At 44.0% G+C, this 69,196-nt stretch overlaps 1 protein-coding gene across 4 annotated transcripts; it reads left to right on the forward strand.

The window, feature by feature from the left end:
* Window positions 1-22,095: 22,095 nt before the first annotated feature.
* On the forward strand, window positions 22,096-42,136 carry Prxl2a (peroxiredoxin like 2A). 4 transcript variants are annotated; one of them, XM_028854967.2, is made up of 6 exons: window positions 22,096-22,208; window positions 32,199-32,378; window positions 34,085-34,176; window positions 37,405-37,545; window positions 38,476-38,640; window positions 41,348-42,136. In XM_028854967.2, exons 2-6 carry the CDS (start codon window positions 32,201-32,203, stop codon window positions 41,459-41,461), a joined length of 690 nt encoding a protein of 229 aa, XP_028710800.1. In that variant the 5' UTR covers window positions 22,096-22,208; window positions 32,199-32,200; the 3' UTR covers window positions 41,462-42,136. The 4 variants fall into 4 exon arrangements, with proteins under 4 accessions (XP_028710800.1, XP_028710801.1, XP_037064587.1 ...); XM_028854968.2 differs by having other exon boundaries at window positions 32,216-32,378; XM_037208692.1 differs by lacking the exon at window positions 22,096-22,208 and adding an exon at window positions 27,381-27,487.
* The last annotated feature ends 27,060 nt before the right edge of the window (window positions 42,137-69,196 follow it).

Here is a 69,196-nt window from a genome sequence, read left to right on the forward strand (position 1 = left end):
CTAAAAGGCACTTAGCAAGACCTACTCATCCATAGCAATTTCCTTACAGCTACGTTACAGTCCAGAGATATGATCATTTCCTAGAGACGATCAATCAACCCAGGTGCTTCCTGGAGGGGGTGGGTTAAAGCCTTCAGGAAGAAAGTGGTATTGATCTGGACCTTGGTGGAAAGAGGCAGAGGTTGGGACTAAGACCATGGGACTAAGGAAATAAGCCCATTACTCCCTCTGTCAGTGACATCGGCTTTGGTTTTCAGGAGCTGTAAGGAGAGCTCATAGTACAGGGCTCTAGGGCTAAGGCCTGGAATGCAATGTTTCATCAGCCCCCTCCTCGATTAGATACTGTTATCATGTTTTCCTCTGAGAAAGCACAGGCTTCGTGAGATAAATGACTATCTGTGCTTACAAAGATAAAACCTAGTATGTACAGAGTTCAACTCTGACCTCATGACTGAAATTTAATAGCTATGTAATGTTGATTTCTATGAGATAGGACTGGAAATGGAAATTAGGATTGAGGCAAGGGAGGCCATCTACCCCTCCAGGAGTTTGGTATTCAGTGACACCACCCACTCTGCAGAATAATTTCAGGAACTCTGAGATAACAGAGGCTCTAAAAGCAGGAACTTAAAGCTTCATCCAGGCCAACTAGGAGGCCTAGAAAACTGCTCTGAGGTAGGGTGGTGTCTGCTGGGAATGAGATTCCTTATGCCAGGCTCAGGAAATTCCCCAGGGACTATGTGTTCTCATTCTGACATTCTTTTATAACACTCTGGGCTTCTGCCATCTTCAGAACCCAAGGCACTGCTGGACTTATTCCATATGTGTGTGTGTGTGTGTGTGTGTGTGTGTGTGTGTGTGTGTGTGTGTGTGTGTGTTCCAGTAAAATAAGAAACTCAACATCATAGTAAAGAAAAGAAAACCACAAGAGTGATGAGCATGTAGAGGTTCACAGGTCCATGTATGGGGTGGGTATCTACAGATCTGTGTATATGTCTGTTTATCTACTTGTGTGTGTGTCAGGGGGAAGATGGGGTGCCCACAGAGATCAGAAGGGGGCCTAGAGTTACATACTACAAACACTTGTGAGCCGCTTGATGTGGGTGCTGGGATCTGGACACTGGTTCTATGACAGAGCAAGTAAGTGTGTTGGTTTTAAAAATGATAAGTGGAGCTGGTTACCATGTGGAAAGGAAAGGTCATGAGGCACGAGCCACAACAAAACCCAGTATCAGAGCTTTATTAGGAGGAAGGGGGAGGGGGGACAGGGGACGGGGGACGGGGGGGGGGGGGGGACAAAAGAACCAGGCCTGGGAAAGGAGCATGTGCAGAGAAGGGAGGAGGGGCAATCTGTGTCCAGCTCTTTAAAGGATTACCTCACATATGCACAGGCAGGCTTACGGAGCTACACCACACATGCGCTGATTGTGTGACCACGCTGTGTACATGTAATCACCAGCTCACACTGATGACGTAAGACGCAAGACCCCTTGCTCAGCTCCTGAACTGCACATGTCCGGTCACGCAACTGGAGCGGCAGAAGAATGCCAACAAAGTGCTCTTTCTTCTTCTTCTTCTTCTTCTTCTTCTTCTTCTTCTTCTTCTTCTTCTTCTTCTTCTTCTTCTTCTTCTTCTTCTTCTTCTTCTTCTTCTTCTTCTTCTTCTTCTTCTTCTGACTGGGTTTCTCTGTGTAGTCTTGACTGTCCTGGAACTTGCTCTGTAGACCAGGCTAGCCTCAAACTCAGAGATCCTCCTGCCTCTGCCTTCCAAGCGCTAGGATTAAACTCTGAGCCACTTCTCCAGTCTGAGTTTTGTTTATTTAGATTTTTTATTGTGATTTGTAGAAACCAGACCATCAAATTTGCCATTTTAACCATACTTACACAGTAGCATAAGTATGTTCACATTGGTTAGCAAGACTTCCAGAAGCAGTTTGTCTTACAGAATTGAAACTCAATCCTAACTGCAACCACCATGCTGCTTTTTGTCTGTGAATCTGACCTGATATAACACGTACTTCAGAAAAGCAGACTCCTGTAGTTGTAGTTATCCTAGATAACTCAAGCTAGTCTATTTTTAAGATGTTGGGAATTAATTAATTAGAACTGTGCTTAGTGAGAGAAAAGTTGCCCTGCATGAGTAAGACCCTGACTTCAATTACCAGCACCATGAAAACAAGGCATTATTTTATAATTATAGGAAATATTAATATATAATTTAGTATGTATCAAGGACTGTTCTAAGTCTTTTTATGTGATATTCAATTAAATCTTTGTAATGGCCTCTACAAGCATCATTATTTATTCTACAGACAGGGAAATTGTTCAGGTATAATAATTTGCATGAGTCACTGTCCTGGTCAGTTTTTGTTTGTTTGTTTGTTTGTTTGTTTGTTTGTTTGTCAACTTAACATAAGCTGGAGTTATGTGGGAAGAGGAACCTTAACTAAGAAAATGCCTCCATCAGATTGTCTGTAGGCAAATCTGTAGGACATTTTCTTGATTAATGATTGATGGGATAGGGTTCCCACTCATTGGGGCCAGTGCTACCACTGACAAGGAGTCCTGTGGTGGATAAAAAAGCAGGCTGTAGCCGGGCAGTGGTGGCGCACGCCTTTAATCCCAGCACTCAGGAGGCAGAGCCAGGCGGATCTCTGTGAGTTCGAGGCCAGCCTGGGCTACCAAGTGAGTTCCAGGAAAAGCGCAAAGCTACACAGAGAAACCCTGTCTCGAAAAACCAAAAAAAAAAAAAGCAGGCTGAGCAAGCCATGGGGAGCAATCCAGTAAGCAACATTCCTCCATGCTCTTTGCTTCTGTTGTTGTCTCCCAGGTTCCTGCCTTGAGTTTCTGTCTTGACTTCCCTTGATGATGAATTGTAAACTGTAAGATTAAATAAACAACCCTTTATTCTCCAATTTGTTTTAGTTATAGTTTTTTGTTTTGTTTTGTTTTGTTGTTTTGGGTTTTTTGGGGTTTTTTTTTGTTTGTTTGTTTTGGGTTTTTTTTTTTTTTTTTTTTTTTTGGTGTTTACAGATAGGGTTTCTCTATGTAGTTTTGGTGCCTGTCCTGGATCTCACTCTATAGACCTGAAACTCACAGAGATCCACCTGGCTCTGCCTCCTGAGTGCTGGGATTAAAGGCATGTGCAACTTCCACCCAGCTGGTCATAGTGGGTTTTTTGTTTGTTTGTTTTTGTTTTTTAATTTTTTTAAAAAAAATTTATTTGCATTGGTGCTTTTGCCTGCATGTATGTCTATGTGAAGGTGTCAGATCTTGGAGTTACTGACATTTGTTAGCTGCCATGTGAGTGCTGGGAATTGAACCCGTGTTCTCTGGAAGAGCAGTCAGTGCTCTTAACTGCTGAAACATCTCTCCAGCCCCTGGTCATAGTGTTTTATCACAGCAATGGAAAACCCAAATAAAGATAGTCTCACAGAAACTGGGTCAAGAGCAACTCACTTGTGGTTAGATTTCATGATAGTAGGTGTTGTGAAGTACTTCTCACCATGGAATACTACAGAAAGGTGGAAGAGCACAAAGGATTTGTGCCTGCAAGTGTCTGTAAATACTGGGAAAAGATTTCACTCACCATTTGCACAAATGCTCCAAAATATTTGTGTAGGTTTATGTTGAACCAGAGAGATGCAAGAATTATATTAAGGAAACTCAAATGTTCTTAAAACAGGATCAAAACAGACAGGGATGCATATCAGTCCTCGATGAAAACTTCAGTATTATGAAACTATTAAGTCTTTTAAATGAATTTATCTAATATGTTTTAAGACAAAAACCTTAAAGTATTTTTTAAAGAATGGAATATTCTTTAATGTAAAGAAATGACAGGCACTACTGTCCACTTGGCTATTGTTCCCATAGTTTCTTTCAAACAGAACCACAGTAGGACTCAGCAATGTAGACATGTCTTGTTTAGAGGGAAGCATGGTTCCTACTTCATCCCAATGAATTATGACTACTTGCTACACCAACCATACACTCCCTCTTCTTTGCTAGTGATTTGTTCAAGAATGAGTGTGTCACACTGGGCTGGAGAGATGGTTGAGTGGTTAAGAACTTGTACTGTTTGTATAGAGAATCCAAGTTTGGTTCTCAGTGTCCATATAGGGTGGCTCACAATTGCCTGTAACTACAGACCCACAGGATCCAATGCTTCTAAGGGCATCTGCATTCACATGCACATACCCATACAAAGACACATACATGTAATTTAAAATAAAATACACCATTGAAAAAGAGATATTAGTGGCTGGAGAGATGGATCAGTAGGAAGAGCACTTGCTGCTATTGCAGAGGACCCAGGATTCAGTTCCCAGCACCACCATGGCTTCTTACAACTCTATGTAGTTCTAGTTCCAGGAGATCCTCTAATGGCCTCCATTGGTACTGCATGCACACAGTGTACATACATACACATAGGCAACTCATACACGTAAAAATAATTTTTTTTCAAAAAAAGAAAGATTTACAAGGGAACAAGCCTTTGCATATACCTGCGGTGTTCAGATCTACACAGCCATGTAATGACAACAGGGCAACAAGTAGCATGTGTTACCAAGAAGCTGAGGGTGGGGAGGAAGAAGGAGTCTTTATTTTCAGTCTAAACTTGGACAGTCTACTTTTAAGCATCATATGCATAGTAAAAATTTGTATTGTTTAAACCAGTGTTAGGCAACTTACTGTTACTTGTACGTAAATGTGATATAACTAATAGAACATTAAAATTTTCTAAAAGAAACATGAATGCTGAGGAGTATCATCACCATTCCCAACAGCAATGCTTGAGATTTCCAGTTGACATTCTGCTAACACTCAATACATCAATGTTCCTGCATGTATTCCCCACTGAAAATATCCCAGCTCCTGGACCTTCAAAGCCACTTAATGGTTTACTATACTTGACCTATAGTGAATTGAATGAGAAATGTCCCCCATGGGCTCATATATTTGGTCACCAGTTGGTAGCACTATTTGGGGATGTTACAGAGCTTTTAGAACATGGAGGCTTGCTGGAGGAAGTATATCATTAGGGGTGAGTTTGATGGTTTATAGACTCACCCTATGGTGGCTTAAAAGAAAATGGCCCCCAAAGAAAGTGTCACTATTAGGAGGTGTGGCTTTGTTGGAGAAGGTGTGGTCGGGTTGAAGGAAGTGCATCACTGTGGAGGAGGGCTCTGAGGTCTCATATATGCTCAAACCACACCCTGTGAGACAGTGTTATAGTCCTTAGAGACCAGCTCCAAGGGCTGCAGAATAGGGCTCAAAGGAAAAGCTATAGCATAGCCAAACTTATGACTTGTTTTATCTGAGGGGTATTTCTAGAAACAGAATAAACTCACATGTATACTGGTGGTCATTATCTTTATTTCTCTTAAATTCCATCCATGTCTTTGTTCTACAAACTTATATATCCAATGGAAAGCTTTAGACAATGAAAAGAGGTTACATTTGAGGGTCACATTACATTTCTTGAGGAAATGATAAGAAGCAGAGCCATTCTGATAGCATACATGAATAAATCTGTCAGCTCCCTAATTAGTGGAGTAGCTTCAGCTGTAGAGGAATGTCCAGCTGCTTTGTTATCTACTAAGGAGATAGCCTATAAAGGGGAGTTATAAAGTTAAACTATTGGGGAGCCTAGAAAATAAAGAAACTGTGCATTGTAGTCTATCTTTCTAAGTGTGATAAACATTCTAAACTAACATGTAAAAGTGTCAGTTTCTCTTGGGCTTGTATTGTAGCACTGACTAAGCGAGTGCATCCGGTGGTGGGCTGGGAGTGAGTAACTATGGCAATGCTCAGCTGTCAGTCAGGTACCCTGGTGTGAAGACTGTAAGGTGGTGGGGTGTGCCAAGTGTTCAGCACTTCCCTGAGGGACAGTGACATTAAAAGCTTAAGATATTGTCAGGTGGTGGTGGCTCACACCTTTAATCCCAGCACTCGGGAGGCATAGGCAGGCAGATCTCTGTGAGTTCGAGGCCAGCCTGGTGTACAGAGTGAGTTCCAGGACAGGCTCCCAAAGCTACACAGAGAAACCCTGTCTTGAAAAACCAAAAAAAAAAAAAAAAAAAAAAAAGTAAGATATATACTTAAGATGTATACTCTTATCCTGTATGCAACCCCAGATCATGAGGAAGGAAACTCGTAACTCTTATGTCAGGGCTGTAAAGTTAGATTATCCTTTGTAGCCCTGACTAATTGGGAAATTTATTTCGGAGGTGTAAACTGTTTCTCTCTGGACTTTGGTTTATTGCTATTCTGTCACCCATATAAATTTCAAGACCTAAACAATAAACAGTTAGTTGGTTAAATCTTGAGTCTTGTTTCAAAACTGAGTTTAAAAGTTTGTACAGAGAGTTAATTGTTGGGGACTATGTGCAGGGAGTTAAGTCCTATGTTATCAGTCTTATGTTACAGAGAAATCATCTTACTGAAAATCCACAGATAAATGTACCCAGTATATTCATGGAGAAAACACACTACCTATCCAAACTAAATTGTATTAGCACATGAAAAAATTACAGACAGAAACAAACAGTATTCAGAGTCTGTGGCCTCATAAGCCTTGCTTGAAACGAGATTCCTCCATCAGAGACTTTTTCATCTGGGGGGTTGACATCTGAATATAAATTACCATCTGCTGTATTACGTCAAGACCTGTGATAAGACAGTACACTTCCTGTTGCCTTCAGATCAAGATGTAGCCAGTACACTGTGTGCCTGCATGCTGCCATGTCCCACCATCATGATAATAGACTAAACCTCTGAAACTATAAGGCACTCCAATGGTGTACTTCCTTCATAAGCTTCATAAGAGTTGCCATTTCATGCTGTCCCTTCATAGCAATAGAAACTCTGATTAAGACACACCCCAATTCCAAAGTTCTTGCTTTCTGTTTCACTGTGGTAGATAAAAGAAGTGATCAACTGGCTTCCTGCCACCTGCTGCCATGTCTGCCCTGCCACATGGACTCTGATGCTCTGGAACTATTGCTTAAATGGACTTTCTTCCTTAAGTTGCCTCTGGTCCTAGTATTTTTAGTACATTCTCTTGCCTTTTCATTCCTGGACTCCTCTACTATCATCTCTCTAAAGAGTTGGGTTCTGGCACTTCCAGTGATGTTGAATCTGGTTAACATCTGCTGGTATCATTCCTGCACTCCTCACAACAAGCAGGCCACAAGAACAATGAATATGAACTCAGCTAGTAATAATGCTGATGTACAAATTCCTTTCTCCAGTGGAATAGAAATGTGCACCTATTCGTAGTTCCCGTTCCCTATCACAATTAATAAACTTACTAACTTTGCTTCACTCTGACTTGACCTGTGGCATAGTCAAGAAGAATCCATCTTTACCTGAGTTGAGGTCCCAAAAAGGGAAGGGAACTCCTACAGCTACTAGTGGCAGTGTTGGGCTGTGGCTCCCTGCCTCTGCTGACAGAAAGTGTGCATCTGTCCTCTCTATGCATGCTAAGGTTGTATATACACAGAAGACCCAGAAGGAAACATTCCATATGATAACAATAGTTTTGGGGAGAGTGCAGTGCAGGGGTAAAAGATAGGTGAGAGGTTCCCTTTGAAACTTATAGACATGGGTATTGCTGGAATTTTTAAACCTAAGTAATTCAAAATAACAAACTGACAATAGTAAAAACTATACTTTCCTTATACTCCACATCCTGGGTACCTGGGCTCTGAAAAATGGCTCTCTCCATCTCTCATTCAATCATAGATTGTTATATAAAAATCATCTATACCGTCATTGAGACTGGAAAAGCTGGGTGCTCTGAGATGAAGAGAAGCCTTGTCTAAAAAGACCAGCAATTCCATTTATGAGATGAACTCACTGGTCACTGTAGTGGGTGCTGTTTGAGCCATGCCCTGACGCACCACCCCTAGTGAGGCAGCTGTAGTTGTTACATCGGCCTATGACCTTGAGGTACTTGCCCCTAGGGCGTGGCTACCAGGGACTCTTAAGATGGCATGCATGTGTGTAGGCCCCTTTTCTTGGCTATCTCGTGGTTTTGGGTGCTCAGATCTTAGACCAAGCGGTTTAACATGGGACATAGCTCAGCTTTCCTGGACCCTAGGATAAATCTCCTGTGGTTATGAGTTTACCCCCAAATAAATTCCTTTGATCATAAAAAAAAATTTAAAAAGTCTAAAAAATAAAAAAAAAAAAAGATAAAAAAATGGTCCCCAGTAGCCACAGCCCCAGGGACAGGTACCTCAAGGTCATAGGCAGATGTAACAGACTAGGGGCGGTGCTTCAGGGCATGGCTCAAACAGCTACCCACTACAGGTCACTCTCAGTTTTACTCTAGAAATGCTGAAAAGAAAGAGCCTCAGAGAAAGAGTCGGCATGTGTAGTCCTTTTCCTACATTCTGTTCAGTGTGACATGTGTCCTAGACAGAAGAGTCTTAGCTGGGATGAGGAAAAGCCCTGTCTCTCAGGCCATGGGCTGCTTTGAACAATAGCAGACTGCCACCAGCTACTACCAGCCTCCGGGCCCCTTGGGCCCCTTGCTGGACACTCTCTTCATGATATCTCATTGGCACAGGGACAGACACCTCAGGAACTAATATGGAAGCAGTAGATACTGTTTCTGCTTTTTTTTTTTTAGACAGGGTTTCTCTGTGTAGCTTTGCGCCTTTCCTGGAACTCACTTGGTAGTCCAGGCTGGCCTCAAACTCACAGAGATCTGCCTGGCTCTGCCTCCCGAGTTTCTGTTTTTAAGAGATGCTACTGACCTTCTAGTTGGGGTGGTGTGACTATGGCTACTTCAGGGAGAGGCCAGCAGCAGGCATTTTTGTGCTCATTCCAACCTCCTCTCATAAGACATCAGCCCAAAGCTTTTGCCTACCAGATCTTCTCTTTGGTGATTTAGAATTCCTATCACCCTGTCAGTTGCCACAAAAGTGATCCCTGTGTAGCCTGCAAGTAAACTTTCTTTCCTCTGGAGCCCAAAGTAATAGTTGTGACTTCTCGCTGGCCAAATACTCTGGGCACAGATGACGCTAGCCAAGGGAATGGATCTAGTCACGGCTCTGTTCAGAAGCACTCACACCTCATGAAGCCTCAGGAGTCTTAGCACACAAGCCCACTTCTATTTAGCCACACTGTTGTTCTTCCCTGCCTCCAGACTCCCAGGGGTCTTTGCACACACACACTACCCCTCTTAGTCTGGATTGCCCTTCCTCATGCTTATTTGTCTATGAACATCCTCATACTTCAATGCCTAGGTTAAACCCCAGCTGTATTCCCCCCTTACACTCTTCTGAGGTTAGTTCCTTTCTTTGAGGCTCCTAGAGTATGTTCCTGATATTAGTACTGCCTTCACTACCTTCTGCAACCCTCTCTACTTGAATCTCTGTAAAGGCAGAGACTTCACACATCCTATCTGTTAGATCAGGATTGATTGTAGTGACATGAAGATAAAAGAAAGTTGTCAACCTCCTCAGAAGCAGAATTATCCTTTAATCAGAACAGTGGAAGGCAGTCAGTCTTGCCACATGAGCTAGGGGTCTAATACAGCAAAAAGGAAACTTTTGGGTTGGAAAATTTTGTTTGCAGGCTGGCTTTTGGTGGAGATTCTTACCATGTTGGCATCAGTACCAGGAGTTTTCCTGACATTTTGACCGCTTGTCAGGAGCCTCCCAGCAATAAACAGCTGGACCACTCTTCCTGTGGGGAGTTTCTGAGACCACCTAAGGCTTTTAGGTTATTAATTCTTTACTGCCAACAACCCAGGCAGGGAAATGGTGACTCTTAGGAAGAATGACTGGTTCTTCTCATAGTGTAACTTCCCTCGCAAGAGAGGAGACTCTACAAATATTTCATCTGCCAAAGAAATAAAAAAAAAAAGGGAGAGGGAGAGAGAGAGAGAAGTGTTGTTCTTCCCAAGATGTACTAAAAATGTTTAAATCTAAAGAAGGTTAAAATAGCTCATAAAAAATGTCATGAAAAAGGGACAATTTCTTCAGTTTTGATGACTTTCTGTTTTCTTCTCTCCTGACTCCTGCACCCCACTAGTAAGGGAAGCCTTCTTAGTTTTTATACTTTTTAATTATAAAAATTATTTGTTGTGTGTGATGCATGTTGTGAACATAGATACATGCTTGTCACTGCATGCACCTGTGGAGATTCAAGGACAATTTTGGGGAATCAGTTCTCTCCTTCCATCGTGGCTTCCAAAGATTGAACTCAGGTCATTTGGCTTGTATGACAAGGACCTTTACCTGCTGAGTCTTCTTGTTGGCCTTGGTTTTCATGCTCCTTTAAGAATAACTGTTTGCTGTTGTATTTGGCATAAATCAATGTACACAACTATATACCTGAGACTCCCCTACAAATAAGAAGCTGCACTGAATACACACAACACATAAAATCTACTAAAGGCATAAGAGTAGGATGAAATCCTCCATATAAAACAGATTTTATAAGTATTAGTTACTACTGACAGTGGAAAATACAAGGAGCAGACGGAATTTGCTTAAGGACATTTTTTATATTCTGTATTATAAGGGCAATATTTACTTCGTGTTGTAAGAAGGACTTTGTACATGCATCAATAGCCTAACACACAATTAGTAGTAGTATGTTTTGAGTTAACACTATATAACTTAGATGGCCCTAGAGAAGAAGTACCCAGAAAATGTGGTGGGAGGGTTATAACTAGTGAGACATAAACGTCTCGTGTCTCAGATATGTGGCTGATCACCTGACCAGAAAGACAAGATTAAACTATGGAATAACTGCTTTCATTTCCCCATCCCTGTATAATCTGCTGGCTGGAGATGAGATGTAAGACAGTTTTATTTCAGAGAACTCACTTACTGCCTTCTCAGACTGCTGACTCACTAAAGCATCACTTAAAGATTCAAATCTTGACACTACACATTGTTGTCTGTCATGACAGGCACCACAAACTCTGCTATTCTAGTTACAATGCCATCCAAATGCAGTGGGCATTTAGATTATGGGCATTAATCTAGAAAGTGTCTGTGGATCCACTCAAGCTTCCCTATAGTTCCCTCTAATGAAGACTCTAATGAAGGTTCTGTGGTTAGTGATTAGTTCCTTCTGTACTTCAATCAGCAGGCACACCTACACTCAAATATCAATCATCTTAATCATCTAATAGTCCCTACCGCCCCACTGAGTCACCATGCTGGAGGGGCCAATTCCAGTATTTACGAACATGCTTTCAAGCCTGATCTTGGGACAGATCTTACAATCAAACTACCCAGAAAAGAAAACTCAATTGTATAAAGCCCTTGGTTTGAGCCCCAGCAATATACAAACCTGTTGTGGTGGTACATGCCTGTAATCACAACATTCGGAAGGTAGAGGCAAAAGGATCAGAGATTCAAGGTCATCCTTGACTACTCAATGAGTGAGGACATTCCAGGATATAGGAAAACTCTTTCTTTCTCTGGAGAATATACAGATTCTTAATCTTTTTGTTTTTCCCTAAAGGACCACATGCATGGATGCATTTGGAGGATACTTTTCCATAAACATGGCAAATAATCTCCAATATTTCCATCAAGTCAATTAATGGTTTATTCAGCAAATGATTTATATTGATAGTGTCTTAGGTAAGGTTTTCATTGCTGTTTCACAGCAACTCTTACAAAGGAAACATTTAATTGGGGTGCCTTGCTTACAGTTTCAGAAATTCAGTCCATTATCATCATGGCAGGGAGCATGGTAGCCTGCAGGCAGATATGGTGCTGGAACTGACAGTCCTTACATCTTGACTCAGAGGCAACAGGAAGTTGACTGAGTGAAGCTTGAGAAAAAGAACTCAAAGCCCACCCCCACAGTGAAACATTTCCTCCAACAAGGCCATACCTCCTAATAGTGCTACTCCCTTTCAGGATCATTTTCTTTTAAACTACCACAGATAGATAGCAATTATCATCATAAAAGGATTTCTGTTTGGTCGTTGTAACCAAAGCTGTAAATATGTCACATAATGCCAGGGCTGTCTTTGCAAGGATCAACTCTATCTGCTTTTGTTAGTACAGTTTTAGGAGTTGTGGGTATGCCAAGACTTAGTTATCAGTTAGTCATGCCATTAGAAAAATAGGTAGTCTTCTTGTCCAAAGTGTACACTGATTATTTGCTTTTATTAAATTTGTTTATCCTTAACTATTATGGATGTACAGTACTAGCTCTTTATTTAATTAAAATTAGCATCATTCTATTTATGACATTTGCTTTTCAGTCCTGGGGATATAACTCAATTGCATAAAGCCCTCGGTTTGAGCACCAGCAACAACACAAACCTGGTGTGGGGATACATGCCTGTAATCACAACACTCAGGAGGTAGCAGCAAGAGGATCAGAGGTTCAAGGTCATCCTTGGCTATTCAATGAGTATGAGGCCATTCTAGGATATATGAGATCCTTTCTTAAAAACAAAGTCTTTATTTAATTGAATTGCTCTTTTTTTCTTGCTTCATTTAGGGATGTTATTGGTGAAAGATGTGATTTTTTTTTTTCTAAATCCTTTTGGCATCTAGCAACATGATAAGCAGGTTTTTTGCATTTAATGGGTCTGTATAGCCTGACAGATCTACTGATATTGACACGGTTTGCATTCTTAGGCTCAATTCCATTTAATTGGTGTCCTGGTTTTGTTTCCTGCTGCCATGATGGAATACCTTGACAAAAGCAACTTAAGGGAGGAAGGGCTTACCTGGCTCACAGTTCAGGTGACACACAGTTCATCATCAGAACAGTAAAGGTGACAAGACTTCCTTCCCAAGAAGATGTGGAAAGATGGTAAGAGCCAGGGGTAATGGATGGATGACTCCAAGGGAACTGTCCTCCAGATGCAGCATGACTGATGCTCATATGAACTCAGAGACGAGGCAGCATGCGCAAGACCTACACAGGTTCAAACCACACCAGATCCCAGCACGGAGAGAGGGAAGTGGACCTGGAGTCCCAGCACTAACAGTGAATTTATTAGCAAGTGATACCTGGTAGCAAAGGGAAATCAGTTTTCTCCAGTGGGTTGGCAACCATACTCCAGGGTGGGCTCAGTGACACAGAAGAAAATAAAAACAAAGATGTGACACTTGTCTTTATCTCATCTAACTCTTCCACCATACATAGATAATGTTGATCAGAGTGCTGTCCACAATGAGAGCATCTTTTAAGAGACTCCATGTTTTGTTGTTTTTTTATGTTTTGCTAGACTTTTTGTTTTGTTTTATTTTGTTTTGACATTTTTTGTCTTATTAATATTGTTGTTTGATTTTTGTTTTGTAGGTTTGTTTTAGAAAGAGAGATAAAGAGAGGGAGGGAAGTAGAGAGGGATTGAGGGAAAGAGAGAGAACATTACATTGGGTGGGAAGGAGGGAGGGGAGATCTGGGAAGAGTTGGGTAAGGAAAAACATGATCAAAATATATTGTATTAAAATTTTAAATTAAAAAACAGGAAAATGCAGACACCTTTCCCAGGTGATTCTAGATTGTTGTCAAGTCGACAATTAAAACCAACTATCATGGGACCCTAAGTTATGTTGTTGAAGCACCTCATGATCTGGAAATGCAGGGGTGGACACATTAAAAATAATAATAACTGCCATTGTAATAGAATGACAAAGCTTTCCATTTCTAATTTTCACACCTCTGAAATTGTGTCATATATTCAACCAATACTATCCTATAATTACTATTGGCTGAACAACAGGTGTGGCCTTGTTTTCATCGCCTGTCAATGTGGTCATAACTGTTGAGATCATGGACCCCTTATTTGAATTATACACATTGTGGGGTTTTTTAATATATGTCTATGGGTGGCAAGAGTGGAGGTGGCTGGATAATACACACATGTTAGTGCATGTGCTTACAAAGTTCAGAAGAGGACTTCAGATCCCATGGGGCTATAGTTGCAGGTAGTTATAAGTAGCATACTGTAGGTACTAGGAACTGAACCCAGGCACTCTACAAGAGCCCTACACACTCTTAACCACAGAGTCCTTTCTCCTGCCCCTATTTACATTATTCATGCTATATGAATTACATTTCATTGCTTTGTAAATCCTAAAGCATTACACTATGATTTGTCACTGACCTGAAAGGGTCTTTCCACATGCATGGAATCTAAACAGTGAAACATAAATTTGATGACAATAAAATAAATTTTATCATCAAAGCTGATTCAACTTTCATATTCTTCTTGTGAAACACCTGAAAGAGTACTAGGGGAGAAAGGAACACAGAAAACATAAAAGGAATCTTTTATGTTCATTGTGTTTGAGCATTGGGACACATAGCAAAGAACTGTAGCATTCTCTCAAAGTTGCTGAATCTCTTAAAATGTATACATAATTCCAAAGAATGAGAGGTTACAATTAACATGTATGTGTTTTGCTTTTCATATTTTTGTTAGTTTTGTTGTTATTTTGAGATAGTATCAATAAGCCCACATTGACATTGAACTCCTGATTTTGCCAATTCTTCCTCCCAAATAAAGTGCTAGGGTTCCCAACATGCACCACTACACTCAATTATCTCACATGTTTTGAAAGACTGTCATTAAGAGGTGACACTTGAAGGGAGTTCCAGGATAGCCAGGGCTGTTACACAGAGACACTGTGTGTCGAAGAAAACAAAAACAAAAATGTGACATTTGTCTTTATCTCATCTAATACATCTAATACTTAATGATAGATAATGCTGAACAGAGTGCTGTTCACAGTGAGCACATCTTTTAAGAGATACTGTGTCAGCTGGGTGGTTGTATCTACAACACTCAGGAAGCAGAGGCAGAAGGATGACAAGTTTCAGGCCAGCCTGGGCTATATAGCATGACTGTGTGTCACAAAACAAAAACTCAAACAAGCAAAATACAGAGAGAGAGAGAGAGAGAGAGAGAGAGAGAGAGAGAGAGAGAGAGAAGGAGAGAAGGAACGAAGGAACGAAGGAACGAAGGAACGAAGGAACGAAGGAACGAAGGAACGAAGGAAGGATATGTTGGGTAACTAATCTCCTGATGGCCAACTGATAATATTCTCTACAAATCCAGGCATCAGTGACTGAGTCTAAAAATAACAAAGAAGGGTTAACTTTGGTTGAAAAGAAATGTAAGGAATTCCTTCACATGTTTGTTTCATTTCTGTTTTTCTTCTAGATCCACATTGATACTGGCTGAGACAAATAGATTACAACTTCATTCAGGCCACAGGACTGTACATCATAGAAAAGCTCTGGTTCGCTCATTTCTTAGTGTATGGTTGCCCCTCTTCCGTATGCTGGGTCCTAGGAGCTATTCCAGAATGACCACAGAGGATTCAGCCTTAGCAGGAAGCTAACATGTGACTAACAGAGCAGGGAAACAAACATGGCTTATTCCCACACAATTTGAGGCGTGTTTTTCTACTACTTGTAAATAAAACTTTAAACAAATAACTAAATAATAAAACCTTTAATAAATAAATCCTAGCTGAACATGGGCTTAGTTAATAGTTAGTATAATAGAAAGTAACTTTCCCAGCTTGCTTTCTTTAATCTGGGGGGAATGTTCCCAACACCCAGCCTCCAACCAGTCATTGATTGATCTGATAATCCACTGGAAAAGCTCTAGAAAGAGGGCTCTACTGACTTTGCTGTGAGGCACACCATGGAAGTATGGCATCCTCATGCTTCAAAAAAGTAAGAAAATACAGGTATGAGGGTGCACTGGCCATCCCAGCTCTCAGTAAGTACAGGCAGGAACAGATATGATGTGCACTGGCCATCCCAGTTCTCAGTGGGTGCAGGCAGGAACAGTTATGAGGGTGTACTGGCCATCCCAGCACTCAGTAAGTACAGGCAGGAACAGGTATGATGGTGCACTGGCCATCCCAGCTCTCAGTGGGTGCAGGCAGGAACAGGTATGAGGGTGCACTGGCCATCCCAGCTCTCAGTGGGTGCAGGCAAGAACAGAATGTGAAAACAAAAGAGCTGAATTAAGACTATTGACAAGGCAGGAAGATGTGTGTAGCTGATCAGTATTCACTTATTTTTGTGGTTCGTAGGAAATTCTTGGTCTTAATTTGACTTTTTAATTCATGAGAAAGATGGGAATATGGACATGTAGCAATCACGTCTGGCACCAGTTTCCTCCTTTTTTGCAGTTAGTGCTAGCAGCTTCTTAAATTCCCCCTTGAGCCCAAATGCTGCAGGGCCATCACCTTAGAGAAGCATGTCATGATGCCTGCTTGGGTCACTGTTGGGCAAGCAGATGAAGCCACCTGCATCTAAAGACGCTGGACACTGAGTGACAGCTCAGTGACTCTTGTTCTTAGTGTTTGCTATCTTCTCTAATGCCACTGGTGGTGTAAAAATGGGCAACATAGAAACACCCTGCTTCAAAACAAACAAATCTATCTTGTGATCTTTACATGTCTAGAACTACATTTCTCTTTAAATCTTTCAGGTTATTTGGAGTTTGGAGAGATTGTTTCTAGTTTAAGGGTTTTGGTTTGTTTGGTTGGCTGGTTTGTTTTGTTTTGCTTTGAGACAGAATCTCAATGTATCCAAGGTTGGTTTTGAATCACCACAGATTAGATTGAACTCTTGATCTATCTGCTTCTACCTTCCAAGTTCCAATTTCTGGAATTACAGGCATGTACTACTTACAAAGTTGACCCAGTACTGGGAATCGAACCTAAACCCAGGACTTCATGCAATCACTCTACCAACTGAGCTACATGCCTAGCTGCTGTGGATATCGCTCTGTATAAATAAACACTGATTGGCCAGTAGCCAGACAGGAAGTATAGGCAGGACTAACAGAGAGGAGAATTGAGGGAATAGGAAGACAGAGAGGGAGACTGCCTGGAGCCGCTGCCAGGACATGCAAGATGTAAGGTACCAGTAAGCCACAAGCCACGTGGCCAAGTATAGATTAATAAAAATGGGCTAAATATAAGAGTAAGAGCTAGACAATGATAGGCCTGAGCTAATGGCCAAGCAGTTTAAATAATGTAAGCATCTGTGTGTTTATTTTATAAGTGGGCTCTGGGACTGAAGGGACTTGGTGGGACCCAGAGAGAAAAGCTCTCCAGCTACACCTAACCTATTATTCAAGGGTTTTGTTTTGATCTTTTAAAATTTGTTGAGTTTTACAAATAAGCTTTCCTGTGTTGGCTTTCACATAACTTATTTTTCTGGTCTGCTGGCAGTTTAATGAGTTCAACCTGTGACTTCTTGAACAAAAGGAACCAGGCATAGTGGGTGCATGTTAATTAGTTCTCAGATCTAGTCTTTTTTTTTTTTTTTTTTTTTTTTTTTTGAGGTCCAGAGATTTGGGACTTTAAAAAAATCATAATCACAGCATTTTACATTTGAGTAGTGTGTGTGCCACAACAGATTCTTAGTATCCCCCACCCTAGAATCCTACTGCTCCTAACCAGAATGGCACTATCATTAACAACCCATTTTTGAATGTTCATGTCTCAAGGAAACAACTTTCTGTTTTATTCACAGTAGCTTCTCCTGGGAATCTTCCTCACCTTTACCCAAAGTTCCTATTTCAGGACAGATAAATAGTGAGAAATGAGGTACATGTAAGCAAAGTCTTCTGGGAGTGGTGGTGAATTGTTTTACAAGTACAATCACACTGTACCAAATTATACTAAATCTTTTCTGTGCAAGAAGATCAGGTCTGTCTGGCTAATTATCCTTCTGAGTTTAGACCTTCTTTTCTTTCAAAAACCTTCCCATATACATCTGGATGCTGTTCCAGGGCCAGACTCTGGGGTCTGAGCTATGAAACAAAGATATTCACAATATGGCTCAGGAGAGACCCTTGAACAGACTCTCTGAGCTGAATGTTGCCATAAATATATAGAATGTGAAACTGACTATGAAGTTAGGGATGCAAATCTGGAAAGCCTTTGGACATTGTACACCATTAGGTGTTCCCCAAGTGAACAGGGTAGCAGGGACACTGCAGACAGATGACCATCTCTTGGTTTCAGGATGTGGCTCAGCAGGTAGCAGCTGCTCACGCATGAGGATGTGATGATGTATTGTGTCTCCCAATGTGCTGTATCCCCCAGTAAAATTTATCTGAGGATCAGAGGGAAAAGCCAACCACTATAGTAAACGTACAAGTCAGCAATGGTAGCACATGCCTTTAATCCTATCACTTGGGAGGCAGGGATCTGTCTGGATCTCCGTGAGTTCAAGGCCACACTGGGAACAGAGCCAGGCATGGTGATACATGCCTTTAATCCCAGCACTAACCATAAAGGTCTGGAGGTCTGTATAGACAGACAGGAAGTGATGTAGCTGGGCTGAGAGAGCCAATGGGAACAAAAAGGCATATAGATGTGGGTATACAGGAAGTAGCTCTCTTTTGGATACTGAGGTGTCAGTGAGGTGAGGTTAGCTTGTGGTTTTTCCTATTTTCCTGATCTCTCAAGTTTTCACCCCTATATCTGGCTCTGTGTTTTTATTTAATAAGACCATTTAGTAACTCATCTACATGCAGACCTGATTTCAAACCCATAGTATCAGTAAAAAGCCAGAGACGGTTGCAAGGGTGGAGGCTTGGAGCCCTAGTGCTGTGGCTGGTACAGACAGAGGCTCACTGGGGCTTGCTGGCCACCTTCCAAGCTCCAGGTTCCACGAATGCAAGACATACATCATTATGATCCACCAGGAGACACGAGGACCGACTGTTCTTCCCTAGCTGTCAGATAGCACCTACTTGTCTAAGTGCTCTGTTTATCTTAGGGTTGAAAAGTTAGCTTACTACATACTGACTAGTGTCATGTCAACCAGACAAAAATTAGAGTCAATGGAGAGGAGGGAGCCTCAACTGAGAAAATATCTCTTAGTTAGGGTTTTCATTGCCATGAAGAGACACCGTGACCATGGCAACTCTTACAAAGAAAACATTTCATTGGGGTGGCTCACTTACAGTTTCAGAGGTTCAATCCATGGTCACTGTGATGGGGAACGGGCAGCATGTGGGCAGGTGTGGTGCTGGAGCGGAGAGTGTTACATCTTGCAGGCAACAGGAAGTCAACTGACTGTCACACTGAGGGAAGCTTGAGAAAAAGAAACCTCAAAGCCTGCACCCACAGTGGCACACTTCTTTAACAAGACCATACCTCCTAATAGTGTCACTCCCTTTGTGGGACATTTTCTTTCAAATCACCACAGCCTCCATAAAATCAAGCTGTAGGCAAGCCACTAAACAGCACCTTACTATGGTCTCTGCATCAGCTTCAGCCTCCAGGTTCCTGCCCTTTTGAGTTCTTGGCCTGTCTTCCTCTACTGGTAGACTATGACGTGGAAGTGTAAGACAAATAAATCCTTTCTTCCCAAACTTGCTTGGCTCATGGTATTTAATCATAGCAATAGTAATCCTAACTAGGATGGAAATTGGTATCAGGATAGTGGATTATTGTTGCAGTAGATCTGACCATGTTTTGGGGAGGATTATAGAAGGACTTTGGTTCTTTGGGCTCAAAAAGCCATTGAGTGTTCAAAGATTGGTGAGCTGTTCCATGGGGGTTTGGAAGATGAGAATGTTGAGAGAAATGCAGAGGATGGAGGCCTGTCTTGTGAAGTTCCAGAGGGAAGTTTGAGTCACTTAAGGATGTTGAATATTTTCTATTAAGAATCTGTGGTCCTGGTCAGCAGGGACTGAACAATCAGCTGTGATTAATGAGAGACCAGCATCACTGAAGGAAAACTGGGACAACTGATGCTGGTTACCTGCAGTTGAGAAATTAGCAGGATGAGAAGAAGAGAGTAGCATCATTGAGGTGAATCAGCACACAGAAGCTGTGTTCCAGATACAGCCAAGGTTGTACCTCACACTGGCAGCTAAACTTGTCACCCAGATGGTATCAGTTTTCCAGTTATGAAGGGGTCGTGGAGAGCAGCTGAGACTTGGCACTGTGAGAGGACAGGAGAGGCCATTGGTGAAGGTGAAGCCTCAGTAGCAGTGGAAGCACCAGGACTAAAGGCGTCATTCAAAGAAGTTGAGGCTTGGCACAATGAAGAAAGCCCAGAAGAGGCTATAGATGAAAGTGCAGCCCAGGTACAGCAGGCATTTTGAAGATGTCAGTACCATAGGGCAATTGCCAACAATAGCAGCAGGTGTGGACTGGAGCTGGCATAAGCTTAGGAGAGAATCTGTGTGGGCTGTAGAGGGTGGAGCCTTAGAAATTACCCAAGGCAAAAAAAAAAAAAAAAAAAAAAAAAAAAAAAAAAAAAAAAAAAAAAAAAAAAAAGAAAGAAAGAAATTACCCAAGGCCTTTGGAGGAGCCCAGAAGATCATGAGTAAACCTGAAATCCTGGACACTGAGTTATTTACATGGTTGGTTTGATTTTGCTTCGGTGCTTTGTTCAAATTTTGACTGGGATCTCGTTCTTCCCTCTTGAAGTAAGTAGGTAAGCATTTCACTTGTTTTATAGAGCCCACAGTTGAGAGACTTTGGTTTTTGTTTTTTAAGAGACTGATCTTTTAAAACATTTGAATTTGTAAGATTGTGGCAATTTTTAAGTTTGTAAAATATCTTATGTAATGTGTGATCTTGGGGAGGAACAAGAAAGGAAAGGTTGTGGCTTAATAGTGATGTGTTTGTGTGTCAAGTTGACAAGGAGTCAGTTGTGCTGACTGCTTCTTATTCAATTGGGTGCAAGCTGGAGTCATTGAGGGGGAGGGAGCCTCAACTGAGAAAATGCCTCCATCAGATCAGGCTGTAGACAAGCCACAAAACAGCACCCCTCCATGGTCTCTGCATCAGCTCCTCCCTCCAGGTTCCTGCCCTGTTTGACTTCTTGCCCTGACTTCCTTCAGTGTTGAACTATGATGTGGAACAGTTAATCAAATAAACCCTTTCCTTCCCAACTTGCTTTGGGCATGGTGTTTCATCATAGTAACAGTAATCCTAACTCGGATGGGTACTGACTGAGCTGCACAACACGAAAGCAGGGCAGGGTCGCCAGCTCTAGGGGGGTGGGGCGTTTGGGGTGGGGAATATGCTGGATAAGTGGGAAAGATTGCAACTCTCCAAAATAGCCAGCTCATGGGGAAGACAGGGCAAGAATATTCACCATCAGGGCTGTTAAGACCACTGTTTGACACCAAATAGGCAGATAAGCCGTTTTTACCATGTCTAGGGTAACACCCAATTTTACAAGATAAAATAAAAACTGTCTTACTTCCCCTAGTCTCTTGAATTTGTTATTACATAGCAAGGGTCGTGTTTCTCACAGTGAGAAACATGAGATTAAGGTAAAGAGTGATAGACCAGAACACCCTAGTCTTCTGTCCAGGTGCTCAGAGCTCCACACACACGTGGACACACCCCAACATACATGGAACATGTGACCATTTCTGACCAGTGTGCCTGTCCGGCTGTTTCAACACTTCTTTGAAAACTGCTGTGACATCTCTGTCTCCCCAACTCCCGTATTTACCACTTCTGTTTGAGTCAGTTAATCCTCTCTCTGAAACTGTATGAACACTTACTACAGGAGTAAGGAAAATGGATGAAAGCTGGGCATGGCAGTGCATGACTGTGATCCCAGCACCTGGAAGACTATGGCAGGAGGACCAACAATTCTCGACCAGTCTGAGCCACATTCAATAAACACGAATAAGTGAAAGACAAGCCGGCCCTAGGGTTGCTCAGAAGCTGAGAGGAGCTGGCATTATCCTTAGAGCCAGTTCTCAGCTGCTTTTTTTCACTCTAATAACGAGCATTTGGGAGTGAAGAGGAATATGGGGAGAGGATGCACGCTGGTAATTCTAAGGTTTTTTGGGGGGAGGAGGGCTACTACACACACACACACACACACACACACACACACACACACACACACACACGTGCTTCTGGATACGACAGCACAGCGCCTCCACAGAGCACATCAGAAGTCGCTCTCGACGACTGGGCAGGAGCAAACCAAACTAGCGCCATGGGAAAGGAGCCGCCCTGATGCGACCCCAGTTCTACTGAATCCCTGGTCCCTAGAGGCGGGGCAGGGGCGTGTCTGTCACGTGGAAGTGGCGCGGTGGCGTAGGCACTGAGCTGCGCAGGCGCGCCGGGTCCCAGGGCCCTCCACTGAGCTCCAGCGGAGAAGGCTGGCCGGAGGCACCTGCGTCCGCTGGAGCCGCTCAGCGAGGCCCGTGACGTCCACGGAGGCGGGGTCCTCGGGGCTCAGGTGAGGATCCAGGCAGGCCTGGAGCCGCGGAGAGTGGATGCCCGATGGAGGATGCGGCTCCAACCTCCCGTGGGACCGCTCTCCGGTGTGCCCTCCGCCCACCCCAGCGATCTAGACAAACTCCACGCTTGGGGCCCAGAGACCCTGTCCCGGACCGGCACCCAGCTGTCTGAATTGTTGGGATAGAGGACTGAGAAAACCCTTGTCCAGTCTCGTGGGGAAGAGGGGTCTGCTCCACGTGGGTTGGAGGCTGCCCGGGGGTGGCAGTAGCTGTCCTGTCTCTGTGCTTGGGTGGCCTGTGAGGAAGTCTCAGAGACACCTGTTCCCCATCTCTTCCAAAGGTTTCATACCTCTGACTTAGAAAGCCCAGCTGTACATTTTCAAAGCACTGCTGAGGTGTGGTAAAGATGAGCAAAGCACCGTGGCAGCCCATCCTCCGGGTTGTTAGGCGCTGAAGGAGTTGGTAGAAATGGTCGAAGTGAGAGCAAAGAAAGTTAGGGTGCACCCTGGCAGGTATGTGTGGGAAGGGAACCTACCCAGAGTCCAGCTGACACCGTGCCTGCTGTTTTCACAGCCCTGTTACCTGGAAATCAGCGTAATTGGGGGGGTTATTTTTATTTCAACTTTTTTGGGAGCCTAGTCGATGATTTATTTGAAAAGCAAACCATCACTTAGGTTTTATTTTGAAAAGCATTGTCATGGAGCCTGCTTATAGAGTCTTATATGCTCCTGCTTTGGCCCAGCCCTGGAGACAAAACTGAGGTTCACACTGCACACTCTGATTCCTCAGCAGATACTCATCAGAAAATACTCTGTTTCGTATATTTGGGGTAATCATTGACTAATCCAGAAATGAGTAAGAATTAAACATCTTCGGGCAGTCTTTGTAAAGAGCTTATAGCATCTTCCATGTCTTTTAATCCTGACTCATCTCTGTAGAAGGTGATTCAGGAATTGTTCCCACTTTACTGATGCAAAACAGTGACTGGTGCAGGTTCATACAGCTTGTAGGAATTGGACCCAGGTGTCCGTTCTTCCCTCTCTTCCCTTTTCTTCCTTTTCTTCTACCAGGCAGGGTCTTGTTATGTAGATTAGGGTGACTTTGGATTTTCCCAAAGCCTCTTTGAATTTGTAATCCTCCTCTCTCAGCCTCTTGAGTGCTGGAATTTGAAGCCTTGGTTTCTAATAATCATCTCAAACTTGTGTAGCACCAGAAGGCTTGGTGAGGTCTGGAATTCTAAGGCTCATGGCCAGGCTTTGTTAGTATCTCGGGTTAAAGGCAACTCTCCTGCTAGTTGGCTGTCTGCCTCTGTGAAATGTTAAGCCCCGAGTCTATTTGGACGGAGGCTTGTGTGGCAGGAACTGTACAGAGGTGCTGTAGAAGGAGCCGTCCTCACCTTTGAGCTCAGTGCCCTCTGCCAAGGGAGATTGCAGCTGAGCATTGCCCTTTGCCTTTGGCCCGGCTAGCACAAAAGACAGTGTTGGGGAGCCAGAGTTAACTCAGACATGTGCTGTGGAGAATGTAGACTCGAGGCAGGACTCCTCCAGACCTAGAATGTCCACCTCGAAAGCAGACTTGGAGGTACTTAGCTGGGGAAGTTGTCCCGTGTTAGGTATCTGTTTTGCCCTCCTAGGAACAGTGAGTGCATCTGAGCCCTGCAAAAGATGACAATAAGACAATGCTAAACCCAGTGGGGTGGTGCATGCCTAAAATCCCAGCACCGAGGAGGCTGAGGTAGGCGAGTGGCAAGTTCTAGGCCATCCTGGGCTACATGTCATGACCTTGTCTTCTTAAAAATGAAAAAAAACAAAAACTAGGAAAGCCTTTTCAGTTTTCTAGAGTGCTGTGCTGCTGGGTTTCATGTTGTTCTTCTTGAACGTTCCTTATGAAGGACCTCCCTCACCTTTTCTGAACTCAACGGTCATCGTCCTGCCTCAGCCTCCTCAGTGCTGGGATTACAGACGTGTGCCAATACTGCACTCGGTTTGTTTCCCAGAAGACCCTAAGGTGATGAGGGATAACATGGCCTCTTGGGACCAAAATGAGAGTTAGGATTTGTTTGCTGGAACCCAGTGTATTTTGAAGGTTTGTCTTTCTCTTCCTGTCCACATTTGTGAACTTGAGAGAGCGGGTCTTCTAGGCCTTGGCAGGAAACTGAAAAGTCGGCTGAATGGCCGGACCTTTGGGGGGAATCACTTCTCAGAGGAAAGGACCTTCCCAGTCAGCTGTATTCCTTACTCTTCGCTGTGCCTCAGTGTCCCAGTTGCTGATTGTGTTATCTTGTTCTCCTAGCACCTCTTCAAAATTCTGACTCTAGTGTCTCAGTGGAGGGCTGGGATAGAGCCAGGCATTCCCCTGCCCCCCTCCCCTTCACCTCTCCCTGTGAACAGAGCAGAAAGTTGAAGATTTTGGTAAATGAGTGACAGCTCACTGCAGGTGGCCAGTTCCACAGGTGGTCTGAGGACTCTTCTGTTGCTCACTGTGTTTTTAAGCGAGTATTTACCACTGCTAAGCTGGTATTTATGATAGCATCTAGAAATAGCATGGCCTTGTTACTGTGTATAGGAAAAAAATGCAGACCAGCTTCTCAGTAGAGAATGGGCAGTGTGAGCCTTAAGAAAACATTTGGCATTGGTTTTTAAGCTTCTTGCCAAGGATTGGGCTTGGGAGAGACTGGGGTTCTCTCCAGACGCCAAGCCCCATCCAGAAGGAGTCTTGCTCTCAGCTTACTTAAGGCCAGTGATCCAGTTTGAGCACTGGCTGCACTTGACTCCAATGTATGTACATGCTATTCTAGCTTTAGGGGCCTGGTTCATGGCTGGCTGTGTGGAACCTTGGGAATCCAAAGCAGGGTAAGCTGGCACGGATTGGGAGCTGAGAGACCCAGACCTGAGTCCCAACATTGGCACTGATGCCCTTCTTACCCATGTGACTTTTTGGGTTAGCCAGCTCCTCATTTCCTCAATAAAGAAATTGCTGAAGTAGAGCCTTAAGAGCAGAGGACAGTGGAGGAGAGGAGAGCTGGGAAACATCTTTCCAATCCGTTCACAGAAGTCCTGAGGCAGGGAAGCCACGAGCCTCCTCCTTCCCCTTGTTTTCTCTCACTTTTTTTTCTTCCTTCCCCTGGGGCTGCCCCAGGCCAGCTTTTTCTGAGGTGGGAAGAGTCTCTGGGTGAGGCTGGGCAGGGCAGGTGTTCTCTTGATGTTTAGAATTTCTTGCTGTCCCTACATGTTTGAGACATGAGTTAACCCACCCCGTGCTGATGCTCTGTGTTTGTTAAGACTCTATCGGTTCCTGCCCAGAGGCAGCGCTTTGAACAGGCAGGAGAAAGTGAGAATATGCTCATACAGCGGGCGCTCAGTAGTGCTGGGTACCCTCAAGGCTGTCCCTGTAGAAGTAGTCCTTGGGTGCTGCAGAGTCTGGGTGTGAGAGGGGAAAGAGAGGATTCCCAGTTCCTTCCGTCTATTTAGTGACTACACTCTGGACTCAGCTGTGTCAGCTCCCCTTGCCAGTGAGCAGCAGAGCTGGGACTCGATGCAAGGTCACTTAAATCCCAAGCTTGAGTGTTTTCTCTAGTGCCAGGCTAGCCATGTCCAGAATTACCTTCCACACAGAGGTGAAATTGGGCAGCAACAGGATAGTTCCAACTTTGCTCCACTGTGAAACTTCAAGGGTAAAATTTAAATCCCTTTAGGGGTTTGATATTACATGTACATTATAGTACCTGTATTATAGGTAGCAGATCCTTGGTAAGTGCTGTTGGTTTGATAAAGTAGTGAATTTCCCTTGTCTGTGTACTGTGAAGTCAGACAGATAACCAAAACACAACACATGAAGCCCGTTTTTCACAGTGTGAAGAGGTGTGCATATGTTAACACATGTGTGGGCCCTGTAATCAGTAAAGGAACAACATGAGTAGTAAATAGTATGACCTTGCAATGAGAGTAGTCTGGAGGGTGCTGTAGTGGCCAGGAGTGAGACCAGAATGGTGAACTGAAGTTAGGCCCTGTCAGCACTGGTGAGAAGATGTTCGTTCTAAGAGAAGGTGAAATGGAAGATAAGGAGTGATCAGATCACTCTGGCTTGGGACACCTCCGCTTTACTTTTCTCTTTCTCTCTTTCCCTCTCTTTTTCTCTCCCTCCCTCTTTCTCTCCCTTTCCTCTTCCCTCCCCTTTTAATAAAACTTTCCACGTGGATGGATGCTGTGTCTGCATGTTGTGAGCAACTTTCCACCACACCATGCCGCCACCTGCCGGATCTGCATGGCACCTTGGCTCAAACCTGCCAAGGTCTCTTGCGCGCTGTTTTACAACAACTCTGGCTACAGCATGGAGAGTGAAGTGTAAAGAACCAAAGTAGAGCCAAGTTCTTTTGGTTCTGGGGAGTTCAGAATAATGGGTGTTTGGGCTTAGACTCTAGCAGTGAGCTGAGAAGAGGCTAATGGATACATATGAGATGAACAGAACTCTGACTGATAAAATGTAGGCAGTGAGAGCCAGAGAAAGGAAAACTGACTCTAGGTTTCTGGCTTGAACAGCTGACTGGATACTTGTATCATTCACTGAGTAGGGATGGAGGTCAGTTTTGGATCTACCGTGACAGATCCGTATAAAACCCCTGACCTGGAAACTTTGAGTCAGTGACAGGAATAGGGAGTTGGAGGCCTTGCCAAGCTAGTGGGTGAAATGCTGGACTAAGGTGAGGTCTCCCAGGAAGAGTATAGGGGTTCAGAGAAGCCACTTAAATGTCAGAGAAAGAGGGGGAAAGAGAGGTGATAAATAGATACCAAGTAAGCATCCTTAGTCCAGCTGACTTCCTGGATCTAGACTAAGAAGTGGGTACAGATAAAGGCCGCACGAAGAGCCATGGACAAAAGGTCCTATCCCTTTGATGCTGTGAGTGTGACATGTGGACTGTGTTAAGAGCCTGGCTTAGTGTGCACCCATAGCAGAGGGGAGTCTGCTGACACTTAAGAAATGTTGCAGTCTGCATGACTGCAAATGACTCAAGTCTTTGCTAAATTGTCTGAAGGGCTAGGGGGCCTTGGCAGCTGGCCACTTGATGTTTTCTGGAGATTAACCATTGGCAGCTGAAGGAGCCCCGGGGTTTCTGTGTGGCCCAGTCCTGCCTGTGGAGCAGCGGCTAAGCTTAGGGGCTTAGGCAAGACTCCAAAGCCCCACCCACCTCCAACCCTCCCTGTGCCTGCACACCCTGCCTGCACACCCTGTGGGCCAGAATCTCTTGTCAGCAGAAGCGGAGGTGTGGACGCGGCTGATGGTAAGTGCAGTCCCCAGGTTTGGCCTGTTGAACGATGGATCTAGGGGAGGGGGCACCAAGCTGGATGAAGCATGAATGAGCAGGGGAGCCATGGTGGGGTGAATGAAGAACAAGAACGTTGGGGCTCCAAAGTGCACTGTTTGTGTTGATATCAGAGGATGTCCCTGTGGTCTAAGGAGCGGTGGCACTCCTTCATTTTGGCGTTGAGAGGCTGGGCCTGGGGAAGGTGGCAACAGTTTGGCTTAGGGCATCCAGCTGGGTTTCCTTTACCTACCTTCAAGTCTCCCGAGACCTGAGACCCGAGCTGCCACTCTGAGCTCTTACAGCTGCTGTTTATTTGCAGTCTTATCCAGCTTCACCTTCTGGGAGACAAGGAGATCAGATAACCCCCCACCCCACCCCACCCCCCACCCTCCCTGGGGGAGATGAGTAGTATAGCTGTCAGGTGGGGCTGGCTCTTCCGTAAACAACCTTGCAGTTCTCATTTAGAGCGACTGGCCCTTTCCTTAAGGAAGGGGACAGAGGGGAAAAAAAGAGAAGGGACAGCTGGTGTATGGTAAATTTCCTTTAGACCAGACATAGCCGGACTGTGTTTGATGGCTGAAAACAATGAACTGCCTGTTTGAAAGTTTCCTGAAGATGGAGGTTCATGTCCTTGACCCCCACCGACCTGCTTCTGAATGTGTGGAGAGTCTAGGTGTGACAGCAGGAAGACTAAGCTTTGGAGTGCTGCTCCTGTTTACTACAGATGGCAGTATTGCTGCTACCTGCTGGCCCTGTGGCTGTGGGGGAATCACTGAATTCAGAACCTTAGTGTTGCCCCTGCAAAGAGGCTTCACAAGACAAAATTCAAGGCTACTGGCCACCCTGCTTCTCTGCTCAGTGGTCTTGGAGGCACATGTGGAAAAGCACTGACCGTTCTATCCAAAGTTAAAACCTCTCTCCCTGTCCTCCCTGTGGGAGTAACTGATTCAGGGTCTCCTAAGTCTGTGCAGCGAGTTGTCATGGTATCTGTTCCAAGACTTGCCAGGAGAGAGGTTGCTTTGAGCTCCGGAAGCTAGATACTTCTGGGGATCAGAGTTTCCACTGCTTATCACTAGCAGAAGAGCCACCTGCTAGGGTGGGAGCAGCTTGAGCCTGTTTGCAGAGAAGTCTGCCTCCCATGGGTACTGCTGATAAAGCCTGTGATACAGAGTCTGGATGGGGTGCTCTCCCCCAGAGGAGTGCATCCCAGTAGGGGTGGGGCTAAGGGTAGAAAACATGCCTGGGGTGGCTTTGACACCCACATCTTGGATCCAAGTTAAGGCAGGGAATGGAGACATGGTAGGGTAGTCTCTGGGACATGTGAATTTGAGTCCTTAGGGTATCTTCAGCACACAGTCAGATCCTGCAGAGGAGAGTTGAGTCTGTTGGGTGATTCATTCCTACCGTAGACCGATCCCTAGTAACCTAAGCACACAGAATGAAGTGGGGTCCTAGGGAGGCCTGAGAATAAATGAGATCCTAGGATGCCATGAGAGCCACATGGAAACACAGGTACAGTCAGATGACTTTCAGAAGGTGGGCTGGATGGAGCCCCTATTGCCCTTATAGGGGTGGGCCACTTCTGGATTTCCTCTGCCAGAGGCTCCCAGTCAGTCTTCCATGCTAGGCTCAATCATTCCTGGTGCAGCCAAGCTTTCACTTTGTGAACTGTGTTCCACACCAATTCCAAAGCCACTACCTCTTTTTCTGTGGCTGCCCAGACTAGCTCTCTTCCTTGTGGCACCACAACTCAAGTGTTCTTACTCTGCCAAGCTGCCTAAGCTTCCTACTGATTTTTTTTCCCGTTACTCTGTGAACTGAGCCTACGTCTCCTTAAGGATCCTGTGTCATACTAAGTTCTCCCAAATTGCCATTTAGTCAACAGGTCAATACTAAATAAATCATAAAAATAAATGTTCAGTCTAGTTGAGTTGAATTCCCTTGTGATCACTGAGCAAACCAGCCAAATGTTTGTCATTGGGTGATGGGAAGTGGAGCCTGGTGGCCTCTAAGAGTTCAGCAGGGTTATGTTGGTAGGATAGGAGGTCCTTGGACTCCCTGAATGTACTGCTGGGTTCTAGGAGTCCATTTGTAGGGTAGATGCAAGCTGGCCCATGACTCTTCTTACAGAAATGCTTACATATCTGTGACCAGATGACAGCACTCATGTGCTCCTGAATTATGTACACCTGCTTGTAATCCAAAACTGTTGTAAAAGGCACAAAGGTCCTAACATTTTTTCCAGGCTGTGTGGACTCTTCTGTTTACAGCAGGTGTCTGGGAGCAGCGATTTCCCTCCTAATTGTTCTGTGAACTATAATCCAGTAATGTGTAACTTTGCCAAAGAAAAATTGGAAGCAGGCTTGTGGAACATTCTTTCCTGCTTCACCCAAGAACTTGATTGTATGTAAGTCATGTTCATCACTCAACTGTATTGAATCCACTTCAGTACTTGTTTGTGGTGAGCCACTGACCATAGACCACACTTTGTGTGGTTCTAAGGAAGCCTTCCCTCCCAGCTGAAATCCTTTACATCAGCGATACGGTGGCAGCCACCACTCCTTCAAACACCCACACTGGCCGCCTCTTCTTTTCCTTTTTCCAAGTGTATCAGTACCAGATCTCTCTCCCTCTTCCCCTCCCTCCCTCCCCCCACCTTTCTCTCTCTTTAATGTCTTGTTTATTTGGCCATCCCTTGCCTGGAGTTCTCTTTTAATTAATTAACTGGTTAATTTAATTTTAATGATACTGAGGATTAAATCTAGGACCTTGTTCACGCTAGGTAAGTTTTCTACCAAGAGCTAGTCCCATCCTCTTTTTGCTTTGAGACAGTGACTCAATAATTATTTCCCAGAAGGACGTTGACCTTGATAGGATCCTCCTGTCTCATCCTGCTGAATAGCTGAGGTACAGGCCTGTGCCACTAGACCTGGCCTCTCTTTTATTTCCTCACTCAAATTTGAACTTCTGAGGCTGGCTTCAATACTGGTCTGGTCTACCCTTTCCTTCCCAAAGTCATCACCGTGGCTCACTTCCTCCCTCCTTAAAGCCCCCTCTCATTGCAGAGATGTGCATTTCCCAAACTTTGCTTGGTCTTGGGAGAAATTTCCAGGTCAAATCCTGCAGGGTAGAATTAAGTGTGTTGGGTGATTTACTACTGTCCCTGTCTTGTCCCCAGTCATCCAAGCACACAGAGTCAAGCTGGGAGAAGTACTTGGGGAAGTACTGGGATGAGTAAGATCTTAGGGTGGTGTTTGAGCGGGCAGGAGCACTGGGGTTTGGGGTAGTTGTCAGGAGAAGGCGGGCTGGATGGAGTACTGCTGTTTTGGGGTGGGATGTGTAGTCGGGTTTTTCTTTGGGCTGCCAGCTCACAAATAACAACATAGAGACTTACTAATTATATAAAAGCGTGGCCTTAGCTTATGTTTGTCCCATTAGCTCTCCTAACTTAAATTAACCTGCTTTTATTCATCTACATTTTATTATATGGCTTTTTACCTTCTTTCATTTTATATGTCCAACTCCCTCCATGTGTTGTTGGCATCTCCCCTGTGCCTTGATTATCTCCTGCTTCCTTCTCTGCCCAGAAGACTCTCCAATACCTACTGCCCAACTATTGACCATTCAGCTCTTTATTAAACCAATCACAGCAATGTATCTTTACACAGTGTACAAATATCCCACAACAGGCATGATTCTGGATTTACCACCCAGAGACACAAGGATACCCAGTTTCAGGGAGCCTTCCTAGTGAGGTGACCAGGCCCCAACTGGGAACAAGACCAGATTCCATAGGGTCCCCTTCTCTATGCAGACAGCTTCGGCTCAGCCTCCTCTAAAGAATTTTGCTCCTTCTGATGTGACACAGACCCTACTCCCTGCCCTCCCATTCATCTAGCAAATATCAGTGAAGTTATGTTCTCAGGTGGGGGCAGGACTGTGGGAAAGATGTCCTCTTGGATATCAGGGTGTTTAACAGTGGCCATCTCTAGGTGGTAGGCTTCGGAGAATATCAGCTTTCTTGTCAGCTGTGGTTTTATGCATTGGCACAGTTGAAACTGTTTTTTTGTTTTGTTTGTAATGGAAGCCTATTTCAATTCTATAATGAATGAGAAAGCTATTCTCAGTTGGGAGAAATTGACTGAGATTATCTGTCTACCCTGAGTGAGGCCCTGCTGGGCAGTAGCTGGGGCTTTGATGAATAGAATTCCGCCCTTGTTTCTGGGAAATTCTTAAACTCAAGAGGAAGACAGGGTAACAAAAAAAGTATCCTCTGATGGCAGATGAGAAAGCTGTCTCTACCCAGGGAGGTGATAGCTGAGCCACTTGCCACCCGTGCTGTGAAAGAGAATGAGGCTTGGTGAGGAGAGGGATGTGGGACATGCTCAGCAGCAAGTCACAGTGAGGCAGAGGTACAATAGACGCCCCTGGAAGGCTGTCATTTGTCTAATTACTCCTGATGCCCTAGCGAGCTTCTCGGGACACAAACCTGCATGTGTCTGTGCTTTTCCCACGCTCTAACAATGGAGCTCAGACAAGCAGCTGAGCAGCTGAGACCAGTCCTGTCTCCCTGCTCCAGGCCCTCCTCCGCTGGCCTGCTGGCCGGTTGCCCACTGGAGCCTTGGGCAGGAGGTCAGATTGCAGCTGTCCTGTGGGAAGTAACATCTTCCTTCTTCTCAATCTCCAGACATGTCTTTCCTCCAGGACCCAAGTTTCTTCACCATGGGTATGTGGTCCATTGGTGCAGGGGCCCTGGGGGCCGCTGTTCTGTCACTTCTCCTGGCCAACACCGATGTATTCCTGTCCAAGCCCCGGAAAGCAGAGCTGGAATATTTAGAAGACATAGACCTGAAAACACTGGAGAAAGGTAAGGAGCGACTGCCAGCCTCAGTAATTTTCCAGGCTGTTAGAAGGCATGTTTAACTTCTTTAGTTTTCTTCCTAAAATCGTTCCTTTTTCTTGAAGCAATATTAGGGGGAAATCTAATAACAATTTTTAAATTACCAGTAGTTGTACCTCCCTAACACAATCACTTTTACTTTGCTGTATTCCTTTCCATGCTTACACATAGTCACATAAATGTAATCTTGGTATTATTGTCTAATTTATCTTTTTCTTATCGAAGTCATTTTTCACTCTCTATTACTGTTGCCTTAACTGCAGTGATAAATTGCTCCATAATATTTAGTAATATTTTACCATCACTTAATAAGCCAGCTATTCCAGAGAGTATTCTGAAGAATTCCAAGTCTTTTGATAATGTCATAAAGAATAAAATAGAATAAATAGAATTGTCTCAGTTGAATAAGCTCAAGGAACACTACTTATCCAATTCTGTGATCCTGATGCTTGGTACAGGGGCCTGGTGCACAGGAAGGATTTGCACATTGTAAATGGGAGATCTGAGGAGCCGCTGATACTTTGTGCTTATCCTGCCTGTGATAAAGCTGCAGGCAGGAGCCTGTATACCTGTCCTCAGGAGCCCACCTGGAATCCATGGCAAGAACTGTGAGCCTCACCCAGGTGCATTCCACACAGAGCTGAGGCTCAGTAGGCTTCAGTCATGCTCAGTTGTGGCAGGATTTTCTTGGTAAACATTAGGGCTCACAGATTGGGTGGTCCTCTGGCTAGTACCCTCAGAGAGAAGCCATCATCATATTCTCAGTAGGTCAGGGATGCTGTGGCTCTGACTCATGGCAGGTAACCGTAGGAAAGTACAGAGAGAGACCTGCCAAGCTTCATTCAGCTTTGTTCAGTCTTAAAAACCTCATGTGACTACAGCCTCCCTTCTTCCCTGTTTTTGTTCACATTGCATCCCACAGGTACTTGGATAGCTCTGGAGAATACTAAAATAATTAAGGTTCATCCATAATCAGTCCTCACTAACTCTCCCAAGCATCTCCTTGTTGGGTGTCTTCCACTTCATTCTGTTTATAGTAATGCAAGCATTGCAGTTAACATGTTTAGGCTAATTTAAAAAAAAAAAAATTGTCAGTTTCACTGGGTGGTCATGGCTCACACTTTTAATCCCAGCACTCAGGAGGCAGAGGCAGGCTGATCTCTAAGTTTGATGCCAGCCTGATCTACAGAAGTTGAGTTCCAGGACAGCTGGGTCGATGCAGAGAAACCCTGTCTTGAAAAAAAATTTTTTTAATTGTTCATTTCTTTGAATATGCGTTTAAGGGTACTTTTGGGAGGGGCATCAAAATATAAAGCTTAGTTTGGGCTCCAAATTATTATTTCAGTGTCCATTGCAGCTAGCTTCAGTGCAGTTCCCATTTTGCTAGAAATTATTGCAATTTGGATGTTCTAGTTGAAAGTTGATTTTCATGGGACAGGGACCTTTGGAGTGTGCAGTGTGATCCTTAAGCCTTAGTAGTGTTCCTGGGGAAGATGAGTCTTCCCTGACTGTGCTTGCCTTTTTCTCCCAGGTGTGGAGTACTCAGCTGGTCCCCTCCCAGGCTGGGTTCTGGCCCGAGCTTGGCTCAGTGTAGTTCAGGAGCATCCCAGTGATTGGTGAAGGACTGGGCAGGCCTGGAAGGAGACAGGGACTCTCTATTTCTTCTCTTTCAGAACCAAGGACATTCAAAGCAAAGGAGCTGTGGGAGAGGAACGGGGCTGTGATTATGGCTGTGCGAAGGCCAGGCTGTTTCCTCTGTCGAGCGGTGAGTGCCTTGGAGGAGCTGTTGGAAGGAAAGCATTCTGACAGTGGGGTCTGGAGTCTTTGCAGCCAGGACCAAGGGCTTATGTGTGCTCTTGAGCCTTCTGTCGGCTCTGGGCACTCCTGTTATTTGCTCTGTGCGTTTGTTCTGACATCGGCTCTAATTCTGGTTTTAACAACTCTGTATATCCTGGTGGGGTTAGTAACAAATCTTCTTTCTCTGTCCTTCACACCTTTTGCCCAGTATGGTAGCAGCCATGTCCTGTACTGTCTTTTCATTTAATCCAGGACAGCAACAGGAGCAAATTCTGAGTTCCTGCTGGTCAGCATAGATGCACACTTGTTGAAATAATGATCTGGAGAGCTGAGGAAACCTCGTTGTCAGCCATCAGCTGCTATGTGATGAAGCTGCAGCGTGCAGGGACCTCCTCAAGGTGGCGCTTTAGAGCATTCCTGTGTGTGTGCCTCTCCTCGGCACCCACTGGAGTCCATTTCCACTCTCGAGCATGGCAGCTCTTCCCTTTGTGCTTGCACAGAGTGAGGAGCTGAGCAGGGTTCGAGTCATACCACTATTGTGGATGCACTTGGCCTGTGCCCTTGAGTGAAGCTGAGGCTCACTTACAGGGTGGTTCCAGGTTGGCCACTCAAATGGAAGCCATCCCAGTAATGGAGAACGCCTATCAGGACAGGACCTGTGATAATGGAGACACAAAATGCTAGTGCGACGAGGGATTTTGCAGTGGTCTGAGCCTGGCCTTGTCACTCTATAAATAAGTAAAAAGAGGGCCAGGGTAGTCACATGCCCCATATTCTGAGATAACTGCTTTGACTAGGAGAAAATGGACTAGGGTTCTCCTGCCCTTGAAACCACTTGGCTCCTCAGGTAGTCCCCTTGGCCCTGTCAGGATCATCTCTCTCTCTCTCTTTTCTGGAAGCCTGGCCCAATACTAAGAGGTTTTTTTCCTGCTTACATATGTGAGGAAGAATCCACTGATGTTGCTGAGTACATACACTTTGCAACACCTTACCTATAAGGCACTTCTTTTTTCCGGCTTTCTCATGTAGCCCAGACTGACCTCACTTGCTATGTAGCCCTTGAATTTCTGGTCTTCCCATCTCTCCCTCCTGAGTGCCGGGATTGCAGACATGCAGCACCACGTCCAATTTTCTGTGATGTTGGGGATTGAACCCAGGGCTTTGTGCATGTTAGACAAGCACTCTCCCAACTGAGCCACATCCCCGGCCTATGCAGGGCTTCTCAGGGTTACCTTAGAAACACAACCTATTGTCACCATTCTCTTTTCACAGAGGAGACAGTGGTGCCGAGGTTGCCACAAAGCCGAGCTACCTGTGTATTGTGTCTTCACCTATTGCTGCTGTAGCAAAATGCCACACATTTGGTGGCTTCAACAGCAGTTATCTTACAGGCTGGAGGTCAGAATTCCCAAGTGGAGTCTGGTTGCATTCCCCTGGAAGCTGCAGTGGGAAGCCCGTTTCTTTGCCTTTTCTACCCTTCTAGAGCTCACCAATTTTCTTTGCATATGATTTCTCCCTCTTGTTTCTAAAGTCAGCAATAGCTGTTCAAGTCATTGTCACTTCACATCCCTACAACACTGACTTTCTTCCTCTTCTACATTTAAGACCCCAGTGATAACCTTGGACCCATCCAGTTAACATAGGACCTTCCTACTTTAAGCTCAGGTGATCGGCAAGCTAAGTTTCCTGTCAGTCTCGGTCCCCCCTCCCTCCCCGGTCATGTAACAGGTCACAGGCATTCTGAGTTGGTCATCTTCAGGGGGTTGTTATTTTCTTTCATCTTAGAGGTGGAGTGTAAACTCAGGGCTTTTCACTCCAAGATGCCCCCAGATACAAGCAGAGAAGCTGTTCTGACATGATCTGTTGAAGCCAGTAACACAGAGGGGGTTCCAGCAGCAGCAGCTCTTGGTAATTACAGCCTTTTTTTCCTGGGTTCTGTTCTGTGCCCTGGAACAGCATTTTGTGGAAACTTACAGTGTCCAGAAAGGTGGGGGGATAGAACTGAGTGACTCAACAGATGCACAGGCAGGAGTTATATGACTCTGTTTCCTCTTGGTGGCTTTATATGGCGACATTCCCAGAGGAAAGAGCCCAAGAAAGCAGTGAACCGCGTTTCCAACAGACACCATAGCCCCTCCCTTCCCGTCCAGTCAAAATGTGCTACTCAGTAGAGTTCTTGATAAATATGTTGTAATCAATCCTGTTTTGCCTAGCTGTGCTTTTCTTTCTTTTTTTTTTGTTGTTATCGAAACTAAAGTTGCTATCATATATCACACTGTATTTGTATTAGAAGTGGGCAGGCTACATTTAAAAGAACTTCCTGATGATTTTTTAATTCCAGCATCTAACGTGAAAAAGGAAGTGGTTCTTTAGTTTGAAGCTTTTCTATGATTTATGCAGTATTGTTTATTCTTCCAACACATGGTTCACAAGGGTCAAAGATGTCTGTACCAACTCAGCTCTGCCACATCCTCCCCTTGTCCATCTTCAGCTCTTTCTGCCAAGTATTCAGTACCTTCGAGCCTCCAGCCATGGTCTAGACACTGAGGTGTCTATGAAACAAAAGACAGAATGTCTAACAGTGAGACATACTTAGGAGTCCAAGTGACAGTGCCCGATGATGACTTGAAGTCTTCGCACAAAAAAGCCACAAGCAGAAGACCGAGAACATGCTTGAGAAGTAGGACAGGTCCAGGAGCTCTTTCTAGAACAAGGATACCTTTCTAGTATGTTAGATTAGAGCTGGAAAGGGAAGGAGGTTTCTAGCAGGGATTGGGGGGGAGGGTGCACGGAAGCCTGGAGGCCACACTCACATGGCCTGCATGCATGTGCCTGATGGACCCTTGGGCTGGTATGGTCTAGTGCAGGAATAGGCTGGAAGACGACGTGGAAAACCTGTCCTGGCTGAGTGTGTTTGGGAGCAGCCACTGTTATAGAGGCCCCCTGGGGGTATTTCTCTTTCCCTCTTTGAGAAGATGAGAAGCCTGGGCTGGGAATCCACCTGAAACCCTGTCCTGAGGTCTAGTGTCTAACTAGGACAGACACATGGCTGGGCTACAAGGCCTGACTTGTCTCTGGGATTTTGTCACCTTTATTCCCCAGCTCAGTGTCAGCCATGCCCTGGGCCGTGGTTTGTTTGTTTTTTAACAGCACAGCTTCAAGTGCTCATGTGCATGAACCTTCCTGTCTTCTACAGGAGGCAGCAGACTTGTCCTCCCTGAAGCCCAAGTTGGATGAACTAGGTGTCCCTCTCTATGCTGTGGTGAAGGAGCAGGTTGGGTCAGAAGTGAAGGACTTCCAGCCTTACTTCAAAGGGGAAATCTTCCTGGATGAAAAGGTGAGTGTGTTGTGGCTGGAGAGATGCCTCGGTGCTTAAGAGTCCTTCCTATTCTTCCCGAGGCCCCTCATTTAGTTTCCAGCAGCCATGTTGAGTGGCTGACCACAGCCTGCAGCACCAGCTCCAAGGGGTCCAGTGCCCTCTTCTGGCCTCTGTGAACACTTCTCTCACATGCACAGACTCACACACAAATGCACATATACATATAATTAAAAATAAATACAGAAGGAAAGAGTGTATTGTGGACTCGTGGGCCCTAGGCTTGTAGGTGTGGTACTTAGCTGGGAGAGGTCACTGACCGAGGCTCCAGCACAGCCCCAGCAGACTCTGCAAAGTTGTCTGCCATTATTACTAAAGCCTTTCTTGTTGATTGGCCCAGGAGGGTAGGAAGTAGCAGAAACCCCCTGCTCCTTTGCACAACCTTTGCCCCTTAATTTTGCAGCTGTGTCTCCCTTCTCTTCCCCTGCACAATGTTGTAAGTGGAGGCAGATTGGAACTACCTTCAGATCTGAAGTTGATCTCAGTGGTGGACTGCTTGCCTATCATGTGCAAGGCCCCGGGTTCAATCCCTGCATCACAAAAATAACACAAAATAATACAATAAAACAAAAAGGCTTTTTCTTCTTTCTTTCTCTCTTCCTTTCTCCCTTCCTTCCTTCCTCCCTTCCTCCCTTCCCCTCTCTCTCTCTCTCTCTCTCTCTCTCTCTCTCTCTCTCTCTCTCTCTCTCTCTCTCTCTCTCTTAGAAGTCAGAGCTGGCAGATTTTTATTTCCCTAGGCATTTGAGTGAGTGTGCCCCTGAGTGGAGTGGTGATGTGTTAGGCTGGAAAAAGAACATGAAGTATCAGGCTCTGGGGCTTTTGCCTCTTGGCATCCTTCCTGGGGATGAAAGACATAAAGACTACTCACACAAGATCTTCCTTGCTCCATAGAAAAAATTCTATGGTCCTGAGAGGAGGAAGATGATGTTCATGGGCCTCATCCGTTTGGGTGTGTGGTACAACTCCTTCCGGGCCTGGAATGGAGGCTTCTCTGGAAACCTAGAAGGTGAAGGCTTCATCCTCGGAGGGGTTTTTGTGATGGGACCTGGAAAACAGGTAAGATCTGTGTTTACTACAGACCTGTGGGTTTCTGGAATTGGGGCCCCAGACAGGGGCTGAGACTGGGGGCAGGGATCTCCATGTTTAGAGTGGCCCATCCTTCCTCCCAGCAGTTGTAACTGTATGCTTGCATCTTACACACACACTTTATAGTCATACCAGGAGACAGTCATGCTGCTCATACTGCAGATGATGGACTTGAAACTGAGAGGAGGTAAGCAGCTATACCAACGAGCTTGGTCCAGGGTGTCACTGCAGGGACCTGAGCCCAGGTGTTCTCATTTCAAGTTGTTTCTGTATTCAACCAGATATCTCACTTTTATTCTATTTGTGAATATACTCAATTGGCATGTTCTCAAACCACCAAGGATGGATACAGAGAAAAACAGCCTGATGAGGGAGGGTGGCAAGGAAGTATGAGACAGACTGTGCTTTTCCTATCTTGGTGTCAGGCCTGTGCCTGGAGAAAGAACCTATTCCTCTGTGGACAGGGTGTTAGGAATCATGGTAGTGAGGACCCAGAATCAAATTGGGGACTGTGAGGAAGAATATGGAAAAGAGAGATGAGGTCCCTGTAGGCCTGGGAGGCAGGTGGACACTCCACATTAGGCCTTGGGTCTTCCAGTGGACATGGAGCAGGCATGGCTCACAGAAGAAGGACCTAGAGACAAGCCTGACTGGAAACCTTAGTATGCCATGTATATATGTAGGGAGTGGTTGGGTTTCTGTTGTTTTGTTTCGTTTCTGTAGGAAAGTGGCCTAAGTCTGCATTGTTGGACCTCACAACATAAGAGAAATAAGAATGCGAATAGAAATCTTTGAGTGTTAATCTTTGCTTCTAATCTTTTAAAAACACCGTTGGTAATTATTCTTACTTATTTGTATTAAAATTTAGCAATAAATGGTGTCTAATTTGATATAGTTCTGTTTGTTAATTTCTAGTAAATATATCAAAATGTCTTAATGGTAATGGCTGCTAAGCACCTGCCTTGTCTCAGGTGCCCATATATATGGTTTCGTATCTTCCATATGAGCAGTCTGGGATGGTAGATTTTCTCATTCCCATCTCCATGTAAGGAAGTGGGCCTAGAGACAGGAAGCTGGTCAGCCAGACACACGGCTGATAAGCAGCACAGGAAAAATTAAACTCAGGAACTCAGAAGGATTCCGCCTCACTGCATCTACAGATTGTCCTCAGAAGTGGTTCTCAGTGACCTGGTCCAGGTGACCTGCAAGGTGGCCCTTTTCTTCCCACCCTGGCCCTGTGGGGTGTCATTGTCTTACTTCTGCCCCCTGTGGTGTCCTCTAGGGCAGGGTTTGGCACACCTGATAGCCTTTTCTTGCCTGGTGATGACTCACTTGGTATGCATGGCTGGGCTAGCACATTCCCGCTGTTGTTAGGTGTGGTGCTTGTTGGTTCTTCGTGGAGTTTCTGGAAAGGTGGAGGGTGAACTGGGATGACTAGGCATCAGGACTCACCTGAGTTCCTCGTGGAGGTAGTTCCTCCAGCCCTGTTATGTCAAGTGCCTCTACATATGGTTTGTTTTATTTTTTTTTTAAATAATGATTTGTGAAGCCTAGTTACTTTAAGGAAATGCACATGCCACACAGAGATTCTAAAAAGAGCAAAATAGTGGAAGGTGGGTGGAGCCTTCCTGTCAGTTACTGAAGACAACCCACTGGGACAGAACTGAGGGCAGCTGGCTTGCTTTCTCTCTTAGCAGTGATGGGGACCATTTCCCGTGCCATTATCCATTCCTCCCCGAATTTTCACTGCCTGCATTTGGCTTACTGAGCAAGTAATTGCAATTTCCTCATTCACTTCCCGATAGTCAGCACAGCATGGTGGGCTTTTAATTCTTTATTTATTTGTGTGTGTGTGTGTGTGTGTGTGTGTGTGTGTGTGTGTGTGTGTGTCTGTGCGCGCGCGCAGGAATGTACATACACAATGTGCATGTGGAGGTCAAAGGACAACTCCCAGGAGTTGGTTCTCACCTTCCTATGCAAGATCCAGGGATTGAACTCAGGTCGTTATCCCTGTATATTGCAAGTGCATCTACTGGACAAGCCATCTTGCCAACTGATTTTTCTTTTCCTTTTTTTTTCTTTTTTCTTTCCTTTTCTTTCTTTCTTTCTTTTTTTTTTTTTTTGTGTGTGTGTCTTTATAATGATAGAACAAATTACAGATCATTTAAAACTTAAGGCTAGTGTCCAGATACAGTGAGTTAAAGAAATTTGATGATTCCTGATGATATCATTTCCTACTTCAGAGTAACTGGGATGTCCTATGTCTTAGTGCATTTTTTTCACAGTATTGGAAGTGTGACCCCAGTTTCTTAAGACTAAGGGAAAGAATGGGTCTGCCTTCTCAGGTGGTCATTTAGCACCCATCAGAGTGTCCTCTGAGCTCCACTTCATAGGTTTTTTTCTGTTTTTATTCTCTTCTCTCCAGATGGAATCTACTTTTATCTGCCTGTTATCCAGGAACCCTTCCACCCACCCTTGTTGTAGTTAACCATGCCTGGCTTTATGTGTCCCCAATAATGGAACATGGCTTCCTTATAAGACTGAACTCTTCAAGGGCAGGTGCTGAGTTTGATTTAGATCTGGGCTCCTGGCTGCCCAAGCACAGAGCTTGATGGACAGCTGGTGCTCAGAGTCTTTCATGAGTGAAAACTGACATCCCTTCCTGTTTCTGCTTTAGGGCATTCTTCTTGAACACCGAGAAAAAGAATTTGGAGACAAAGTGAACCCACTGTCTGTTCTGGAAGCTATAAAGAAGATCAAGCCACAGACTCCTGCTGCAGGGAAAAGCTGATCATATACAACAGCTGGCTGGGGGAGAACGGGCCTGCACGTGTGTTCACTGGATGAACGATACTTCCACCATGGCCCCAAGAGCTAGGAGCCATTGTACCATAGTCACTAGGGATTGATGATATATTAATATTGTCCTCTGTGTAGGCTCAGTAGGGCAAATAGGTCCCAGACAAAACTGATCAAGATCTAGCAAATCAGTGAGAATTATTTGAAGAGAGATCTAGAAAATCCAAGGCTTAAAGTTGACTGCTACACCTCCTTTCAAATGTATATAGCCTGATTGCTGGTATTTGAAGTGAATCTTTAAATCCAAAATCTAAGAAAAATGGGGCTAAGAAACAGCTGAGTGGTAGAACATTTACCTCACATGCACAAGGCCCTGGGTTGAATCCACACACACACACACACACACACACACACACTCTCTTCTAAGAAAAGTTGATGATTGGCTTGACCATTAGAGAATATAAGGCTTCTGTTTGGTGTGTTTTCTGTTAACAACTTGTTATGTAATGTCAAAGGACCACATACAGCAATTGCTGTGTTCCAGAATAGTTTGATAAAGGTAAATTACAACGTGAAGTTTCTTGTGGTCTTCCATTCTGAACTCAGAGATTTGTTTCACTGAAAAACTGTCACCTCTGGCTCTAATAAAAGTATGCATCCAAAATCACCTCTGTGCACAATTTTTTTTTTCCCTTGGTCCTCTTGCTTCAGCTTCCTAAGTTCAGGTCTAATAGGCATGAGCCACCACACCCAGCAAGACACAAGGTTTTCTGTTGATGAGTAACAAAAAAAAGAGTTGCCATATTGCTGGCTAAAAGTGAAAAATCTATATTCTCCTGGGAGGAGTAAGGAGGGGCAGCTCTAGTGACTGTGATCTAAGGGGGTTGAAAATTACCAGAAAGATGCATTCCATCATGCTTGTTAGTAGTTTTACTGTCTTCTCTGGAGGAATGATCTCGGCATTTAAATTTGGCAACTGCTTTCCTGTTGGTCTTATGGCCTAATCTAGTAAGTCAGAAAAAGAAGGACACACTGAAGATGAAATACGACTCCATCATTTTGTTGTGTTTGAATTTTGTCTTAGAAATATAAGGTCAGAGCACGGCAGTGGTGGCACATGCCTTTAATCTCAGCACTCAGAGTTAGTGGCAGGTAGATCTCTGATTTCAAGGCCAACCTAGTTTATAGAGTGAGTTCCAGGACAGCCAGGGCTGCACAGAAAAACCCTGTCTTAAAAAAAGAAGGAGAGGAGGAGGAGTATAAGGTCAGCAGAGCCCCAAGGAGAGCCTTCCTACCTTCCTTCACTAAGACACCAAATGGTTCAGTGGTAGAGAGGTGGGTATGGGAATTAGAAGAGGACCAGGCTAGAATCTTCCCTATAGGAAAATAGGGGAATGGACAGGCTGACAGTCAAGCCAGGAAAGGAGACAAGTTATAGGGACTGAGTATGCAGAGTGAACAGAAGAGGGTAGCTTAGGACCAAGATCAAACATGAGTCTGACTCTGGACTGGACGGGGCTGGCTATGTGGACTACATACGGCCCCTGCTGTGCAGGATTCTGTTGTCTTTGAGGCAACATTCTTCCCGTACTTGCATGGGGTTGATATGACTTCTTTCCCAGAAAGAAAGCTGTACTCCCTGGGCCTCTAGTTGTTGATAAGATAAGTAACTAAGTTCTTTGGCGCCCCCAAAGACACAGGAGGGCCCTGCAACAACTCTCTCTTGCACCAAAAAGCAAAAGGGAAATGGCTCATGGGCAAAATGCTTACTGTGCTTGCCTAAGGATCTGGATTCCCAGCACTCAGTAAAACACTAGGTGTGGCAGGGAGTGCCTATAAACCAGTAAAAGGTGGAACCTGGAGGTCTGGGGCAGGGTAGGTGCAGGGAGGATGAGGCTGTTGGCCTGCCATTCTAGCCAAGAGGTGAGCTCTGCATTCAGTGAGCAACCTATTTGCAAAGTAAGGTGGGAGAGTGTAGAGGAAAACACCCAACTTCAACCTTTAGCCTCTACACCTCTACACGCACACACAGAAGTGCATGTACCTGCTCACACACTAGTACACACAAATTTTAGAAAAGCACACTTGATGGATGAATGCACACATCTTACTGGGATCTCATTCACCAGCTGGTTGCTCTTGGAGTCCTCAAATTCCGCACAGTCCTCTCTCCAGTTAGTGTGGTCCTGTGGAAACAGCACTATGACGGGTGGAGGGAGCACTGAGACAGCTGGAGGGAGCACTGGGACAGGTGGAGGGAGCATCAGTCCTCCTCTGTGACTTTAAGCAATGCTCCAATCCTCCACACTGCTAAAGAGTGTGTGATAATTGCACTTCCATTCAGAACTATTTATGAAGAATCCCCAAGGGATTGGCAAGTAGGGTGCCAGCCCTTTACTGGAACATCTCATTAAGGAGAGACTTAGTACAGGTAGATTTCCTTCTCCTTTCAGACAATGAACATAATCATTAGTACAGACCTAAGGTCAACACTGATCTATACAGACGTGACTGGCAATTTTATTTATTTGTTTTAAAGATTTACTTTATGTATATATGTGAGTGCCTGCATGTATGGTGATGTGGTGTCTGATGCATGAAGAGGCCAGAAGAAAGTGTTGAATCCCTTGGAACTGGAGTTACAGGTGGTTATGAGCTGCCATGTGAGTGCTGTGAAACAAATTTGAGTCCTCTGGAAGAGCAGCAGGTGCTCTTAACCAACCAGCCATCTTTCTAGCCCCTTGTTTTATTTTTTAATTATTATTTTACGTGTATGAATGCTTTCCCTTCATGTATGTCTGTGCATCATGTGTGTACAATGCCTGAGGAAACCAGTGTTTCATGTATGCTAAGCAAGTATGCCATCCGCTGAGTTCTATCATTCTGCCCTGACAATTGTAAACCTTATTTAAAAAAAAAAAAAAAAAAAAAAAGTGTTCTAGCTGGGGATATAGTCAGTACAATAGTCAAAGTGTTGCCTGGGGCAAATGCTAAATTCTCTTGGCAGATTTGATCTCTCCCAGGTAGAGGGGAGATCCAGCCTTGAGCTGCAGGGGACTGTGTAGTGTTTGTTTAATTCTCTCTCTCTCTCTCTCTCTCTCTCTCTCTCTCTCTCTCTCTCTCTCTCTCTCTCTTGTTTTGTTTATTTCGAGACAGGGTTTGTCTGTGTTGTTTTGGTTCCTGTCCTAGATCTCCCTCTGTAGACCAGGCTGGCCTTGAACTCACAGAGATCCACCTGGTTCTGCCTCCTGAGTGCTGGGGTTAAAGGTTTGTGCCACCACGGCCCAGCTCTGTTTAATTCTCTTGTTGAGCAGAAGGTGGCATAACCATTTGAGCTGCTAAGGTTTGACACTGTTAAGATTTCTGTATAGCAAGGTAGGCCAGGCAGTTTTGAATTTTTAAGGAGATCAATAATACAAGTGACAAGTCATGCTGATGAGGATGTGGCACAAGGGGAACACTCCTCCATTGCGGATAGGAATTCAAGCTAGTATAGGTACTATGGAAATCAATATGGTGGCTCCTCAGAAAATAGGGAATTGATCTTTCTCAAGACTCAGCTGTACTACTCTTGGGCATATACCCAAATGATGCTCCATCCTACAACAAGGACAGTTGCTCAACCATATTCACTGAATCTCTATTCATAATAGTAAAAAACTGGAAACAACCTAGATGTCCCTCAACTGAAGAAGGGATAAAGAAAATGTGGTACATTAAGTCAATGGAGTATTATTCAGCTGTTTAAAACAATGACATCACAAAATTTGCAGGCAAATGGATGGAATTGGAAAAGATCATCCTGAGTGAGGTAATCCAGATCCAGAAAGACAAATAAGGTATGTACTCACTTATAAGTGGATATTAGCTGTTAAGTAAAGGATAATCATGCTACAATCTATAGACCCGGAGAGGCTAAGTAACAAGAAGGGTCCAAGGGATGATGTGTGGATCTCCCTGGGAAGGGAAAATAGATATTTTGAGTGAACTGGTAGTGGATGGGGATGGGAACAGGAGGGATCAGGCAGAGGTGGGGAGGGACAGAAGGAAAGAGTACTGGAAGAGAAGACTGGAATTGGAGGGGCATTTTGAGAGCAATGTAGAAATCTAGGGCAGTGGAAACTCCCTGGAATCTATGACAGTTACCCAAGTGAAGTCTCCTTGTAATGGGGATACAGAGCCCAAACTGGTCATCTTCTATAACCAGGCAAGTCTACTAGCAGTGGGACTGGGATATCAACCCAATCACAAACCTTCAACCTACAATCCGTCCTGCCTTCAAGATGTTCTGGGGCAATGGTGGCACAGAATTTGTGGGAGTAGCCAACCCATGACTGCTACAATATTTTTTTTAAATGACACAAGATCTTGTTATTTAGCCCTAGCTGACCTAGTAACAGAATTCAGGTTTTTGGCTGATACCAATATACAGCAAGGTTGAGAAGGACCACTCTAAAAACAGAGTGTCAAGGTAGAAGAGCAACAGTCATATTTTAAAGACCTTTCTAAAGCCAGGCTTTCCCCAATCCTGTTTGGTGACTGTGGAGAAGTCTAGGTGGCAGAAATGATATGGACATGACTGTGAGTGCTGGGACCTCATCTGTCCCCAAAGCTTCACAGTGGGAAGAGTTGGATACAAACAGTAGATAATGGAGGGTGGGAAGGACCCTCATCAGGGCTTTACCGAATCCTGTATCCTTTTCCCAATGTTCTGATGTCTCAAAAGCATGACTGGTCTTCACCTTCTGTCTCTCCCCGAAGAAAGACACTCCATTATAGTGTGAAGGCTATGAGGCCTGTGAAAGTAGGAAAGATGAGCAGTCAGGGAGGAAGTTCCAGGAGTTTGGAGTACAGATTGTGGATGAAATAAGAGAGCCCAGACTGAATGCCTCCCTAACTGCATCCCCCTATAGTCTACTTTTATTGATAATGTTCCATGCAGCAAGCATGCAGGTGATCATCTGTGAATATATTTGAGAGAGAAGAGAAAGGAAAAGCTGACTTTTTTGGTTTAACCCCTCAAATCCCTCACAGGTGTAAAGAATAGGGGTTGTTTTTAAAAGTATTTCCATATAAACCCTCCTCTTTCTCGCTAATTGTACTCCCGGAGCTCCACCCGGGGCTGGCAGTGGGACCCGGTCCTGTGCTTATTGCATGAGTTGGCTGTTTGAAACCTGGGGTTTATGCAGGGATGCTTGGCTCAGCCTGGGAGGAGGAGACTGGACCCGCCTGGACTGACTCTACCAGGTTGATCTCAGTCCTCAGGGGAGGCTTTGCCCTGGAGGAGGTGAGAATGGGGGGTCAGCTGGGGGGAAGGGGAGGGAGTTGGGAGAGGGGAAAACAAGAGAATCCGTGGCTGATATGTAGAACTGAATTGTATTGTAAAATAAAATAAATAAAAAATAAATAAATAAATAAAAGTATTTCCATAGAGGACAATGGCAGGGTCAAAATTCTTTGGGGAACTTGTTCTTGCCCAGGCATAGTTGGTTCCCTTCTGTGACATATAAGTAGGGCTCATGGCCAACTCCATACACCAGTTAGGAGTAAGAATCAGTTTCTTCCTTAAGTAAGTAAGTACATGGAGGGATGGAGAGGACTTGAGAGAAGTTGGGCAGAGCTGGTGGTGTCTCTCACAAGATGACATATCTCAGATACCTGAAGGAAGCAGGTCTAACCGATATGGAATCAGGAACATTTTAGTCAGAGGACAAGTGAGAAGGCCAAGAGGTAGATGGGATCCTATGTTCAGGGAACAACTAAGAAAGCAAGAAAAATGGAAAAAATAAATGAACATGGGCACAGTGGCAGCATGTGGAACTACAGGCAGAATTCCAGTCATCTGGCTCGGGCAGGCTATTGTAAAAAAAACCTTTTGGATATATTTGTGTGTGTGTGTGTGTGTGTGTGTGTGTGTGTGTGTGTGTGTGTGTAAGTGCAGGCACAGAAATGCCATGGCAAGCATGTAGAATTTATGGAGTGAGAAGACAAGCTTTGGGAGTGGGTTTTTTCCTTCCACCATGGACTCTGGGGATCAGATCAGAATTTATGTCATCATGCTTGGGTGAGAAGTACTTTTTTCCTTTGAACCATCTTGTTGGCTTCCAACTTCTGAGTTTTTGTGGCCAAGATGGCAGTCCATGGGAGGGTTCTAAGAAGAGGAGAGGCAGGATCCAGTGTCCAGTATTCTGGCTGCTTGGAGAGAACAGGCCATAGAAGCTGGAAAGCAGAGAGATCAGTGGCAAATGGGGGTTGAGATCCAGGAGACAGATAATGGTGGCAGGAATAACACACAGACAGGCTGGCACTGAGAACTGTCAGAAGCTGAATGGCTTGACAGCACAGCCCAGAGGATCCTAGATGCAGGATGTGAGATCGAGGAATCAAGGATGACCCCACAGTTTTTCCTCAACAGCTACTTGTATGATTTGCAATAAGGAAGAGCAGAAGATGATAGGGCAGTGGAAATTTTTGATTTGCTGCCACAGTGACAAGAATGAGTTAGAGGAGTAAGTATCTACTTGTTCACATTGTAACAATGCTAGTGATTCTTAGAATGAATAATAGGTAATAGGATTTCACTCACACACATATTGAAGACATGCCAACAGTATGTTTCAGGGATCCATGCAAATATGGTAAAGTGCCAAGACAAGCATAGAATGACAACCACTGTACTCAAGGTTGAGTCCCATCCAGGAGCTCAGTACTTTAAAATCCCATTTCTGGGGGCTGGAGAGATGGCTTATGGGTGAGGATGCTTGCTGTGCAAAAATGAGGACTTCAGTTCAGATCTCTAGTCCCACATTAAAGGCAGGCATAGTTGTGTACACTTATAAACTTAGCACTTAGCACTAGAGGGTGAGGATGAAGGAGACAGGATCATTGGGGTTTCCCGGCCGGGCGGCCTAGCCAAAGAAATGGCAAATGCTAAGTTCACTGAGAGATTATTGCAAGCAGATAAGACAGAGATTGGTAGAGCAGGAAATCCTAATGTCCTGATCTAGCTTCTGACATGCATTCACCACACACACACACACACACACACACACACACACACACACACACAAACACAAACACAAACACACACCCTGTTGCTCAGGCAAGACCCCAGTCCAGTTAAATAAATAAGTTGAAATAGATCTGGGCATTTGTATTTATAAAATCTCCTCGAGGGGAATCTAGAATGTAGGCAAGGTGGAAAACCACTGCTCTAAATTGAGAAACAATTGTGAAATCTTTGACAAGCAAAGGAATTTTCCCCTTTGTAGCAAAGCCTTTGTCAGTGTTTGTTTTGGATTTAGGCAATAGATGCCCATGTCCTAAATTCCATGATGTTCATCCAGGAAATCTGGGTAAACTTTGCTGGAGGCAGCTGAGCCAAGACTGTGGCTTTGCAATATCAGTCTCCACAAAAAAGGAACTCCTTGAGTAGGTGACTGATGGCTAATGACCAGAGAAGCTTGTCTTATCTGATGTCAAACAGGCTCTCAAAGACCCTGAGGGCTGTGGAAGGAACAGATTCCAGAGGCTCTCATGTGTCCAAGACTGGATGATTTGAGCATCAGTAAGAATACCTGTGACTTGGATGGTGCTTAATGCAGAAGCTCATGACTTGCTGGGAGTCATGTGACTTCTTTGTGGAACCAGGCCTGAGTATAGCACCAACAGGTTCTCCTGGAGGCAAGGCCCAGGAGAATTTAACCCATTTTTGGCAAGACTGATGGATAATTCTGGTCATGACCCCAGGAGCATGTGTGCTACCTGCTCTCCTTGCTTTCCTTATACAAATCATATTTTTGGCTACCTCTAGTTTCACTTTCATAGAACTATAGATGGAATGGCTATTGCATTAGGAAAGTTTCCCCCTGATGACCCTCCTCTGGGTGAGCCAGAGGAGATGTTGTTAAAAATATACAGTGGATCGGATTCAGCTTCTAAAGCTTTTGAAGTTTCAAGTGTGACCACGATTTCAGGATTCTTAAGAACAATGTTGCCTTTCCAACCCACCTTGTGACTAGTCTGAAAGAGTCACAGTAGTTCATGACATTACAAATTTACATAACTGCTCTGGAGAGAATGATTCTAACCACAAAAGTCTAGGAGAAATACAAATAAATAGATGATATCAAGAGTTAATGGGAACAATATAGGAACAGGGAATGAAACAGAATTCTAGAAATCCACAGTGCCCTCCTTTCTAATAGCGGTGCCAATACTGTAGGAAGTTGAGAGGAAAGAGACATGAGAACAAGAAATAAGCAGTGCCAGCTGTTAAGACTAAGCTTTTAAGTTATGTAGTTTACAGGATGATAGGAGAAAACATGGTTTATCCCCTATAGGAGATAGAATAGTACAGAATGAAGAATGAATTGATTCAGCCTTGGCTGATGAGTTAATTGTGAGAACTTAGATTTGACTAGAGACAAACATTAACTACTAGAGGCAAAACTCTCTTTCACTTTGCATGATGCTGTAACTGCAAATGCTACCAAGTGAGCACACTGTTCTGCCTGTAGGTGTGCCTAGTTAGAAAAACGTCCTTTGTTGCTTGCAACACTGCATATGCTCCTGACATTAAAGCTATGAATCAAGTAGGTAATGGTTACAGGTGGGAAAGTTGGGGGATGGAAGGGGAATGAGGTGAAGGAACAAACTGGCAGTTACTATAACCATTATTAGAAACTTCAGGAAACAAATCTGATTGTAAAACTGTTCATGCAAACTCCTGGAACTGTATAAATAAAAACAGCTCAGTCTATCTGGGGCCACTTGTTTGAAACAAATGGTCACAGTCTCTTCATTATGCTGACTTCATATATCCATTCCAGGTCATCGGACTCATTTGGAGCAAGGCTCTTAACAATGATTAGTCAACCAGTGTTAGTGAACTTCATCCATATCACACACATCACGCCTCCCCTCAAGATTCAGGGACCATCATGGAAGAGGGGGTTAAAAAGATTGCAAGAGCCAGAGGCTGGGGAAGACCAAAGCAAAACGAGCTGCAGGACAAGCCAGAACTGCTGCACTCATGAACTCCCAGCAGCTGTGGTTACCCATACAAGATCAAGCCAGTTAACAGCCTAGCATGGAGGCTCTATCCCTAACCAAACTATCATAAACAGTTGATGGCTTCTGGGGGCCACCCATTTTATTTAGGGTTGTGTCTCCTGGTAGATCCACCATGCTCCAGTTGGTGTCCCACACCCAGGAGTATGAGCAGAACAAATGCAACTGAATGAGGACTGATGGGGCACAGATCAAACACATCTGCTAGACTTTACCTTAGAGCAGATGGGAGGCATGTGTGATGTCGCTAACCTCTGTATAGCAACTGCATAAACACCCTGGGTACAACAGAGGTGGAAATGGAGGAGAGCGGAGGCAGGACTGCCACAGTGGAAACCCCTGCAGCGTTCTTTGCTTTCTTGGGCAGTGAGTAGTTCTCTGATTACTGAGTCCAGGGAGATGGAATGGGACCATGTGAACAGGACATTCTACGATTGTGATCTTCCTGGCTTGGTGAGATGGATTCTAGTTATGCTTTCATGTCTTCTGTTGAGATCATATCAAGATGTGACAAATCGAGTGTCACAAATTTCTGCCTCCACATCCTGAGAGGGTGGTGTGCATACGAAACAGGCTAGTGGGCTAGGGAGATGGCTCGGTGGGAAAACAACCTGCTGCACAAGCATGAGGACTTGGGTTTGAATCACCAGAACCCATCTAACACCGAGAGTGGCAGCACACGCCTGCAATTCCAGTTCTCCCGCAGCAAAACAGGAGGTAGAAATGTAACTCTTGGGAGCACATGGGCCAGCTAGCCTGGCTTACATGCAGCAGCCAACAACAAAAGAAACACTCCCTCAAACAATAGGGAGGGCGAGGCTGACAGCGTAGATGGCGCCGTGACTGCACTTACACAGCACATGCCTGCGTGTGTGCGCGCACACGTGATTTCGAAAGATTTTGCAAAGGCTAGCTTTTCTAAGGGAAGTTATTCAGGACAAGGAAAGAGACTACAGGACAGTTCTCCATGTGACTTTGAACACTCAGCTAGCTCTCTACTCTTCTTTTATTAGGACCTGTTGAGCTGAGCATCTTGAGATCTCAAAATAAGGAGGAACTGGGGAGAACAGATGGGGGCCCTTTTTCTACCACACCTACAAAAAGGACATTAATGATTCAGCCCAATTAGTCAGCAATTTTGCTTCGAGGCACAACACCCAGGGTTGACTAATTTCTAGGGTCTGTTGGCTACAATGGAGGTGGGGTACAAAGAGACAAAACACTTCCCGGCTTTAGCCTTGCCAAGCCTTGTAGGACCTGCTCATAATGAATCTAGGCTTCTATTGTTTCTTGCTATTTATCTGTAAATAATAAACCTGATTCATGCACTTTGTTTTGTGTATTTTGTGTCTGACAAGTTAGTGAGCAGGTCACAACGATCCTGCTTTCCACAGAAGGAAGAAAGCATTTAAACTACCCAATAAAGCAGGGAGTGAAATGCCCATAGCCATCCCATTTTAACAATCTTGTTCCACCAAAGGAGGAGAGGAAAGGAAACAGAAAAACTCTTGTGAAGGTCACATTCCAAAAGTACAAGCTTCCTGAAATATTAAGGATTAGTCATAGGATTAAGAATGCCTTCTCTCCCTCCTATTACTAAATTTTATCACAATATCGCAAAAGAGCAATTTATAGTAGCCCTTTTTATTTGGTTCATTATGCCCAACTATCAAGAAAAAAAAATACAAGGCCTAGAAAAGGTTCAAAAGTACAGCTTGAGCAAACAGAGCAAGATCACCACCAGATTCAGACGTGGAGGGGTGCTAACATGGTCAGACTGATACACTGAATACCCCTGGGGCTGGGATGTGACTCACTTGATAGAGCACTCAACTCTCATGCATGAAGCCCTAGGTTTGATCCCCAGCACCTTGCAAACCAGGTATGTCTGAAATCCCAGAACGCAGGAGGTAGAGGCAGGAGGATCAAATGTGCAAAATCATCCTTGAATAGGCATGGTTTAAGGTCAGCTGGGGGTGCATGATAGATACACAGGCCTAGACAGACAGGCAGATATAGGTAGGTAGGAGGTAGGTGTATAGATAGGTAGATACTTAGATAGATAGATAGATAGATAGATAGATAGATAGATAGATAGGTAGATAGATAGGTAGATAGGTAGGAGGTAGGTGTATAGATAGATAGATAGATAGATAGATAGATAGATAGATAGATAGATTATAATAGACAGATAATACAGTAAATAAAACAAAAAGAAAATCATTAATATGCTAAAGTTCAATGACTAAAGAAGACAGCATATGAGGATATGTGGGAAAGGTAAAGAGATGGAAATTCTAAGAGAGGAGACATGTTAATGATGGAAAACTTTAGAAAAGTGAAGAAACTGAGAGGAAGGAGTGCTAAAAGACAAGAGTATATAAAAACTGTGAGACGACTAACAAGGATAACAAACACAGAACGAGAAGAATGGGTGGCAACAGAAGAAATACTCGAAGTCACAATGAGTGGGAATTTAACTTAATTAATAAAGATGATAAACTGTAGATCTGAGCTCAAAGAATGCCAAACAGGACAGATGTTCACACACACACACACACACACACACACACACACACACACACAAGCACAGATACGTGCATAATATCATATGCACCCAAGCATATTATCATAATTACTTTTTTTGTGTTACTGTGATCAAGATACCTGAAGGAAGTGACTATGGGGGGCGGGGGAGGTTATCTGGGCTCTGATTTCAGAGGGATTTGGACTCCTTGTGGGAAGCTGTGATGGGGACAGATCTAACCACTGAGGTGGAAGCATGTGGCAGGGATTCCACAAGTGCCAGTAGACCAGAAAGTAGAGAGTGGCTAGAACCAGGAAACACTCTTCAAAGGCTTGCACTGCTCCCAGCAGCCAGGCCCAACTTCCTAGGATCCCACATGAGTCTGTGGGGGCACATTTCAAATTCATACCTTAACAGTACATCATATCCAAACTGAAAAGAATCTTGGAAGAAATCACAGAGGGAAAAAAAAAAACACTTATAAAAGAGCAAAAAATTGCATCCAACTTTTCCTCAGAAAACATGAAAGGAAGAACAATAAAAAGCAGTGCATGGTTGTTGGCACATGCCTGTAATCTTAGCATTAGGGAGGTTGGGGTGTTAAGGTTTTGAGTTCAGCATAGTGAGATGCTGTCTCAAAAACACAAAACAAGGGCTAGTGAAATGGTTCAGAGTCTAAAAACACTTGCCACACAAGCATGGAGATCTGAGTTCAATTCCCAGAATCCATATAAATGTAGAAGTAGAGAACCAATTCCACACAGTTACCTATATGTGTGCACAGCATACACATCCACAGACAGACAGACAGACACACACACACATAACAATAAAATACTAAATACATTTTTTTAACTTATAGTTTCTGAGACTCTAAGGAAACTCTAGTAGATATTTCAGAACCTGGCAGTTTTCATTGAACTGTTGGTATTAACTTCTTCACAACTGTTAGCAACTAATTACACAAAACCTATGATCTTTTTAGATCATTAGAGATTGAGTAAATACATCATTTAGCTTCCTTTTCTCATGAAAAGCCCTAACTTTTCAGATAGGATAATATTTGAAATTTCGGAAGTCATCTCTGAACTCTTTCTAGCATCCCTTTTTATAATATGCTCATGGTTACAAACTGTAGCATTTGGGACTTCCTAATACTCCATTCATCTTGTTTTTCAACTTCCAAATTGAGGTTATAAAAAACCAATGATTTATGTAATTTAATATTTGTAAAGTCGTGTCTAACATTAATGGGAATATATATGTCATATATGTATTTAAGTGTATATTGACATGAGACTGTATAGTTTAAAAATGTGTTCATTTTGGACTGTATAGTCCAAAAATGTGTCTTTTATAGTTACACTAGTTCCTGCTAGTAAGTGAATATTTATTGCACTGTACTTTTACAGTATGTTAAAATGCAGCTAATTTGGTAATAGTTGGTGTGTGAAATATGTGTTATAGGCTGCCTTGTCTTTCACTTTTTAGTAACAGTTTTAAAGTCAAGACAGTAGAAGTTGTTTGTGAAGTTGATTTTTACCAAAATAAAATTGTACATTAAAAACCATGACTTCTATTGGATATGGTTCATACCTATAATCCCAGTAATTAGGCAGCAAAGGCAGGAATATGGCCACAAGGCTGGTTTGTACAGGAAGTTCCAGGCCAGCAAGGGCTTCATAGATATGCTTCAAAATAGCAACAGCACAGCAAAGCAAAATTCTAACTTCCTATAATGTGATAGATAAGTTAATTAGGTTGATTATTTTTACAAGAGGGGAATAGCTCAAACGTACATACATCCTGTTAATATACATGGCTATCAATTTAAAAATGCTTTAAAACGAATTTCTGTCTGAAATACACAAATAGTTCATGTATTTATATATGCATGTATTTTAAAATATTTTGGGTGGGTATGTACATGCATGCGTGTGTGTGTGTGTGTGTGTGTGTGTGTGTGTGTGTGTGTGTGTGTATGTGTGTGTGTGTGTGTGGTCACCAAAGGACAACTGAGGCCATCATCCTCAGGAACACCATTTACCTCTTTTGAGGCCGGGTTTCTTATTGGCTTGGGGCTCACTATATTGGTGGGTTTTATTCTGTCATTAGAGGGCCATCAATTGTAACAAATCTAGGCATAGGATATCAGTAACAGGGGGAAGTTGTGTAGGTATGAGGTTGGGGATACGTAGAAAAGTCTGTTCCTTCCATTCAGTTTCATTGTGAACCTAAAACTGCTTTAAAACACAAAAGTTTGGGGTTTTGTTTTGTTGTTGTTTGTTTTGTTTTGTTTTGGGCTAGCAACTCAAATCAACAGGGCAGAGATATGAACAGAACTTAAGAGAATGGGAAATAAAATTGGATCTTAAGTATATAAAACTACCTAATTTTATTCATAAATTAGTCATTATGTGTGTGTGTGTGTGTGTGTGTGTGTGTGTATTAGCACACATATCCGCTGATGCCAAATAACATATAGTAATCATTAAAAGTAAAGAGTTATGTCTCTTCACATAACTCTGGGTGTCCTGGAACTCACTATGTAAACTAGGCTTTTCTCAAACTCACAGAGCTCTGCCTACCTCTGTTTTCCAAGTACTGAGGTTAAAGGCATGCACCAGCTTGCTCGATAAAAGCAAAGAAGGAATGTTTAGTGTGTTTGGTAAGTATATCATATATTATATATCAATATATTTTGGGTATGTTTTTGAGACAGGATCTTACTAAGTTGTTCAAGTTGGCCATGAATTTTTGGGCACAGATAATCCTCCTGCCTCAGTTTCCTAAACAGCATATACCACCATATAAGGTATTTGCAATACTAATTATGTTGTCAAGTCAAATTGGTATATTAAAAACTGAAGTGTACAGAATTCCATGTAAATTGTCAAGATCTACCTATATATTGTTAGCTAGGGTTAAACAAGGTGGGTATTTATTTCTCTTGTATGTAATAATCTGTATGTAAGCAATGCAGGATGAGAAGGTCAGGGGCCAGTTTTTTTCTGTACTGTTACTACAGCATCCTAAGTTTATGTGTTTGGTCTAAAAGATCCCCATAGTTCACCAGAGCTGGTATAGAGGTGGTATCTTTCCCCCTTAAGGTCCAACTTGGAAATTTCTCACCTCACTTTTGCTCACAGGCTATTGGCCAAGTCTCAGGGTTGTAGTGAACTACAAGAATAGCAAGAAAATCCATCTTTCCTTCTTCCCTCACTTCCTCCCTCCTTCCCTCTTTCCTTCCTTTGCCCTACCCCTGTAAATCTCTCAGGAGTCAGGGTCTCTAAGCTTCACCCCAACCCCAGAATTGCCTTTCTCATAAATGTCTTTGGCCTTGTGAACTTCAGTGGTTATAGCTTATCCCTTCTCTCCCCTCCTTCCTCCCAGAAAGAATGAATTTCAAGTGAAATCAACTATGTATGCCCTGACATATGCACAGACCAAAAAAAAAACAAAAAAAAAAAAACATGAAAACCTGGTAATAGCATTTGTCTCTAGGACAAGGTGCTAGTAGTTGGGGACATGGGTGGGAGGAGAATGTTCCATTTAATATTCTTTTGTACATTTATAACTTGTTCCATATGCATGTATTAACTAGCCACACATTTTGAACAAAACTAGAGCAAATACTAGCAAATTATGTGCTCAGCAAACCTTCTGCCTGGGTCACTGACAAGGAGTTTGCTTGTTTTCTTTCAGTTCCCTCAGAGAGGGCTATAGACAGATGTGGTGTGAAATACAGGCCACATGGACTGCAGAAAATCCATATGGTTTGAGGAGCCTGAAAAACCCTGTGGGCAGCGTGAGCAGGGACCTGGAAAAAATGCAAATCCAGATAAGGGGCTGGGAGAGCCAGGCTTCCTGAGCCAGCAGACCCAGGTGGCCCTGGCCATTCTTCCAGACCATGCTTAGCTTTAGCTTGTTAGAGAGACGGGAGGCTCTTCGGCGGCCAGGAGCCTGCCTCCAGTGCAGCTCGAACAGAGCAGAGGTGGGGGCCACTGGGGAGCTTCAGGCACAGTAGGGGGCACTGAAAGAGGGACCTGGAAACCAAGGCATACCTAGAAGGAGGGGTCTGGAAACTGAGGCACAGCCAGCTCTTAAAACAGAGGGTGCCACTTGACCTTTGAGCTGAGAGCCTTTGAAGTCTCTGCCAGGCAGAGGCCAGACTCCCCTAATCTGACTCTTGCTTCCTTTCCAGCTTTTGTGGCTCATGAGAACCTTGAGGCAAACTAAGGCGCCACATGGGGTGGGGCCTAAGAGGCCCTAGTACAAGGGGACATTCCTTCCCTTGTCCCACTGGGCTGTGGAGAGATCACAGGACCAGCTCCCCTCTCCCCAGGCAGAATGCTCAGGCCTGCTTGCTGGCCTGGTTCCTAGCACCCTCTGAGGGTGCCTGTGGGGGTTCTGTGCACATTGCAGGTGACATAGCTACCTCCACATTTTGCCTAACCTCCAATGAAAAAAATCAGAAACAGTTCAGAGGCCTCCAATACCCACAGACTCTTCTACAGCTAATAATTTCGGGGTTTTATAATTTTAACTCAATAGATTTCCCCAAACACTTAAACATTAAATGTGATCATCTTCCAGATTTGAACAACTTAAGAGTCTCATAAATGTTCTAAGCACCTTTAAATATCAAAAATAGCAGCATAATCATTGCAAGACTGCATCAGTGCACACACTAAATATGCTTACAAGTGCTAGTATGCACATCTACGCTGGCTTTGTTATGTTTTCTCATTAGCAGTCTTAGGAGCAGGAGGGACAGACTGTATATGCTCACATGTTGCTAATCACTGCCCTCTCCTGGGAACACAGCTATGCCACCACACCCATGTAGACTGTCCATGTTCTTCCATGTCAGGGCTTCTTTACACTTGCAGTCTCTTTTACCTGGAAATATTTTATAAGACCCCAGGTAAATCGTTGTATAAAAATCAAATTGGCAGCTGACTAGATGGTTTAACAAGTAAATGTGTTTTCCATATGTCTTAGGGTTTCTATTGCTGTGAAGAGACACCATGACCACAACAACTCTTACAAAGGAAAACATTTAATTAAGGTGATGCTTTACAGTTTCAGAGGTTCAGTCCATTATCATCATGGTGGGGAACATGGCAGTGTGCAGGCAGACATGGAGAAGAAGATGAGACTCTTATACCTTGCAGGCAACAAGAAGTGGTCTGAGTTTCACGCTGAGTCTGAGCATAGAAGACTTCAAAGCCCACCCCCACAGTGACACACTTCCACCACCAAGGCCAGACCTCCTAATAGTGCTCCTCCCTTTGGGGGTCATTTTCTTTCAAACCACCACACCATACAAGCCCGACAGCTTGAGTTTGACACCCAGAACCCACATAAAAGCCAGATACAACAATGCACATCCTAACCCAGCACTCCTATAGGAAGATGGGAGATGGAGTCAGGAGAACCTCCCAGAGCTCACGGGTCAGCTAGCCTGGAGTATGCAACATGGTAAAAACAAGAAAGACCCTGCCCCAACAGGGTGGAAGTTAAAAACAGACTCCTGAAAGTTGTCCTCTAACCACCACACACACATCCAAGTGTGCATGTACAGAGTAATACTACATTTTAAAAAGCAAGTTGAATACTGATAGGATGGTGTGCTTGTTTGTTTTTATGTAAAGCACTAAATCTTGGCTCAGGATATAGAGCATCATTGATGCTTTTCAAAGCTGATCCACATTGTGATTTTATAGTTATCAATGCTGAGGATAATTCAATATAGTTAAGGCCATTTCAGAGGTTGTTGGAAATTCTGTCCTAATCACAAGGCAAAATTCATCTAATTACTTCTTTTATGAAATTCAAGTCACTAAACTCAAGCAACAACTCTTAAAATCAAATACTGAATGTCCCTCAATCACAGGGTAACTCTAAACTCTTTTTATTTATGTTTATGTTTATATTTTAGGATGCTTCTACAGCGGTAGGTTGTAAACAGAAGTTTCTCAGTTCCATTTGGCCCCAAGGTCTGGACGAATCTTTCCCACCTGTAGTCCCACAGCTGCTTATAAAATAATTACTCAGAGGTTAATATAAGTGTTTGGTCCATGGTTCAGGCTTCTTGCTAGCCAACTCTTTCATCTAAAATTAACGCATTTCCACTAATCTATGTTTTGCCATGTTGCTTCATGGCATTTCCTGTGTTCCATTACATCTTGCTCCTCCAGCAGCACTCAGTGTCTCCTCTGACTCTACCACCACCACCTTCTTCTTCTTCTTCTTCTTCTTCTTCTTCTTCTTCTTCTTCTTCTTCTTCTTCTTCTTCTTCTCCTCCTCCTCCTCCTCCTCCTCCTCCTCCTCCTCCTCCTCCTCCTCCTCCTCCTCCTTCTTCTTCTTGTCTCTCTGCTTGGATTCCCCACCTGGCTCTATTCTGCCTTGCCATTGGCCATAGTAGCTTCTTTATTAACCAATGGTAGCACCACATATTCACAATGTACAGAAAGACCATCTCACAGCACTTCCCCTTTTCTATCTAGTCAAAAAAGGTTTTCATTTGAATATAGTAAAATTGCATATAATAAAACAGTTATCAAGTAAGAATTGCAGTTTTAATATCTAGTCTATTTGTATTTGGCAAAATTAAAGAAAATATTCTATCATCTATTCTATATTTGTAAGTCTAAAGTTTCATATCTAATTTATTTTTATCATAATTAAGGAAAGCTATAATTATAACTATCTAATCTTCAACTCCATTAAAGACCCCAGAAGGATATAATATTACCTTCATAAATAGGAAGTGTATTGTAAGCAACTTCCAAAATTCTAGAAATGACAGGGACATCTGGCTGCCTAGACAGTCACCCAAAGATCTTCTGCAACATTGGGGCATCTATCTTCAGAGAGTTCTAGAGTCTCTGGCAGACTTTTCAGTGAAGCAGAAAATTTGAAGTGCTGTTCTGCCTAATGGCAAAATTCATCAGTCACTTTTCTCTTTGTCCTGCAGAATGTCTGGCAGTTTCTTCTGTGAAGCAGGAACTTGGAGGATTATCTCACTTTGATTTGGCAAGGTTCAGTGGTCACTTTCCTATGGGTCCTGTATGTTCAGTTTATATAACATACTGTCAAGCAGTCCAGGCAAGAGTAGTTTCTTGCCCAAATGGCCAGTTTTGCAAGGAAGATAAACACCATATGGAGTGTCTTCAATGCCCATCTTCCTCTTTGAAGTAAATTGGTGCTGCCAGGAAGAGGTGTGTGTCACTGTCCAGAAAAGTCTAAGTTTTTAAAACATTTTAAATGCCATATTCTGTAGGTCTTTGAGTATTTGAAGATTACCTATCCATCTGAAATATATCTCTGCATATTTATAAAACCTAATTAACATGACTATAAGTTTGACTATTATAGATGACTATTAATTTGTATTTCTTAATTATACACTACAATTTTAAATGAGTTGCATAAACATAATACCTTAAACAAGAATAGAAATAAATATACAGTATAACAAAATTAACTTTAAGTTTATATCAATAAACCAAAATCCATACTAATGTAAAATAAGTAAGATTAATAGCTGTGTTTTGGATTAAAGTAGATTCAATAATCTACACTTTTATCCTATCATTTATTTATTTAGTTTAGTTTTTTGAGACAGGGTTTCTCTGTGTAGTTTTGGTGCCTGTCCTGGATCTCGCTCTGTAGTCCAGGCTGCCCTTGAACTCACAGAGATCTGCCAGGCTCTGCCTCCCAAGTGCTGGGATCAAAGGTGTGCGCCACCGCCACCTGGCTTATCCTATCATTTCTATATCTCCTTTTCTTTTTAGAATGAGATCCCCTGAATCTAATCTCCTTGTTCAACATTTTTTTTCTGACCATTATCCATAACAACTTGTAATCAACCCCCATAAACAAAGACAGACATCCATAATCCATTTTGGGGGGAATGTGGGCATAGTTTTCTAGGCTATTTTCTGCTGTTTGGGAGTGTTGGTAATCTTTGGAGGACCCTGAGAATATTTAGGATTATGGCCAAGTCCTGACTGGAGTAGTCTGTGAGGCTGGATCATCTCAGCCAGCATCCTTGAAGCCTTTCTGGATGTAGAACTCAGAGAAAACTGCAACAGAGGCATTCTGAAACATTGGATCATCTGGGCCATCTGTTCCCATTGGAGATTTTTCTGAGGGTCTTGCTCAATAAAACCACATTAACCTGGAAGCAATCCTCAGGTTCCCATCTTCTATGAAAACAAAAGCAGAACCTCTTTTCCAAAGCAACATAAACATCTTTAGACCCAAATATTGAAGTCAAAACACCTTTAAAATATATGTGTTGGTTTAACTTATCAGCCTTTACAATCAAATGTCTTTCTACAGTTAGCTCATTAACAGTCAAAATTTTCAAAGAATACACAGTCCAGACTCTCTGTGTATTTTCCATCTTTATGTGACTTCACTTTTATATTACTTTTACTGTCTCTTGGGACTTTATTTTTTAAAACTATTAATTTTTTATATAACTGCCTATACTCCCTTTCCTCTCTCTTCCAAGCCTACGTACATTTTTACACACACTGTAAACCACTTAGAGGGTTTTTTTCTGTCTGAATCTGTCCTGTTGTGTATCTGTAATCCTTTTCTGACCAGGAGAGCTTTTAAATTGTTCAGCTGCATGGCTAGAACCAAAGATTTGTTTTTGGCTGATGGCTCCTCCTTGCTTGGTTTTTTGACATGGTGGAGGTATGTTTACCGCCAGCTCTGGGAGCCATGCTCACCACCAACTCTGGGAAGCAGTGAGTCAGTCTATGCCTCCACCAAGCAACGTGCAGCCCAGAAACCTTACTACCTTCCTGATCTCTATGTATTCCAAATGAAACATGCATATCTAAAAATTCAAATCAGCATCCACATATGATTAAAAAAAAAACATGCCATATTTGTCTTTCTGTGTCTGACTTACCTCACTTAGAATGATTCTTTCCAGTTCCATCCATTTAGCTGCAAGCTTCGTAATTTAATTTTTGTTTCTTTTTATAACTTTTTAATTCTTTGAGAATTTCATACAATGTATTTTGATCATATTCATTCCCAACTTCTCCTATTAATTCCTCCCAGGTTCCCTACTCCCCCAATTTTGTACCCTCTTTTTATAAAGTTAGTAAACTACTCCTCTACTATATACTATAGGCTAGCAAATAAAAAGTCCAGTGCCATGAATGGGTTGCTTCCTTTGAAGTCATTGGGCAGTGGGGACCCAAAGGCACCCCCCAGAAATTATAAACTATTGCCATTGTTCTTGGTTACCCTCCAGAACTTGACAGTAAGACCCCATTGCTGAAGACCACACATACTTGAGTCATAGAACATAGAGAAATCAAGCTGGTACTGACCTGATCGCTTCATCCCTACTGCTTAGCTTTATAGTGCTAGAAGGTATAATGCACATTACCAGAGAAGGAAAGTAATCATCAGTGTTACCTAGCAGTGGACACTGTGAGCCACGGTGATAATGTCAGATAATGCAATAGTAGCACAGGTATTCGGGGAGAAATCAAATACTTTCTGATTGGCTTTAAGGCCCAATCTACAATATAGAATCCTATATTTGACGCTGGTATCAGGCCCAAGAGCCTGTGGCTAGATAGGTTATAGGTCCTCGGGGATAATCTACTATGACATACTTCCTCCAGCAAGGCCGCACCTCTTACACCTACCTAAACAGCAGGACCAACTGAGGAACAAGGGTTCAAAAACTGGAGACTATGGGGTGCATCTCATTTAAACCACTAGAGACCTTGCCCCCCCCCCCAAAGTTGACAGCAATTGAAGAAGACACTGAACATTAACCTCTAGCCTACACACACACACACACACACACACACACACACACACACACACCACATGTCCTAAGTTACATGTTTTCCACTCAGGTTACATAGACTGGCATTGTGGTGAACCTTGGACCTCAGATCAGGTGTTCACAGGGTAGCCAGTGGCCTTCAAGACCCACACAAAAGGCCCACCCAATAATGGGAGCAGTGGCTCCTGCCTGTAATCTAACCATAGCACTTAGGTCTCTGAGGCAATAGAGTGCTACAAGTTTGAGGATAGCCTGGGCTATAATTTGATCCTCACCCCCAATAAAGAACAGTTTGTCTAAGAAAGAACACAAGTGCTCTGGCTGACCAAAGAAACCAGCTTTTGTTTTAAGATGCCCAAGAGCAGAGAGCCATGAGCAAAGACCCGCTGAGGAAGTGGGTGGCCAGTCTGGTGTGATCTCAAGGGAGAATGTGGCCAGAAGCTGCTGGAGTAGTGAAAACAGAGACTAACAATGTCAGAGCAGTCGTGGGGCATGGGCGACATAGAGCAGCATTAGACCTGACCCTTCCAAGCTTTCTCATCAAGGGCCTTGCTGTGGGGTTGTTCCAGAAGGCTTCCTACCCCCTCAGCACCCAGGCAGAGGGAAGTGGGAAAGGTTACAGCATGTGCAAAGGCCAAACATGCAGGAAACAGGGTGCTCCAGAGATGTATGTGTGTGTGTGTGTGTGTGAGTGTGTGTGTGCATGTGTGTGTGTGTGTGTGTGAGTGAGTGAGCGAGCGAGCGTGCGCGCGCACGTGTGCAGGAAGGAAGAGAGGTGGGACCAGGAAGAGAAAGGATGGAACCATGAGGCCTCACTGACCCCATTAGCTTCTGGGAAATGTGCCGACAAAGCTGGGTGGCAGTGGCGATTGTAGCAGAGCCTTGAGTAGAGTGCCTCCTTCTCCCACCACAATTCCAAGTGAGTGATCAAATTCAAACGTTAGGTCTTCTCTATGCAGCCATAATCTGGGAGGCGCTGGCCCTGGGTCATGGAATGGGAGACTTGCAGTTAGAATGTGGTTGCTGCAAGCCATTCTGAGGCCAGGCCTGGTCAGCCTTTGTGGAACACAGGAAGATGTTCATATTCAGTAAGAGAGAGAGAGAAAGAGAGAGAGAGAGAGAGAGAGAGAGAGAGAGAGAGAGAGAGAGAGAGAGAGACTGATGATTAGGTTTCGTTCTAAAGACGGAGGGGGATAATAGATGGTGGGAAAGAGATCAAGTCTTCCAATAAAAGACACAGCCTGGTCATGTTCATAGAAGTTATCTAAAGATGCATGAACCTGAGAGCACAGATAGCTGGTGAAGATGGGGTGTGGAGCTTGGTGCTGCATCTGGGAAGACCAGCAGGTCCTGGGAAGGGGGAGTTCTGAGTGGATAAGCAGAATGAGTGCTCTTGGGAGAAGACTCAGTAGTGTCAAAAAGAAAAAAAACCCCACTGTGAAGACCTTTCTCTCCTTTGAAAGTACACACACACACACACACACACACACACACACACACACACACACACACACACACACACACACCATAAATTCAAAGATTCAGAGAATGGCCCCTAGGTGGCAGTATGTACACGAGAAATCTGCTACTACCATACATTTCTCCCTAAGGGATTGTCCCAAGAGACCAGCTATGCCTCACCCCTATCTGTGAGAGGGTCAGAGAAGGACACTTGGGATGCTTGGAACAACCTTCTGTCTGTCTGTGTCCTTCTTTGCTTTGAGTGATTCAGGGTGAGCCTCCTCTGCCTCTAGGGTGGGAGCAGGGGTGCTTCCTGGTCCTCTTCTTCTGGCTGGGTTTGAACAAGATCTTCAAATCCCTGAGTATGAGGTTGGGGGAACTCCACTCCAGACATAAAGTTGGCAGTCCTGGTTCTACCACTTGTGGGCTGGGTGACTCCTCAGAGTCTCCTTTCCACTTTCAGCTTACTGGTGCAGAGCTTTGGAAAGTCATAACACATGAGACTATTCTAAGTGTAACATGCTTTACACTGTCCAGGGGCTTTCACATCTGAGCATATCCCATAGTTCTGTGAATGGACACAAATGACTCAACCTTGAATGAGTACAGCTTTTAGGGTTACAGCTGGGACTTAGCCAGGAAGTCTGACTCCTGGGCCCTTCCTTTGAACTTTTATGGCCTATCTCCCTATGGTGTTTTATATGATCTCTTCAGTCATTTTTGTTTGTTTGTTTGTTTAAACCATATTCTTCCATTTGGAGTAAACTATGGTTGAGTCAAAGATAGGGCTGGAAGTATACTGAGAGACCACCTAATAAGCAAGCTTCTTCTTTCCCCTGCCCATAGTTTGTAGATGGGATGAGAGGCGATGGGACTACTTGTCCACCACCTGCTAGCTCCCTGCCAGCCTCTACTGTTAAAGCACGTTCCTCTGCAACCTATGCTCACACATGGTTTCCTATCACAAAGACCATTTCTGTCTTGTAGGGAGTACCATTAGAGGGCAGAAGTCCCATGACTAAGGCTGAAGTTATCACTCAGAGTAAGAAGTGCTTGGATTAGCTGGGTGGTGGCACATGCCTTGAATTCCGGCACTCAGGAGGCAGCGGCAGGTGGAGTTCAAGACCAACCTGATTTACAAAGCAAGTTCCAGGACAGCCAGGCTGTTACACAGAAACCCTGTCTCCAAAACCCGAAAACAAACAAACAAACAAAAAAGTTCTTAGATGTTTGGAGGTTTTTTGTTTTGTTTTAGATCATTTTTGAATAAATACGGTAGGCACTGTATGACAGGATGACGGGTTACGAAATAAATTTCTCTTTTGTTATCATTTTCTTCAGGGACTCTTGTTTTAAGAAAGGCAACCCCAATTCAAAACTGGTCTTGGAGTGAAAGGTCTATCAAAACTGCTGAGCCTTGCCAACTGTCGTCGGCATACATTGGTGAGGTAACTCTCACTCATCCTCAAACTGGCCTCTTGGTCTTAATCTCCTCGTCCTAGGACCACCGCCCTCCTCCTTTTGCTCTTCTTGGTCATCCACTCCCGTGGATACAAACCTCTGCCTGACCACGGCCTCATGCCACCATACCTGAGTATCCTCCAGCCCCACCCCACTTCCCTTCCCCCAATCTACCAGCCCCTACTGCTAATCTTTCTTCCCATTAGTCAATACCTGTCGTGTGGGCTGGGTAGTCTGAGGAGAGCTTAGTTGGTAAAGTGCTTGCCATGTAAGTAGGAGGACCCGAGTTTAATCCCAAGAAACATACTGGAGTGTTGCCAGCCCGCACTTTTGTTTTTCTATCATGCCCTTTTGGCCACACCCAAACCTTGGTTAGTCCCTGCTGCCCATGCTCTCCGCAGTTGTGCTGACACCGGTTGCTGAGGACTGCTGGAGCAGGCCACATGTTCTGGGATGGATGCCACTCTGGGTTCAAGTATCAATCCCAGTCAAGCTCACAATCCTTCCCTAAACCTTCTTGTCTGCCTGTCCTCACATGTATCTCTCTCTTGCCTCAGTTTCTATGATATTCCTTCCAATAACCTGACCACTGACATCGACATCCTCAACCCTGTCCCTTCTTCCAGGCTTCATGAAAACCCAGCTGTCTTCCAATCTGTGGCTACCTTCTTATTCAAAAACCTACCCCTTCCCACCTTTCCCACGCGCCAGGTACCCGAGGTGATGGGGTGGGAGCGAGGTAGTGGAAGGCTGGTACTGGAATCGAGCAGGGCATCCCATCCTCACTCCCAGAGCCCAGGCAGAGTGGCTGGAACAGTGAGCCCTGTCCTGGTACCTTGCGTCCAGTGGCTGAAGATGGTGTCCAACAGTGTGGGGCTGCTCTTGGTACCCCACACTAGTTCCAGCAGCTCTTTGGTCACTTTGGACATGATGGGACTGGGCAAGAGGGTCTTTGCTTTCCAGCTCTGGCCCCAGAATGTAGGGAGGAGAGCACACCACCGGCTGGCTCAAGACCTTGGTGGCCAGCTTTAGGAATGTAATCTAATTACATTTTAGTGAGGCAGAGGGAATGGGGAGAAGAGCAAGGCCTACCAGAGCCACATGTTCAAGTGGGCTAGTGTCCCTTCATATTTTCCCTTCCTCATTTCCCAGCTAATGTCTCTTGTATTGCCCACTGTGAACTGGCTTCGGGTCACCTACTCCACTGAAATAGCTCTCTCACCCATCCCAGCCACCATGCCCTTTTCAACCTGTCTCGCTGGTTTTTCTAGAGTCGATCTCACCTTCTCCAAAACCTCATTTCCTCTTGCCTTTCATGCAGATCATATTCATGACCCCCTTCCTACCTTAGTAGTCACTTTTCCTTTATCTTTGGGCCTCTCTTATTTCTCTGTGTAGTCTAGATTTTGTCATTGATCTTCCTTTTTCATGATCATCTATTGTATTTTGAGACAGGGTCTTGCCACATAACCAGTCTTGGTCAATGACACACAAGTGACAGTCTGCGGGGCTTTCTGTGGGAAGTACTGCTTTCCTGAGATGGACAGGAGCAGCCCTGTCTTTTCTCTTTCTCCTTTTAGTTGAGAAACTGGAGCTGGAGTTTCAGCCACAAACTGATTCCAGGGATTAAGTCTGCCTACTGTCCAGGGCCAGAACAAACCAGCCCAGCTGATCTGTAACCAGAGTGACATTGCAGAGACATCACGGAAGTGGGTTCCATTTACCTTTAGATGTCTCATTGAGTCATGAAAGAGTTGTTTTAAACAACTGCAGTGACCACCAGCAACAAGAACAATTTAGTTACTTGTTGAGTCATTGTTACAAGAAGGAAGCACAATTCTGGGGCTGGGGAGATGGCTCAGTCTGTAAGTCTGAGTTTCATCCCCCAGAAAGCATGATTAGAAAAAAAAAAAAAAAGCTAGACATGGTGGCATGGGCTTATGATCCCAGTGCTATCGAGGCAGAGACAAGTTAATATATGGGGCTTGCCTAATCAGAAAGCCAAAAGTCAATGAAAAACCCCATATCAAAAATAGTGGATGGCATCTGAATAAAAACAATACACAGAACTGTCCTCTGGCATCAACATAACACATGTACATACATACATGTACCTGAACATATACAGATATATACACACATGTTGTGGTGGCTTGAAAGAAAATGGCCCCCAAAGGGAGCAGCACTGTTAGGAGGTACGACCTTGTTGGAGGATGTAAATCACTGTAGGGGCAGGCTTTGAGGTCTCTTTTGCTCAAGCTTCCCTCAGTACGATGGTCAGTTGACTTCCTGTTGCCTCTGAGTCAAGATGTAAGGACTGTCAGTTCCAGCATCACATCTTCCTGCAGGCTACCACACTCCCTGCCATGATGATAATAAACTGAACCTCTGAAACTATAAGCAAGCTATGCAATTAAATGTTTTCTTTATAAGACTTGCTGTGGTCATGATGTCTCTCCACAGCAATGAAAATCTTAATACACATGTACACAGAAAGAAGTTAGCTAATTCCCCAATGTATGCAAAACTCCCAAATTTATAGATTCTGCTGAGATATCTCTTCTAAACTCTATAGAGCAATGGACTGCTCTCCTCTGTTCCAGGAGCACTTCAAATGAAGGAGGTCTAAGCCACCACTTCTTACCACAAACACACACACACACACACACACACACACACAGAGAGAGAGAGAGAGAGAGAGAGAGAGAGAGAGAGAGAGAGAGAGAGAGAGAGAGAGATCAGACATAAACAGTCACCTGGTAACTAATGCCACTGTCTATGAGTAGACTGTGACATCTCATTCCTCACTTTCCTATCCAAATGGTCTCTATCAGTTCTGTCCCCTAAATGTATTCTGAATCTGCCCACTTCTTTCTCTTTCCTCTTCATCTTCCTCCTAAACCACTGCAGTAGTTTCCTTCAGAACCATCTGTATGTAATTTTGCTTCTTCGTGAGCCTCTCTTCCTACATCAGCCGTAGAGAGCTTCTGAAAGCACAAATGTGACAATGTCACTGTACTGTCCAAAACTTTTCAGCCCGTGCCCAGGACCTCAGGAAATCTAGTAGACAAGACTCTACCAGGATTTATGGTATGGGTTCTGTATACACTACTCCTTTTCATGGCATAGCCCCTCCGCCAAGGACTATTGGCTTGGGCACAGGACAAGGCCTTGTTCAAATATGATATCCTATCTCCACAGTGATTGGTTCAAGAGTGGGCATGTAACCAGAGCTATAATCCTCTCTTGGATTTATTCATACCAGCCCCTACAGATCATTCGCCTTGAATTTCCAAAGTAATTCTGGTTTCAAGCTCTTTCAATGCTGTCAGTAATCTGAATGTAACATCTTCCATCTGTATTTGTCTAAA

This window comes from Peromyscus leucopus, chromosome 9, assembly GCF_004664715.2.
Source record: "Peromyscus leucopus breed LL Stock chromosome 9, UCI_PerLeu_2.1, whole genome shotgun sequence".
Lineage (NCBI taxonomy): Eukaryota > Metazoa > Chordata > Mammalia > Rodentia > Cricetidae > Peromyscus > Peromyscus leucopus.

What these genes read in the sequence shown, in the direction of transcription:
- Prxl2a (XM_028854967.2), top strand. Translation starts at nt 32,201, where the DNA reads ATGTCTTTCCTCCAGGACCCAAGTTTCTTCACCATGGGTATGTGGTCC. An exon ending in CCTGAAAACACTGGAGAAAG is followed by an intron (nt 32,379 to 34,084) that starts GTAAGGAGCGAC and finishes CTTCTCTTTCAG; the next exon opens with AACCAAGGACATTCAAAGCA. An exon ending in GCTGTTTCCTCTGTCGAGCG is followed by an intron (nt 34,177 to 37,404) that starts GTGAGTGCCTTG and finishes TGTCTTCTACAG; the next exon opens with GAGGCAGCAGACTTGTCCTC.